The following is a 60948-nucleotide window of genomic DNA, read 5'->3' as shown; positions in this document are numbered from 1 at the left end:
CCAACTGGTGTAGACTGTGGTCTCATCTTTCAGTTCAAAACTACTCGAAATTCCTCTAACAAATTCAGACTCAATACTGCCACATTTGATGAAGATTAAAGAGTACCAACATGAACAAGTATTTCGTTGATACCAAACATTCCATTTTGTAATAGCTTAACACTTCTAAAGCATGCTGATCCTACTTTCCCATTAAAACTGTGAAAAAAAAGAAAATAAAAAAAACTTAAAATCCACCTGTTCCCTTTGACATTTTTGTTTTTAACTCAATTAAAAAAAAAAAAAAAAAACAAAACTAAGCTACAATCCTAACTAATTGGAGTCTTCTACATATGGATCTTTTTATGCTACTTTGCCTTATCTAGGCTATGTCCCCATTCACCTTTTCAACTAACACAAAATATTAGTTGCTGCAATTTGGCTGATGTGCAACAGTTAAAAATATGGCGAGAGTGATCAAGTTGGTGTATAGGTGTACAAAGCATGGAAATGTTAAAAGTAAGAGTTGCCCTTGAAGAAAGATTGAAACAAGAGGGTATCCTTCGTTCCAAAGCTCCAAAGCCTGATAAAGCTGTTTGAACAAAGAAATTAATTTTAGTGTTTACAGTTGCTTGCAGGCTATTTGAGATGAACCTTACACAACTGATGCTACCGTGAGATGGTTCTCAAGACATTGTTACTAGCTTGAAGTACTATTTGACCTCAAAGACTAGGGTCTGGAGTCCGGAAACATCTAACTTAATTAGACCTTTTAATGCACAAGTTAGCAATTAAAGGGAATAAGAAATGCTATGTGACTAAATTCTTAAAATGACTAGGCTAAATTAAATGTCTAGTTGACTAAGACAAGTTGCATCATTTCAAAATCAAAGAGCTCGAAATAAGTCTTCTCGATTGGAATTGTACTAAAGCAAATCATCTCGATTAAAGGGAAATCACAAAAATTCAGTTGATTCAATCATAATGGCACTAAATTGTATTGAAATGGACATTCATATAGATCAAATTATGCCAAACATGTATAATTACAATAAACTTTAAAATATGGGATAATTATAGTAAACCCACCTATGGTATGACCTGTTTTCACTTTGCCTACCCGTGGTTTAAAACTTTACACTTTGTCCACCTGAACTTCAATCTATTACCCATCTGTTACCCACCTTTGTTAAAATCAGGGGTAAAAATATATTTCACCTTCAATTTTATGTCTCTCTCCTTTAAAAACAAAACAAAAAAAAAATAATAAAAAAATAACAGAAAAAACTCAAACTAACAAGATCAAAGTGGGGGATTTTGTAGCTTGGGTTCAAGAACACACTTTCTCTTGGTATGAACAGTCTTGAGCCAATCAATCCAAGTAAAATTTTCATATTCGCACAAATCCTAAAAAACATTTGCAAAAATCCTACACTTGAAAGTGCTTTACTCTAATTTCACAAAAATCCTTTCAGATACTTTTAGTCATTCACAAAAATCATACACGGCTTCAAAACCCAGGCCCACTACACCTAGCAACACAAACACAGACCCACAAGAACTGACACTCAAAACCAAAACCAAAACCAACAGCATCCTAATCTGAATCCCAACTCCAACCCCAACCCCAACCCCAATAGCAAGAGCAAGAAGAAGAAAGGTGGACCCATTTCCATGGATCACGTGCTTCTGGCATTGTAGGAGACCAAGGACAAGAGGGATCACAGAATCCGAGCTCTGTCTACTCCATCTTCATAACTCTTCAAACCCTTAGCTTTTCTCAGAGGATCTCTCATCTGATTCCTAGTATTCAAAACCTCGCCTTTCTCAGCTTCTTCTGCCTCTTTCAAAACCCTACCGCTCTGGCCTCGAATCTCTGAAACCTGTTCCATGGAAACTGTCTGGGTGGCTCGGTGCCTAGGGTTCTGTCTGAGTTGGCTCTCATCGTGGCTAGAAATGATGTTGACAAGGATGGAAGTGTACTCGCCAATCTTGAAAGAATTGCCATCGGAGAGATCGTGAGGTATGTTTAGTTGTAACTTGGTTCCGTTGAGGATAGTGCCATTTGAGGAGTCGAGGTGGTTGGAAGAGATGTCGGAGTCTTTGATAGGGAGGTTCTCGCATATCCAAATTTGTTGGTTGATTACTTGGTTTGGGTTAATTCTTTGGTTGATTTTTATGGGTTGATTTGTTTGGTTTGGATTGATTTTTGTGTAGTTGGGTTTGTGTTTGTTATGGGTTGGGGAATGTTTAAGGGAATTTCAATTAATCTAGGTTTGAAATTTTTTTTTCTTTAGGACTGAATCTGGGTTTGTTGTTTGTTCCTCCAATTTGTTCCCTTTGAAGTTTATGAGCAATGAAAAACCCTAACTTTTTTATTCTTGTTATATTTGTTTTTGCCTAAAAATGTGTTTTTCTAACAGCAAATGGAGAGGTGGGTTACGGAAGTAACCTCAGGTGGACAAAGTGTAAAGTTTTAAACTACGGGTAGGCAAAGTGAAAACGGGCCATACCACAGGTAAGTTTGCTGTAATTATATTCACAAATACAATTACCTAGACATAAACTTACAAGCATATGATGAAGATCTCCTTACATGCCTAAAACACTAAGGGCACGTTTGGTAGATTGTAATAGACATTATAATGTAATAGATATTCTTATAGCATAACTATTCAGTTGTTTGGTTAGGTTTTTATTACAATGAATAGTTATTCCTTATGAATAGTTATTCTTCAAAATGAGAAATAAGTATTTCTTATCAAAAGTACTGAATATCTATTCCTTTACTTTATGTAATAACTTTTTAAAAAGATTTCTTAAAAAGCCATTAGTTGCCACATCTTCAAAATGAAAGAAAATAGATTTTCCTTATTGTTAATTATTAGCTCTATTTTAAACACCCTAAAATAAGTGTATTTTAGGAAATTTGATTTAAAAATGATTTAATTACACATTCTTTTTATACTATACTAAATTGTGAATGTATATTTAGGATTCTATTCCTACATGTTTACCAAACTAATGAATAGTAATACTTATTACATTCCAACTTAATGTATTCCTTGTAATACTTATTCATATTCCCATGTAATAATCATTACAGTGTACCAAACGTGCTCTAAGAGACTAGTCCATATTCTATGGTCGTTGTTATGTGCTTTGAACAAATTCTTTGGTTTGTTCGTTTGGCTTGCTGTCCTTTTCTTTATTAATTGAGGCCTCTATTTATACATTGAGGACATGCCAATTATAATGTCTCTAACGCCACATGTACATTGCAGCTTCATCCTTGTGCCATGTTTACTATGCTGGTTATTGCTTAGTAACCCGAACAAAAGGGGCTTCTGCACTTTTTAGGAAAATTAAATAGGAAAATGCCCCATTCTCAAACTAATTAGGGAAATGTCCCTCTTTTGAAAATCGAGTTTCTAAAAATCGATTTAGGCCCTATAGTGGCGTTTTTAGGGAGCCTATAGTGACATTTTTTAACTCGACTTCAATAAAATCGAGTTATAGGCAATGAAATCAACCTATAGTGGCATTTTTTTTTTTTTTTTTTTACCTATAACTCGATTTCTTTAAAGTCAAGTTAAAAAACGTCACTATAGGTCCTTAAAACGTCATTATAGGCTCTCTAAAAACGCCGCTATAGAGCTTTAGAAATTTTTTTTTTCTAACTCGATTTTCAAAAGAGGGGCATTTCTCTATTTAGTTTGAGAAGGGGGGCATTTTCTTATTTAATTTGCCCAAAAAGGGCAAAAGCCCCTTTTGTCCTAGTAACCCGTATAATCTTCCACTTCTTTTAATGACGGCTAACAATATGTAACCGTTGTAATAACTGCACATGACATCACACAAGCCTGATTTTGTAATGTGCCTTTCACGTGCTAGCTTATAACTGCAAGTTCAGGCTTGCTCTTTTGGGTTTTATTCCTTGGGCCTTCAATCATAATACCAAAGGCTCAGCCCAATACTCGTTTAATGTGTACTGTTTCTGGTTTTTCTTTCTGAAATTTTAAGTAATAATTAACTGAAGCTGAAATGAAACAGACAACTCAGGACGTATGATGATTTTGATGATGATGCAATAGATGTGGGGGGGGTACTAGATTCAGTAAATGGTCATGCAAGTTCATTGAGCACAAGTAAACTTTCCCAAATTGTTTTTGCTAAACCAAATAAGCCCAAGGTATAAAACTTGATTGGACCTAAGCTTCTTTGTTTGTGAGTTTATATGGGCATTAATTTCATATTCAATCAATAGTAGCTCGGACATGTTTTACCTTTCAACACATGTTTTCTCTCTCTCCCATGTAGGACCTATTTCTCTCTCGTCAGGAAGCGAGACTTTTCTCCCTTAGGTGTAAAAGCTTAAAGGTCTTCTCTTATCTTTTTCTAATCTCTGCTCACTCTGTATCACCACTGTTCACTACATAATATGGAGAATGCCATTGAGAATACCATTATTGATAGCCTGAAAAATCTACAGTTAACTAAAGAAAAGGAGGAAGATATTTTCATTTCTTCTAATAGTACACCAGACTTGCTGGAAGAGTGTACTCTGAGCTTGTTTGGAAGATTACTGGCAGATCGCAATCAAAACCAAAGAGCTCTTAAGAACATGTTGAGATCGGCGTGGAAGCTTGGCTTTGATCTTAGAATAGTTGAGGTTGGTAATAATATTCTGCAATTCAAATTTAGTTCTATGTATCAGCTAGAATCGGTGGAGAGAAGTGGGCCTTGGAATTTTGAAAATAATCTCTTGCTCTTGTGTCGGTGGAGGAGAGGTTTATCATTAGCCAACTTAGACTTCACTCATACTCCATTCTAGGTCCAAGTGTGGGGATTACCGTTTGAACATATGACTGAAGAAGCTAGTAGAGATATTGGTGGCAAGATAGGGAGAGTCATTGAGGTGGACAAACGGTCTTGGCAAGCAGACCAAGCTAAGTTCATGCGAGTGAGGGTTGATTTGCTGATTGGGAAACCACTAAGAAGGGGTGGATATGTCACTAATATGGATGGAGAAAGATGCTGGGTTTCCTTTAAATATGAAAGGTTGCCCACATTTTGCTTCACCTGTGGAAAAATTGATCATGATGAAAAGCATTGTGGGATGGAGATTGAGAAGCAACCCTTGGAACGGCAATATGGAGAGTGGCTGAGGGCAGGGGGTGTTTCGAAGGGAGCTAATGAAGGAGCCAAAGCCCCTGGGAGTAGCAAGCATGAGCAAAGGAGCGGTGGTGAGCCCCAGAAAACGTCTCAAGCCACGGTGGGGGAGATGGTGGCTTCTAGTTAGGATTATAATGGAGGGAGTGGCAGTCTAGGCGGACAAAACAGCCTTGAGGATAGGGAAAAATTTGAAAAAAGAGGGCATGATGGGAAGTCAGATGTGTGTGTAGCAAGTTATCAGAGCAGATGGGACAACAATGAGACTGAAAAGCATGAATTAAGCAAGAATAAGGGGCCTAGATCTTCACAAAAGGTGACTAAAGGGGTTACTAGAGGGAGTTTAGTCAAAGAGTTGTTCGAATCAAATGAGGATGAGCTTGACCTGATGGGCCGGTCATTAAAGCCCAACATTGAGGAGCAAGAAGTGACTAGTCCTCTTAAGCCCAAACCGAATAAGGAAAATGAGGAATGTGGGGCTGTGCTTGTCGGCCTAAGTAAAAGAAAAGATGGGGTGGGTAAAGTGAATATAAAGAAGTCTGCTAGAGAGGTTGGAAAGGCCCATAGTGCAAGTATGAAAAATTAGGAGATATTAGTGGGCACTAAGAGACGTGAGAATACAAAGGAGCTAGCAGCAAGTGAAGGGAGGCTCCAAAAGAAAAGCTACGATGGTAAAGGTAAGGAAACAATTCTTTTCTGTGATGAAACGGTGGTGGCTGCTAGGCAGCACCGCCGAGAGCAATGATAGCCTTAGGTTGGAATTGCCAAGGGCTTGGGAACCTCCAGTTAGTTCGAGTGTTAGGCGAATTAGTCCAACGGTGGGATCCCAAAATTGTTTTCCTATCAGAAACTAAGGTTAAGAAAAAAGCTATGGTAAAAGTGATGGAAAAAATAAATTTTGATAATGGGCTGATTGTACCTCGAAAGGGTAGGGGTGGCAGTTTAGCTTTGCTGTGGAAGAGAGAAATTGATCTGGAGATTATGGGATATTCGAGGAGTTTTATTGATGCGATTATTACAGAACAAGATTCGGGTTTCAGGTGGAGAATTACAGGTTTCTATGCGAATCCAGAGATATACAGAAGAAAAGAGTCATGGGAAGAACTTGAGGCCTTGAGCAGAAAATTTAATCTCCCTTGGCTGTGCTATGGTGATTTCAATGAGATTCTGTCTAAAGGGGAAAAGTTGGGGGGGAGCTCCAAGGTCCCAAAGGCAAGTGGAGGGATTTAGGGAAGTGGTCAATGTTTGTGGGTTTAAGGACTTAGGTTACAGTGGTCCGGACTTCACGTGGTGTAATATGCAAGAAGGGGAAAATCATGTATATCTAAGACTAGATAGAGCCTTGGCCACCAATGACTAGATCAACTATTTTAATGGAACCAGAGTTCTCCATTTGGTGGACTCAACTTTCGATCATTGTGCTCTGCTGATTGCCGACTCTATTATGGTACAGCCCTTTCAAAAGCGCAGGTTCCATTTCGAGGAAATGTGGACAAAAAAAGAGGAGTGTAAGGAAATTATTAGAAATGCGTGGAAGGGTGGTTTGCACCAAGGTACACCTGGAGGCATAGCTAATTGTCTTCAAAACTGTGCAGCTGACTTGGAGAGATGGAATAAGTCGATCTTTGGTTATGTGCCCAAGCAAATTTAGAGCAAGAGGAAAGCTCTTAATGATTTGACCCTCCAAGATAGAAACGGAGTCAGGGGTAAGGAGATTAACAAATTATGAATGGAGATTAATGATTTGCTTGATTGTGAGGAGACTCTATGGCATCAAAGGTCAAGAATTCTTTGGTATGGTCAAGGGGACCGCAACACAAAATTCTTCCATTCAAAGGCTTCGTAGAGGGGGAAGAAAAATACCATCAGTGACTTGTGGGATGAGTATGGGAATTGGTGTGATACAAATGAGAGTATTACTACAGCGGCTATTGCTTATTTTGAGACATTGTTCACTACTTCTCATCCTAGCCGAATTTTGGAAGTCACAGATACGATCACCACCAGAGTAACTGATGAAATGAACCAAAGTTTGATTTCAACATTCACAAGGGACGAGGTGGAGGCAGCTCTGAAACAAATGCACCCTACAAAAGCTCCTGGACCTAATGGTATGTCTGCTATCTTTTTCCAAAAATATTGGGATGTGGTAGTGAATGATATTATATGTATGGTTCTGAATGTGTTAAATTCCAATATGTCAATTGCTGATATAAATAGAACCGACATTACTTTGATCCCAAAAATCAATAGCCCATCCAGGTTGTTTGATTTTTGGCTGATTAGCTTATGCAATGTTGTATACAAGCTGGTATCTAAGAGCATTCATATCAGCTCTTCTAAAAGATTCCGTTTATTTTACACAAAAAACCTACTTTTTCTATTTTACATTATCACTTTTACAAAACACTCACATCAGTTTATCTATTTTACAAGATATTTCAATAAAATATTCATTCTTCATCAATTTTTTATTATTTTCCCTAGTTGTCATACTTTTTTAATTTAAACTTAAATTTTAAGTAAACTACCAACACTGGTGGCTCGGTTAATGGAGCCGCTTGTGGTGGAGGTTTGATGGTCAAACCTTTAAAATAGTGTTTCTGACGACTGCCGCTAGATCAGTGTCTCCGCCCACCGTGCTGCTAGCACTAGTGGCCAGACCACCAAAATAGTGGCTTCGGCGACAATCGACAGATTATTGTTTTCGACCATCATTCTGTCATCAATAAAATATTTCGGTATGTCGTTTGAGGGCTACGTATTGAAGAGATATATATATATATATATATATATATATTATTTACTATTTATGTTTAGTTATTAAAAAAAAAAGGGCACCAATTTGAATTAAAATTTTAATATAGACTTTAATAAAATTCCAAATAAAATCATGCTTTGTTTGAAAAAAAAAATCTCAATCATAATTCTTTTACAATTAAATTATATTTAGATATATTTACAAGTAAAGGAAGCTTCGAGGAAGCTTCCTTTCCCCTCACTTTTAACCCCCACCATACATCTAACCCTCACTTTTATTTTTTCCTTTTATATGTCACAAAGCTACATCCTTTCTCTACTTCCTCTCCACGGTCACCACACATTTGACCCTCACTTTTATTTTTTCCTTTTATATCTCACAAAGCCACATCCTTTCTCTACTTCCTCTCCACGGTCACCACACATCTGATCCTCACTTTTATTTTTCCTTTTATATCTCACAAAACAACATCCTTTCTCTACTTCCTCTCCCATGGTCTTTTTTTTTTTTTTTTTTTTTTGATCTTTTCCTTTGTTGTAGCTCAGCACTTGTTTCTCTCTTCTCTAATGGCAGCAACAAGCTCTCCAAGAGCAAAGAAAGTAGCAAGCTCTCCATGGCAGTGGTGATAGCGGCCTTGATTTGAGTTTGGGTTTGGGTTGATGGGTTTTCTGTTGAAAGTTTGATTTTGGGTTCTAAGTTGTTGAGTTTTCCATTGAAAGTTTGATTTTTGGTTTGATTTTTCTTTGTTTTTGGTTGATTTTGTGATTGGAATATCATGGGTTTGGATGGGTTGTGTGGTGGTTAGGCGGTGTTGATTTAGTGGTGGTTAGGCGGTGTTGATTTTGGGTTAATTCTCTGTGCTAGGTTGTGGTGTTTGGTGGTGGCGCTAGGTTTGGTGGTTGGGTTTGTTGTAGTTTGGTGGTGGCACTGGCGCCTTCTTCCTCGCGCTAGTTTGTTGTAGTTTGATAGAGGAGAGAGAAAAAAAGAATAAAAAAAATCAGATACAAGTGAACAGTAACCGAGTAAATATACACAATTTACTGTTCATTTACACTGGCTGTGTATATTTTACACATCTTTACATTCACTGATGCGGGTGTTTTTTTTTGCTCAAAATGTATAAGATTGGTCCAAATGTGGATTTTACACAATTATAAAAGAGCTAATGTGAATGCTCTAAAGTAATTGCTAACCGTCTAAAAAACATCTTTCCTCAAATTATATCCGAAAACCAAAGTGCTTTCCTCTCGGAGAGGCTCATCACTGACAATGTATTAGTGGCTTTTTAGTTGATGCATTATCTTGAGCATAAAAGGAGGGGAAGGAAAATTTTATGGCGGTTAAGCTTGATATGAGTAAGGCCTATGACTGTGTGGAGTGGGGTTTCATTGAGAAAGTGATGGCGAAAATGGGCTTCCATGAAAATTGGATTAAACTTGTTATGAAATGCATTACTACTGTTTCATATTTTGTGATTTTCAATGGAGCTGTTCATGGCTGCATCTTCCCTACAAGGGGTCTCCGACAAGGAGATTCTTTATCTCCTTACTTGTTCCTTCTATGTGCAAATGGATTCTCATCTTTAATTAGGGATGCAGCTAGGAATCAATCATTGAGTGGAATCTCCATTTGCAGGGGATGCCCTATGGTGACCCATTTGTTTTTTGTAGATGACAGTTTACTGTTCTACAAAGCTAATGACCAAGAGTGCCATAAACTCATTAAGATCCTTAAGCTTTACGAAGCTGCCTCTGGTTAGAAAGTAAATGCTGGGAAGTCCTCTGTTTTTTTCAGCCATGATACTCCCCATGAAAAAAGGTGTGCGGTGCTGAACATTCTTGGTCCAATGCAAGATACTCGACATGGTAAATACTTGGGTCTTCTGTCCATTATTAGGAGATCCAAAACCGAGGTGTTTGCGGAAGTAAAGGAAAAATTTGGGAGGAAGTTAGCGGGGTGGAAGGGGAAATTATTGTCCATTGGGAGAAGGGAGATCCTGATAAAGGCTGTGGCGCAAGCGGTCCCCACCTATACCATGAGTTGCTTCCTAATGCCGAAAGGATTGTGTGAGGAGATTGAAGGAATAATACGGAAATTTTGGTGGGGACAAAGACAAGAAGAGTCTAAGATTGCTTGGGTGAGTTGGGAAAAGATGTGTAAAGCAAAATCAAATGGGGGTATGGGCTTCTGAAATTTACAAGATTTTAATCTAGCAATGCTTGCTAAGCAAGGATGGAGACTCTTGTGAAATCCAGATTCACTTTGTGCCAAAGTCTTTAAAGCTAGATACTACCCAAATGGGGACATTTTAAACTCAAAGCTGGGATGCAACCCTTCATATACCTGGAGAAATATTTTCAAGGGACTGGAAGTGATCCGGAAGGGTACTCGGTGGAGAGTAGGCAATGGAAGGCTCATCCATATTTGGGAGGACAAATGGCTTCCCTCCCCAACAACTTATAAGGTAATATCTCCTCCCTAGCCTTTTGATGATTTCCTTATGGTTTCGGCCTTAATTGATGAGGATACTAGAAGATGGAAGGTTGGCACACTGAAGTCTTTATTCCTCCCTTTTGAGGTTGAAACCATTCTCAATATTCCGCTAAGCTATAATCTTCCTGAGGACAAAATAATTTGGGTAGGGAACAAAAGGCGGGAATTCTCAGTGAAAAGTGCATACTTTGTGGCTCTCTCTGTGATTAACTCATCAGATTATGGGGAGAGCTCTCATGACGACCTTAGAACTCCTCTTTGGAAGCAGATTTGGCAGTTAAAGATTCCTCCAACAATTAGAATTTTCTGTTGGAAGGCTTGTGTTAATGCTTTACCAACCATGTTAAATTTAAGAAAATGGGGGGGGGGGTGAATACAGATGGAATGTGTCCCGTGTGTGGACTGGAGGCTGAATCTATTTACCATGCTCTCCTTAAGTGTGCTGGTGTCAAGAATATTTGGGATCTGTGGAATGAGTGTCCGTGGTGATTGGGGCTAAAAACATGGATTTTTTGGATTTGGCATTGAAGATGTTAGATGTTGGAACTCCTAGAGACATGGAGATGCTGGTAGTGGTGGCTTGGACAATTTGGTATAGTAGAAATTTGAGAGTGTTTGAGGCGGTCTGGCAGGGGGCGGAGCAGGCCTGGAATCATGCTATCAGTATGCTCGCTGATTATAAAGAAGCTATGAAGTTTTGTGGGCTGGGTCCCTCAGCCTGTGAGGTTAGCTGGAAAAAGCCTCAAGTTGGGGTCTACAAGATAAACACGAACGGGGCTACAGCTGATGATGGTAGGCAGTTAAGTATAGGAGTGGTAATTAGGGACTCTAGAGGAGAGGTGGCTTCTGCTCTCTGTAGAGTTTTGCCTGGTTGCTACTCGGAGGATGAGACTAANTTTTGCTAATTGAATGATATAAACCAGGTATGGAGGGGTGTGTCTCCCCTGTTGTGAGAAACTTGGTTCATCTGGATTGCTTGTAGCGAGGCTGATTCCTACTCTCTGTTGTAGTTCAGTTTCTGGTTTAATGAAAGCATCTCTCTGATAGAAAAAAAAAAAAAAAAAAAAAAAAAAAAAAAAAAAAAAAAAAAAAAAAAACAGTAGCTCACATATGAAAGGAAGCCATCAAAATCAATACTGTGGATCTTTTCATTACACCAGTTTGGTACTCAGGCTACTCAAAGAATTTTTTTTTTCTTTTCAATTTATAATATTTTGAACATAATTATCATTGTTTGGTAGTCCATGTTTGGGTATAAAAAAAAAAAACAGAGCTTCTTAAAAAAAATTTAGTTAATTAATTAATTAATTTTTTTTTATATTGTTAGAAATTCTCAAATCTACCCCCACACCCCTGCCCACCTAAAGTTTGAAATCCGAGACCTTGGTCGTCCCCAGGTACTTAGTACCAAGGGTGTTGCCATTAGAGTATTCACATTACTCTCCTCAAATATTTAGCTAAATTAATCCAAAAAACTTTACTTTTGTTAGTTTAGCTATCTATTATTTTCATAAACATACATCAGCCTTAATACTTTATCAACATTGAAATTTAATATAGGGAGGATAGAGGCGCACTACATATAGTGATGAGACTATCATCTTTAAAAACTTTAGTTAATTTAGTGAGGTTGATGTACGCTTGTTTCGCTTGAGTTTTGATAATTTTTGTTGAAATATTAAATTGGTGAGATTGATGTGAATGCTTTTAGACAATTAAAGTTATTAGGAGCTCAATACTAACATTTTGTGGTTCCTTTCAACTGTTGCACGAGGTTAGGTGTAGAGTGCAGCGAAAGTCTAATCATACATTTTTGCTTTAGGATTTATGCTATGATGGGAAAAAATAATTAATTGGTGCATGTTCAGCAATTATTTGCCATTCATAAGAGCATCACCAGTGGGAATGCCAAATGGGAAATGTAAGGATTATTTAGCATTAGGAGCCAAAAATCACCCAGCATTTGGACTTGTAAACATTCGAAATTGTAAAATTTTTTACCATTGTGCTACAGTAGCATCTTATTAATAAGATGCTACTGTAGCATAATTATATTTCTAAAAACTATTTGTTAATTGTCTCTCTCATACTTTTTATAAAAAGGCTGACCAACTTTCTCTCTCCTCTCTCTCTCATTATTTCTTTTCTTTTCTCTATCTTCATTCTCTCTCATTCTGCTCTCCTCTCTTTAGACTCGAAACCCCATCGCCACCTCACCATGGCCTGACCCACTGTCACCGGCCATGGCAAGCCACCACCCACTCATAATTTCTCTTCTCTCTCTCTCTCGTAGTAGACCAGTGTGGTGGCATGGAGATCGGCGTTGGGGGTTTGGTGCAGAGATCGGTGTTTGGGTGTGGGGTGGAGATTAGTGTTGGGTGTGGTGATCGGTGTTGGGTGTGGGATGTGTAGATCGTCCCTGAGCATGGAGATTGGTATTAGGCGTTGGGCGTGGGATGTGGAGATCGTCGTTGGGCATGGGTTTCTGGTGTTTGGGTCAAATTTGGGTGGCGATGGTGGTGACAGTGGTGGCTTGAAAACTGGGTCAGTGGCTGTCTGGTAGTTGTTGTGGCGGCGAGATCGGCATGGCTGTGGGTGATTTTTTTATGGTTAAGTTTCTGTTGATTTGGGTGATTTTTTGTCGTGATTTTGCTGGGTATGGGTTTGCTAGAGGATGAGGCCGGTGCTAGAGGTTGAGGGAGAAAGAGAGGAAAATGAAGAGAAAAAGAGAAATAGAAAAAAAAAAAAAAGATTAAAAAAGAATATTTAAATAAAATGGGAAAAAAAGAAAGAGTTTTGGGTTGTTGGGTGTGCTGTAAAATAGTATGATATGATTAATAAAGTAGCTTTTTGATATGGTAAAATGGGATAGGATGGCATTTTGGGTTGTGGATAAGTTTTAGATTTTCTTTGTAGAACCCAAACTCTTAAGCTTTGCCATTGTTTACAAATTACAACATTAAAAATTTTCTTTCCGCTTTTTTGAGCAGGAATATACATTGTAATTTGGAAAACATGTCTTTGCCTTGAATGTTCTACTCAAATTAATATGACTCTTTTTGCCTAATATCTCAAATGATTCAAACAGTAGTCATTTCTTCCTTACTACAGGCTGTAAATCAACAAGGCTATTTATGAGTACTATTATACAAACCAAGCTTAAACTTGATATTGTGCTCTATTTGACTATTTATCTGCTATAGTAGTGCTCTAGATTCTGTAGATGATTTGATAGTTGATTTTTGTACCATGGCCTAGGGATTCTAGATCTATTGAATTTTAGGTTGTAATCTGAAGGAGAAACTCTTGAATGTGCTGTGCGAATAGGAGATTCTTCCACTTTTTGATAAAATATTTTAGTAGTTAAGAAAAAGAAAAAGAAAAAGAAAAAAAACTCAACTTAGGGAAATCATATGGCTAGTTGATTTTTTTTTTTTAAAGCTTTATTTCTGCACACTTATTGGACTGTGCATCATCAAGCTACTTGTTCTCCCCCCTTCTCTGTTCTATTTCCCATGCTCTTGGATTTATTTGTTTTAATAAAAAAAAAAAAGAATTTACTTGGTTCTTTTTGAGCGAAGTGTTCCATTCCAACCCCCCTCATTTTTTCAAATACCTAAAGATCATGGATGAAGATAAAGGCAAGCAACATATATATCAAAGCATATTTAGGGCATAAGCATTTGCTTTTCCTTAATGTCTGGTGCTCATTCTGAACAGAACAACTGTAATAGTACTTACATTTAAAAAAATGTTTGTTATCACGTTCTGCTTCTATTTAGCTTTGCATGATATATATCTATGGATGGACTTTTTCTTCAATGTCTGGTGCTGATTTTGTACAGTTAACTAGAGGCAGAATTTACATTTAACAATTAACAGAATGTGTTATCGTATTAATGTGTAATCTAAAGATGATCAGTATTTGTGGTTCTTGATGAAGAGCCCCTCCATCCACATACAATTTCTGTTTGACTGTTTCTATTGAGCTCTTCATCGTGCCCTCACTATAAGAAAAATGCCTATTAGCGACCAAGAATTTTTGACAGACCCGAAAAGCCCTCTAAAAAAATCTTATTTGTGATGGCAAAATAAAGCCCTTGCAAATACTTGGTAAAATGTGAAATATTTGTGATCAACAAAAAAAGCTGTCACAATTATGTGTTATAGCCGTCACAAATACTAATATTTTGGAGGGAAATTTTCTCTCCGTATTATTTGCGAGGGAAAATTAAAAATCTCTTGCAAAAAGTGTATTATTTGTGACTGTTAAAAAAAACCGTCACTAATACTAAATTATTTGCAAGGGCTAGGATCGACCTTTACAAATAATCATTAAAATGTCAAAATTTTTGGAGGGAAATGTTCCCACCAAATTATTTCTGAGGGATAAAAAAAATCCCTTGGAAAAAGTTTATTTTTTGTGTGGGTTAAAAATATGACCTTACTCATACTAAATTATTTGCGAGGGCCACGATTGACCTTCACAAAAAATCATTAAAATGTTAATTTTTTTGAGAGATAAAAGTTATTCTAAAATTTAAACAAACAAAAAAAAAAAAAAGGCATAAACATATAGCACTTTGTATTCTTTNAAAAAGATTAAAAAGAATATTTAAATAAAATGGAAAAAAGAAAGAGTTTTGGGTTGTTGGGTGTGCTGTAAATAGTATGATATGATTAATAAAGTAGCTTTTTGATATGGTAAAATGGGATAGGATGGCATTTTGGGTTGTGGATAAGTTTTAGATTTTCTTTGTAGAACCCAAACTCTAAGCTTTGCCATTGTTTACAAATTACAACATTAAAAAATTCTTTCCGCTTTTTGAGCAGGAATATACATTGTAATTTGGAAAACATGTCTTTGCCTTGAATGTTCTACTCAATTAATATGACTCTTTTGCCTAATATCTCAAATGATTCAAACAGTAGTCATTTCTTCCTTACTACAGGCTGTAAATCAACAAGGCTATTTATGAGTACTATTATACAAACCAAGCTTAAACTTGATATTGTGCTCTATTTGACTATTTATCTGCTATAGTAGTGCTCTAGATTCTGTAGATGATTTGATAGTTGATTTTGTACCATGGCCTAGGGATTCTAGATCTATTGAATTTTAGGTTGTAATCTGAAGGAGAAACTCTTGAATGTGCTGTGCGAATAGGAGATTCTTCCACTTTTTGATAAAATATTTTAGTAGTTAAGAAAAAGAAAAGAAAAAGAAAAAAACTCAACTTAGGGAAATCATATGGCTAGTTGATTTTTTTTTTTAAGCTTTTTTCTGCACACTTATTGGACTGTGCATCATCAAGCTACTTGTTCTCCCCCTCTCTGTTCTATTTCCCATGCTCTTGGATTTATTTGTTTTAATAAAAAAAAAAAGAATTTACTTGGTTCTTTTTGAGCGAAGTGTTCCATTCCAACCCCCTCATTTTTTCAAATACCTAAAGATCATGGATGAAGATAAGGCAAGCAACATATATATCAAAGCATATTTAGGGCATAAGCATTTGCTTTCCTTAATGTCTGGTGCTCATTCTGAACAGAACAACTGTAATAGTACTTACATTTAAAAAAATGTTTGTTATCACGTTCTGCTTCTATTTAGCTTTGCATGATATATATCTATGGATGGACTTTTTCTTCAATGTCTGGTGCGATTTTGTACAGTTAACTAGAGGCAGAATTTACATTTAACAATTAACAGAATGTTTATCGTATTAATGTGTAATCTAAGATGATCAGTATTTGTGGTTCTTGATGAAGAGCCCCTCCATCCACATACAATTTCTGTTTGACTGTTTCTATTGAGCTCTTATCGTGCCCTCACTATAAGAAAAATGCCTATTAGCGACCAAGAATTTTGACAGACCCGAAAAGCCCTCAAAAAAATCTTATTTGTGATGCAAATAAAGCCTTGCAAAACTTGGTAAAATGTGAAATATTTGTGATCAACAAAAAAAGCTGTCACAATTATGTGTTATAGCCGTCACAAAATACTAATATTTTGGAGGGAATTTCTCTCGTATTATTTGCGAGGAAAATAAAAATCTCTTGCAAAAGTGTTATTTGTGACTGTTAAAAAAACCGTCACTAATACTAAATTATTTGCAAGGGCTAGATCGACCTTACAAATAATCATTAAAATGTCAAAATTTGGTAGGGAAATGTTCCCACCAAATATTTCTGAGGGATAAAAAAAATCCTTGAAAAGTTTATTTTTTGTGTGGGTTAAAATATGACCTTACTCATACTAATTATTTGCGAGGGCCACGATTGACCTTCACAAAAAATCATTAAAATGTTAATTTTTTTGAGAGATAAAAGTTATTCTAAAATTAAACAACAAAAAAAAAAAAAAGCATAAACATATAGCACTTTGTATTCTTAGATGAAGCTTTTGTTACAGTCCAAAAAAAAAAAAAAAAAACCCTTTTATATACATCATATATAAGAAAGGTCTGTCCTTATTTTCTAAACAATTGTACCTATAAAAGAAATGATAGCACTTTCAATTTCAAAATGTAGCCTAAAATTCAAGAATTTCAGCATTTTACTTCTCTCTCTCTCTCTCTCTCTCAAAGTGAATAAAAATTTCTTTCCATTAAATAATGCATAAAAGATGAGTTCATAGATCAAATGGTAATTACATCCGATTGGCATGCATGTTAAGAACCTATGGAGCATATAATCCAACCGTTGGATTTTCAAAATATGAATTAATAATAAGTTATTGGGTGGTGTAACATTTTTTAGTATTACGTCAGATATAACTTGAACCGAGCCCCTATATTTTTTAATTAGATGTAAATTTTGACAAATCTACCGTTAGAATACATTATATTCGTATATTTCATGCTGCAAATTTCAATGTGACCAAAGATCAATAGTCATGTCATAATCGATTGTGTAGATTAAGTTTTAGTAGTTTAAATAATGTATAAAGGATAAGTCTATAGATCAAATGGTAAATTACATTCGATTGGCATGAAAATTGTCATGCCTGTTAAAACCATATAGAACATGTAATCCAATGTTGATTTTCAAAATAAGAATTCATAATAAGTATTATCTGGGTGGTGTAACATTTTTTAGAATTACGTCAGGTGTAACTTGAACCTAACCCAATATTTCTTAATTCGATGTGAATTTTGACAAATCTACCGTTAGATTACATTATCTTATATATTTTTCATGCTTGCAAAATTCAATGTGATCAAAGATCAATACTAATGTCAATTGTCTAGATTCAATTTTAGTAGTTTAAAATAATGTATAAAAATAAGTTTATAGATATAATGATAATTATATCGATTGGCATGAAAATCAGCATGTATATTATACCATATAGAAATGTAATCCAAATGTTGGATTTTCAAAATTAGAATTCAATAATATGTTATTGGTGGTGTAGCATTTTTAGAATTACTTCAGGTGTAACTTGAATCCAACCTATATTTCTTAATTCGATATGATTTTTACAAATCTACCATTAGATTACATTCTCTTCGTTATTTTTCATGCTTGCAAATATTTGAATGTGATCAAAGATTATAGTCATGTCATAAATTAATATGTTTAGATTCCAAGTTTTTGTAGTTTAAAAATAATGTCTAAAAGATAAGTTTATAAATCAAATGGTTAAATTACATCTGATTAGCATGAAATATTGGCATGCATGTTAAAAACATACAGAAGCAATATAATCCAACAATGGATTTTCAAAATATGAACAATAATAAGTTATTGGGCGGTGTAACTTTTTTTGAATTATTTGTCAGGTGTAACTTGAACCCATCTATATATTTCTTAATTCGATGTGAATTTGACAAATCTACCGTTAGATACATTATCTTCGTATATTTATGCTTGCAAAATTTCAATGTAATCAATGTAATAGTCATGTCATGAATCAATTGTCTAGATTCAAGTTTTAGTTGTTTAAAATAATGCAAAAGATAGTTTATATATCAAAATGGTAAATTACATCTGATTGGCATGAAAATTGGCATGCTTTTTTTTTTTTTTTTTTTTGGTTGGAATTTTGGCTTGTACATGGGAGACTTGGAGACTTGAAATATTTTCAAATTTTTTTGGTTTTGGAAATCGAGTCTTAGAAAGTTGTCTCCATGTGGAAAAAGATACCACATTAGACCATGGAAATCAAGTTTTTGAGACTCGATTTATAGGCCAAAATCGAGCATCTTAGACTCGAGATGCTAATAAATAATATAGTTTGAAAACTGAAACTATTAACTAGATAGTTATAAAAAAAAAAAATTAGTTAACTATTTTCCCCTGTCAACCACTCTTCTTTAAGTTTTATTGGGTTTAATTAATTTTTTAATGGTTTGGCTGGCCACTCTTCAAGCTTTGTTTATTTTTTATTTTTAAAATTTAACTAAATACATGCTGTCAAGTGTACTACTCTTTTCAAAATGTTATAGGACTTTATTCTTTATTTAATCAATTTTTTAATGCCTTATCCGGCCACTCTTTTAGCTTTTGTTTATTTTTTATTTTAAAAATTTTCATAAATAGTTGAATATTCAAATGGGCTTTGGCATGAAACAATTTATTGGAGAGTCAAATGGGCTTGAGATAATTTAGACATAAGTTCTCATAAAAAGATTAAAAGTGTACAATATTGAGTTTTATAAAAAAAATATTTATTTTTGCTTAAGATTTAATATTTTTTTATTTGCCTTATAAAAGTTATGATATCAAAAATACATTTGAAAATTAGATTTCTATATTTATTTGGACAATTTTAGTTCATTTTTCTACTTATATTAATTTAAAATATTAATTTATATTTTAATAAATATTAAAATAATTATGACATCATCACGGTTCGACCTCGGTCCAACCTTGAAAACCTTAAACCTCTCCCTTTTACGGTTTATTGAACGGTCCAGGTATGAAAACCTTGTTCTCCTCCTCTCATTGCTTTCTCCAGTTGTGTTATAAGCAATACCATTGCAATCCACATGATCATCTTATCAATGAAAGCCGTTTGGATATAAAAAGCTGAAATGGGTTGTGGTGGAGAAGATCGAAATGAGATTTAGATTATGTTTATTCTTAATTTTTAACAAAACCCAGCTTTAGATCTTATTTTCTCTTGTTTTTTAGGTAGTTGTTTTTTTTTAGAGAGAGACATAAAAATGATGTAAAAATACATATTTATCATTGTTTTTAACAAAGGTGGGTTACTAGAGACAAATTAAGCAAATCTAGTAGGTAAAGTGAAAATTTTCAAACTACTAGTGTCATGTATATTCAAGCCAAAGCACATATAAATTTACTGTAATTACCCCTATCAGGTAAGGATGATTTAATGGCATGTGCCTTGGAAATCGATTGATTTAGCTATGAATTATTCCTTTTAGAGGGGCTTATATTGAGTTTAGTTCTATCTTGATATCTTTGGTATTTTCCGTGGGTTGATCATGGGTTTCTCTTTAATATGATATGCTTAATTTATGTCCTAGATTATTTGTTTTTTGGGGGCTTTCAAAAGATTTAAAATGTTTGAATGTAAAAATGCTTGTAGATTTGACTATTACGTTGTCCCAACCATCCAATACAAAGTTCTGGGTTTATATAATTGTCATTCTTACTCTTCTCTCACAGACACTTATTTTACAAAGGTCGTAAAATGTATAATGCATTGATTAGTTTCTCAGCATTCAGCATTGCAAGTGCTCTCATATTGTAAGAAGGTTAAAGGGAGGTCTCTCTCTCTCTCACACACACACACACACACACACACAAAAGGTCATAACATGTAAAGATGCTTTTGATTGGTTTCTTAGCATTCAGCATTGTAAATGCTTTGATGTTTTAAGGTTAAAAAGGAGGAAATCATGATGGAAGGAGGAGTGCGTTATTTGGAGATGAAGCAGCTTCTTTTGCTCTTGTATTGCCAAGGTATAACTTTCTATCTCCTTCTCAAGTCTGAAGGGCAGCCCATTCGTGATCATCCTGTGCTAGCTCGCCTTGTAGAGATCAAGAGCTTATTGGATAAGGTCTTCTCTTCTCCATCAAAATGCTAAATTAACATTATTATTTTGTGATAAGTAGGTAGTTATTTTCTATAACAATTAAGTGTTGCGGTCCTAAAACAATCATTTGTTTGTATTAAGTCCTAAAACAATCATTTGTTTGTATTAATCTGTTAAAAAAGTTGATACTTACATAATGTGTACGCAATGTGGCTTATGTTTCTCTATTGATTGTACATTAATATTTTTATACATGTTTTATATTTCTGCCTCTCTTTCAGGAATCAGGTTCCCCTCTCAAATTAGTTAAATTGGTGCACTGTGACTATTATTGTCTGTCTTACCATGTTTAGAATAATAGTCAATCCTTTGGAAGTTACATTCATAACTTAGTCCTTTAGTGATCTATGTAATTTCTGCAACCTGGAGTGTAGGAGCTGGATCACCTCCTTTGCCTTAAGAACCCAGCAGCCCATGTAAAATGGTTTAGTAAAAGGAGGGTAACATGTCTTTGTCCTGGGGTTCACTTCATTCATTATAACTATAAAGTGTAAGTTTCTGATGGACTGGCACTCCGATAGGTCAACTGCTATCAGTGCTGCTAGAAAGATCCAAATTATAATGCACTATCTAAAACTAATTCATCTTTGAAAAAAATTGAAATAAGTGTCCAGGTATAATGGAATATTTAAAATATTTTGCTAATCTGTCATTGTTAGGATTTATTGCAATGCTATATAGATGTGCGTTGCTTCTTAAACTTTCATATAGATATGTATCTAAAATTTTTATGCTTTAATTGCTACGTTGCACACACACACACACACACACACACACTCACATATATGTATATGTATTTTTTTTTTTTTTCAGATAAGGACAATTGTTGAACAGTGGCCTTTGTCTCTAAGTATGCCTATCTATTGTTTTGATGAAAACTGAATATAATTTAAAAAAAAAAAAAAAAAGCAATGCCAACATAGCTGCAATAGATGGTTGTACAAGTTAAAACAAGTACTTTCATATCTGATATGGTATGCACCATATATTTTTGGTAAATGTTAAAAAGATGTGGATAGGATCTAAGCTTATCATTAAAAATTGGTCTGGTCTAGTTGGTTAACAACTGGGAAAAGATGAATTATTTTTCTATGTATTACATTTATCAAATTGCTTTATATGTGACAATGTTTAACCTCTGTAATCATATGAGTACCTGTGTTCTACCCATATTTTTCTTCTCATTTTGTGCACAAAGATGATTATAGCAGTTCTGTCATTGAGGTATACTGGTTTGTTATTTCAGATGTGGATTGGTTTCCCTGACAATTTGCTTCTTTTTAATGTTTGCTCCACTAACAGACAAAACAACTTGATGGGAATCTTCCATCTGAACTTGAGGAGTTCCTGAACAACAATCAAGGGGTTGAAATGGTAGTAAAGTTGGGTAGAGAGAATATTACATTGTCAAGTGATTCTGTTACAAAAGATCAGGGGCCTATCCTTCAGCTGAAACCCAAGAAACAACAGTGGTAGGTCTTTTCGCTATAAAACATGCTTGTTTTAAGTTCTTTAACTTAGTAATACATGCTTTGTTCATGTCTTAGTTTTCTTTTAATACTGCAGCCTCATAACACAGCTGAGTTGGAAAATGTGGAAACTTTGAAGGATAGTGAGAGCAAAGCAGGAAAACGCAAACGCCAGGTGAATTATTCTTGATGGAGATGTAATCACAAATTTGAGATTATAAGTTTGATGCTTTTCATGTTTCTTTTCTGATATCAATCATTTTTGTTATGTTTAATTTTAATTTTTTCTATTTTAACTCAATTCAACACAACTAAGATAAATCCTAACTATTTCGAGTCTGCTACATGGTTCTTTTTATGCTACTTGGCCTTATCTAGGACATGTCCCCATATATCTTTTCTTTTAACATAAATATTTGTTGCTGCAATTTGTCTAATGTGCAACTGTTAAAATATGACAGAGTGATCAAGTTGGTGTACAAAGCATGGAAATGTTAAAAGTAAGAGCTGCCCTCGAAGAAAGATTGAAACAAGAGGGTATCCTTAGTTCTAGAGCTTCAAAGTCTGATAAAGCCCAGAAACGTCTGAAGCCAGTTAATGGGTACTGTTTCTGCCTAAGCTCTCTAGTTTTGGCTTCTTTCTGAAATTTTAAGTACTAATTCATTGAAGCTGGAATGGAACAGACGACTTGTGACGTATGATGATTTCGATGATGATGCTATAGACGTGGGGGCTACTAGATTCAGTAATGGTCATGCAAGTTCATTGAGCACAAGTAAACTCTCCCAAATTGTTTCTGCTAAAACAAATAAGCCCAAGGTATAAAACTTGATTGGACCTCTTTTTATGTGTGAGTTTATATGGACATTAATTTCATCAATCAATTGTAGCCTGCATATGAAAGAAAACCATCACATATATATAGTTGATCTCTTTCATACACCAGCTGGGTACTAAGGCTACTCAAAGCTTTTTTTTTTTTTTTGAAAATTTTAATTTAATATAGTATTTTGAACATAAGCATCATTGTTTGGTCGCCCATGTTGGGTATCCCCAAAAAAGGAGATTGATACCAACATTTCATGGATCCTTTCAACTGTTGCACGAGGTTGGGTGTAGAGTGCCCTGCATGTCAAAACATATATTTTTGCTTAAGGATTTTTGTTTTGATGGGAAAAAATAATTAATCTTTTTAATACAACAGCTGGTTTTTATTTTATTTTTAATTTTTTTTTATAAATTAAAATAACATTTTGAACATGAGCATCAATGTTTGGTTGTCCATGTTGGGTATCCCCCAGAAAAGAAGATTGATAATGACATTTCATGGGTCCTTTTCAACTGTTGCATGAGGTTGGGGGTAGAGTGCCGTGCATGTCTAATAATACATTTTTGCTTCTTTAGGGTTTATGTTTTGATGGGAAAAAATAATTAATTTGGTGCATGTTGCAACAATTATTTTCCATTCTTAAGTTTTAAGGCTTCTCAACAGTACCTTAACTTTTAAGTTTTGCCATTGGTTACAAATTACCACATTTAAAAATTTCTTCCCCCATTTTAAAGCAGGAATGTACATTGTAATTTGGAAACCACAACTTTGCCATAAATGTTCTACTCAAATAAGATTTGACTCTTTTTGCCTAATATCTCAAATGACTCAACCATCAGTCAAGTCATTTATGCCTTACTGGCTGTAAATGAATTGAGCTATTTATGACTATTAACAAGCCGAGCTCAAACATGATAACGTGTTTGTGAACAACCTTGTGGGGATGAGGCTTGACTTATGTATAATATTATATGTTTGTAAGTGTAAATGTATAAAAATATACTTATATAGGCTTGAGATTGGATTGCGTAAGTTTGTAAATAAGTTCATATGATATCAAATTATTATTTATATTATCTTGATAATATAAAAAATTCATTTTATAATAAAATTATATATAATTTTAACAATACAGTATTGGTGAATCTAACTTTTGTAAGTTCATAAACAAAAAACAATCTATCTAATTAATTCAAATAATATAATTTCATCTATAATTAAGTTATTAGTTTTATTTTATTTTTATTTTTTATTATTTTATTATTTTTATAAATTTGTTGGTGAAGGAATAAAATATTTTAGTCATAGGAAAAAAAGTAAGTTAATCATGTAAGCTCGTGAACAAGCTTAAGTTTGTTCAACAAGAAAATGAATTAAGCTCCAACATGTAATCTAGTTTGGTAATGATTTCGAGCTCGAATCGTGTACGAAATAGAATTAAATTTACAATCCTGAATTTTCATCATGTTGCTTGGCTTGGTTCATTCATAGCCCTTCATATTGCAACCCAACAACTTTATTGTATTTTACTATCTATCTACTATAGTAGCGTCCTACATTTTTGTGTGGATGATTCAATAGTTGATTTATGTATGTGATTCTAGTTCTATCGAATTTTAGGTTGTAATATGATGGAGAAACATTTGAATGTGTTGTGTGAATAATAGATTCTTCTTTCTGATGAAATATTCCAATAGCTAGGAAAAAGAAAAAAATTCTCAACTTAGGGAAACCATATTGCTAGTTGATTGTCTTGAGAAGTTTAAAAGTATCTCTATTTAAATAACATTTGTATTCAATCTATATGGAAGGTGGTTTCTGGTGATGATGATTTACCTAAAAGGGATGATATTGGAGAAAGGCGGAGGAAGCATGAGCTCCGAGTGTTGGCTGGAGCTGGAATCAAATCTGAGGATGATGTTGGGGAGGATGATGTTCTGGATGAAGTTGACAATTTTGAGGTCGATGGGGATGCTGACAAGGGGGATGGTGATACAGGAGATTCAGAAGATGAATATTACAAACAAGCTGAACAACGACGAGCTGCAAAACTTGCCGCCAAAGCTGAGATGTATTCAAGGTGTGTTTCTGCTTTGTGATTAGATGATATACTTTTTGCTACCTCCTAATAGTTATAGTCAGGTTTCTGGATTCCCTCTGGGTTTGTATTTAGTATTACATCTATGAATAAGAAGAATAACTTGTTCAAATCCCTTTGTGCTGTATTATACAGTTAAAGTTTACTCTCATGTGCTATAGATTTTTCTGTCCATATGTTTTTGTGCATGTTTGATTATTAATATTATTATTGTTTATATGTCTTGCAATTTTTATGGTTTATGAGTGCCAGTCAAATCTTTAATTGCTGTTGCTACACACTTGGATTTTCTGTGGTTCTGGTAGTCTTGTATTCTGAAAACATTTCTGCTTCTGCAGGACCTCAGCGATAGTCCCATCTTCTTCTGAACCCATTGATGGAAAACGCTATATCACTTACGAGGTGAGCGCACACCCATTTTCACTGGCTTGTTAGATCTTGACCATAATCTTTGTCTCCAAACTCATTATATATTTTCTGTCAAACTTGCTGCAGATGGAGAAGAACAGAGGGCTGACTCGGAACCGCAAGAATCAAACCAAAAATCCTAGGAAGAAGTACAAGGTATTATGACAGACTACTTGAATGTAACAAATCACTTTATTCTTGTATTTAGGCTGTGTTTGTTTTGGTGGTAAATGATTTCAAGAAATCATTTACCACCTGACCTTACTGTTTGGAAAACAAGGAAAATAAAATTTTCCGGAAAATATGCTTTTGTTGACCGAAATTTACGCCTTTGACACGGAAATGGTTTGAAGTGAAAATTTTCACTTCAAATCATTTCCGGGGTCACGCGCAAAAGAGAAAGCCAGAGAAAAAGAAAGAAGAGACCACGACCATTGAGGAAGAAGAGACCAGAGAGCTCCACGCCGAGAAACCCAGAGCTCACCTCGCCGAGAAACACCGTTCCACCACTCAACGGTGCGTCCGATCCATATCCAGACCGAGAAACCCAGAGCTCACCGTGCCTCCGATCCACATCCCAATCCGATCGCCACGCAAAGAGAGAGCCCAGATCGCCACAAACCCATCGTCGATCGCCACCCCAGTCGATCGTCGATTGTCGATTGCCGGTGCGACTCGCGAACCCACGACTCGAAAACCCAGAACCCATGACTCGCGAACCCACGACTCGTCGATCGGCGATGCGACTCGCGAACCCACGACTCGAAAACCCAGAACCATTGACTCGCGAACCCACGACTCGTTGATCGCCGATGCGACTTGCGAACCCAGAACCCACGATCTGACCGGATTTGATTTTTTTTTCTTTGGTTTTGTATCTGTTTTGGTCGCCGGAGTTTGCTGTGATCTTGAAATTTTTTGGAATAAATTTTGATCGCCGGAGTATGATGTGATTTTGAAATTTTTTTGTAATAAAATTTGATTGGATGCTGAGAAAAATGCTGAGAAAATGTGAAAAATATGTAGGAAAATAGCATTTTCAGAACAGAACCAAACACATGAAAATATTTTCCACAACAATTTTCATTATACCACCAAACACTCAAAAATATTTTCCTTTTTCGGAAAATAACATTTCCGGAAAATAGCATATTTTCCGGAAAATATTTTAAGGAACCAAACACAGCGTTAGTAACTAATCTCTCTCTTTTGTAAAATATGCAGGAACAACACAAGAAAAAAGTGAATCGTCGGAAAGGGCAGGTGCAAGAGATCAAGAAACCTATTGGTCCTTATGGTGGAGAAGCCTCTGGAATTAATGTAGCAACCAGCCGGAGTGTTAGATTCAAGAACTAAATACTGTTTTTTGTTTCAATTTTTCTACTTTGTCAGTTGCATAGCGCTAGTTGGATCATGTATCATGTTTGTGTCCGTCTCCAATCCAAATTTTGATATCTCATATATTTACATATATTTAAAATATAATATTTCAAGAGGAAATGGGCAAGGCTTCAAATAATTAACTTATCTACTGGTTTTTTTTTTTTTTTTAATTATTATTTTTAACCATAAAAAATGGGATCTCGCACAATGGCACTCTCTCTTTTCACAAGATTTGGTGGAGGGTGAGGTTAGGATGAAAAGTGGGTTAGAGGTATATTTAGGCTAGATTTGTGATTTTGGAGGTAGGCCTGTAGTAGATATCGATATGACAGTAAACGAACCAAGCCTAGGATTAAAATGTTATGATTGATTTATATAATTCTATTTGAACATAATTGGGTGTTTTTTATTATAGGAAAATAGAAAATTGGTTGCTCATTTTTTTTTAATAAAAGAAAATTTAATGATTAGTTAATTAATTTACAGCTCATGAATTGTTCGTAGCTATGATTTTCTCAAATAAAGCTAACAATCCTGCACTAGAATTTTGCCCGAGAGCAAGGCTACTTGATTTCAATTTGCAAAGCCACTATAACATTTCCTGTGTTCCTTCTACAGTATTACTAGGAGGTGCTGAATTTGCATTTCTGAATTATGCAGTTTGATTGATTCAAAATAATCTCGGTCCATCAAAAACTTTAATTGTTCAATCAATCGACTTGCTATCAAACAACTAAAGCTTGAACTTGTTATGCAGAAACCTTAGTCGCAGTCTTGAATTTAAAGATAAACTTTTCTAAGACAAATTACAAGATACTTTTGCTCACGATCTACCAACCTAAACTCTAGACTCAACATATGTCAAAACTAAATTATAATATTCAAGAGGAAATGCCCAAGGCTTCAAATAATCATGTAATTACTATTATTTTAGTGTTGTCAATGACTGAAATGCATTGGTGGTAATCTTAAGTATTAAATTATCATGATTATTTCATTTAATTTTATTCAAGTTAAGTTCGACCTAATCGAAATTAGTTTACTTATTCAAGTTTGATTTCTCATTTTTTTGTCGAAGAAGCTTTGGGTTGGTGTTCTTTTTCTATGAAAGGAAAATTTCCATGATGGTTCGTTTAATTTACTGCCCATGTAATGTTCTTAGCAATGATTTTCCCAATTAAAAGCTTATAACACTTCCTGCGTTCCTTCTAGGTTAATTTGCCCAAATAAGTCATCAAAGATTCACAAACTAAGTCATCAAAGATTGAGTTATTTTTTTCATTCAATTCTGTTAGTGTTAATGGTTTCTGAAAGTTGAAACCTTTCCAAAAAAATAAAAAGGATAAAAAGATTAGTGAAAAGAATTTATTTATGAACTTCACAAATCGCAACTATTGGACTTGTTAAATATTTATTTATGAACTCCACGTCAAACACATTTTACGAAACTAAAAGAACTGAAAATCCCAACAACAAAAGCTTTGAGTAATTGAACTAAACTCTTTATAAAAGCAAACTTAAATACATTGAGGAGGGGAGGGGGATGACTACAAACCAGAGATCTGTGGCGTAGAGGACAATGACTAGTGCTGATAACATAAAAGCCACGCCAATAATCCTGCGAAAATATTCAACGGCTTGTGTTGGATCAACATAGAACCCATGGAGCCCAAAAATGCGCAGAGGGCAGAGATTAGAAATATGCGATAGAGCGTCGGACGGTCTTTGAACAAGACTGGAACTAGTCTTCCTTCGACGTTTTCCTGTGGGAGAACCATAAAAGTTGCAACTGCTATGGAGGAGATGCAAGCGATTAAATGTCCAACATCCTTTGAACGGAGAGGAGGACTTTCTTGAGGAAATTGTTCCCAAGAATTTGATTTCATCTCGTTCGTCTTGGCGGATTTCATCTCGTTCTTCTTGGCGGATTTCAACCTCAAGTTCTAGTGGTTTTTTTTTTTTTTTTTAGAAAGGGGTTCTAGTTTTTTTTGAGATAATACATCTGTTTGGATACCAATTATTTCAGCGTTTGCGTTTTCCTCTTTTGCGTTTTTCTTTTCTTTTTTTTTTGGCAAGAGACAAAGTGCATGAACAATAGCCGAAAATTTTGACTTTCCAGCCCTTTCTAGCACATCAATGGGTTCCATATACTGTTTACGGACCTACAAATCTCATTTTTTAACAACTTTTTCATTAAAAATAAGTTCTATAGTACTATTTATACATTTAAAAATTATTTTACTACAGTATTTTCAGTTTTTAATTTCAGCAAAATAAGTTCTATCAAAACCAACCCAATATATCTCAAAAAAGGGGAATAGGTTTAGAAGTGTATCCTCGCACCTTTTTTTTAGATAATACGTCAAAAATACCCCTAGAAAACGAAATTCTAGAAAACTCCCCACCACCACCAGGCCAAGTAGTGTCAATTTAAAGGAAAGGACCCCCGATTTGATCCAACGGCTTCAAATTCATCTCAATAGCCACTTTTGACTGTATCACTTGGCGTAAAGACTAATTTTTAATTCGTACATATTAAGAGAATTCAGAAAGTTAGTTATTGCTTTTTTTATTTAAAAAATATTCTTAAATTAATTAACCAACAATTTTAAAATAGAATTAAAATAGTAAATTGACAAAAGAAAGTTAGTTATTACTTTTTTTACTGTTAGAAATACCCCTACCTTCCAATAAAATAAATAAATTAAAAAAAAAAAAAAAAACCTTACCTAAAACTTAAAAATGAGGTTAAAATAATAAATTGACAAAAATTTATACTATTATTTAAGGAGTTTCCCTTATTTAGACCGGATTTTTTTTTCCCAAAATACCCCTACACTTCGACAAATTTGGAGGACAATCCTGTAATTCTAAACAATCTGCTACAAAATAACTTCACATCTACTAATCCACTACTAAAGTCTAAAACCTAAACAATAGGGTTAAACATGTAAAATTAGTAATTTAAAAACTCCTAAATTTTTGCCAAATTTAAAAAAAAAAAAAAAAAAGGTTTTTCTTTCCATCTTTACATTTCTCTCAATCGTTATTTCTAATTGAAATAGATTTTTTGTTAGTTGTACATCAACAACAAACACATAATACTCATCAAATTTTAATCACATCCTTAATTTTTTTTTTTTTTGGTGATTAAAAAATATAGTAATTTCAAATTATAATGGATGTAAATTATTAAAAAAAATGAAAAGAAAAAAAGAAAGAAGAGTTTTTAGTTTAAATTACTAAACAGTTTGACTTTCTCCAATCTAGAAGGATTCTCTTCATTACAAGACTGATTGGATCTGTTAAATTATCTTGAATTTGAGTTCAGCAGAGAAGCTATGATTGTACTTGGAGGATTTCGATTTCCTTGGAGATTTCTGAGCATATTTTTTTCAAGCCTATTTGTGAGGCAGACTTGATACTTTAGAGACGAGGCAGAAGGGTGGTGATGTGGTCGTGGAACCTTTCTAAGGAGCCTTTCAGTGAGGCGACTGAGGTGCATTGGATATTGGAGAAACGGGGTAAGATAGGTGAGCACCTTTGTGGGATAAGGAAGCACCTCTATTGGAAAAATGGGTTCCTGGATGTGTGTTTGAATCCGAGACGGGATCATATAAAGGAGATGCTATGTCAGATAGAGAATCTTGTATAAAGGAGACACTGTTTGAATAGAATGATAGAAAAAGAAATGAACTAAATTTATTAAGAAATCTATCACATGAGTCCACATTTTTCCCTTCCCTTTAAATTCATTTTCTCTTCTCTTCCATTCTCTTCTTTCAAATCAAACATAGGGTTAACCTTTTCTGGATGGCTTTCTAATATCTGTATATCTTTTGTTATTGGATTTTCATGTTTTTGATTTTCTTGCTTCCCCAGAACACCAAAGTCTACCTCCGTCTCTTTATTGAAAAAATGGATTTGGTTTGTGGTTAATCTAATTCATGCCAAGTATTCACCATCAAATAGGGTTGTAGAGGTCCGATCTTAGTTCCCTATGACATCCAAGGGTTTAAATCGTTTGCAGAGAAGGCAGTAAAAGGACTTGCCAAAAAGAAAACACACAAGAAGGCAATAGGAGGCAGAGGAAGAGAGAGAAGCATAAGTGGAGGTCAAGATGGAAAGGCTATTCGAGACATCAATAGGGACCCGGACCCAGCTCCACATATCTAGAAAACAGGTAGGCCTCAAGTTGGGTTCCCTTTCTCATAAGCCAATGGTGGTGTTGAAGGACAAGATGAAAGTTGGGATGGATTGGAGAGGGAAAAAGGAAGTGGAGGGAGAGACGGAGGAAGCATGGGAGGAGGTCAAGAAGAGGAGGTGGTCCCAAACATCAAAAGGGAAACTCTGCACATTGAAAGAAACGGGAGGTTTGAAGTTGGTTTGGTGTCTCACAAGCCAATGGCAGTGTTGAAAGGTGAGTTGGAAGTCCAGATGAATGTCGAGATGTAGAAGGAGAGGGGAGTAGATCAAGGGCAAATCAAGCTCGAGATGGAGAAGGCAAGGGAAGCTCATCAGGTGAGAATCAAGGTCAAGATAGAGGAGAGGGAAGTGCATCAGGAGAAAATCAAGGTGGAGATAGAAATGCAGAGGGGAGCAGATCAAACGATGACAAAGACGAATGCGAACGCCACCATAGAGATGGTGGTGACATAGAACAAGGAGTACAAGAAAATAACCTGGAAGTGATTGACTTCTCTGGAATACCACAAGCATTCTTGGCCATAATTGGCGTGATAACAGTTGCCACATAAAGGATTACCTATATTACACATGGAACATAGAGTATATAAAGATTTTCTCCTGATGCACTTCCCTCTCCTCTATCTTGACCTTGACTCTCACCTAATTAGCTTCCCTCGCCTTCTCCATCTCGAGCTTGATTTGCCCCTGATCTGCTCCCCTCTCCTTTTACATCTCGACATTCATCTAGACTTCCACCTCGCCTTTCAACACTGCCATTGGCTTGTGAGACACCAAACCCAACTTCAAACCTCCCGTTTCTTTCAATGTGTAGAGTTTCCCTTTTGATGTTTGGGACCGCCTCCTCTTCCTGACCTCCTTCCATGCTTCCTCCGTCTCTCCCTCCACTTCCTTTTTCCCTCTCTAATCCATCCCAACTTTCATCTTGTCCTTCGACACCACCATTGGCTTGTGAGAAAGGGAACCCAACTTGAGGCCTACCTGTTTTCTGGATATGTGGAGTTGGGTTCGGGTCCTTATTGATGTCTCGAATAGCCTTTCCATCTCGACCTCCACTTATGCTTCTCTCTCTTCCTTTGCCTCCTATTGCCCCCTCGTGTGTTTTCTTTTTGGCGAGTCCTTTTGCTGCCTTCTCTACAAACAATTTCATCCTTGGATGTCATAAGGAACTAAGATTGGATCTCTACGACCCTGTTTGATGGTGAATACTTGGCATGAATTAGATTGACCACAGACCAGATCCATTTTCCGGTAAAGAGACGGAGGTAGACTTTGGTGTTTTGGGGAAGCAAGAAAAACAAAAACATGAAAATCCAATAACAAAAGATATACAAATATTAGAAGGCCATCCAGAAAAGGTTAACCCTATGTTTGATTTGAAAGAAGAGAATGGAAGAGAAGAGAAAATGAATCAAGGGGAAGGGAAAAAATGTGGACTCATGTGATAGATTTCTTAATAAATTTAGTTAATTTCTTTTTCTATCATTCTATTCAAACAGTATCTCCTTTATACAAGATAGGGGAGCATTCTCTATTTGACACAGCATCTCCTTTATACGATCCTGTCTTGAATTCAAACACACATCCAGGAACCCATTTTTCCAATAGAGGTGCTTCCTTATCCCACAAAGGTGCTCCCCTATCTTACCCTGTTTCTCCAGTATCCAACGCACCTTAGTCGCCTCACTGAAAGGCTCCTTGGAAAGGTTTCACGACCACATCACCACCTCTCTGCTTCGTCTCTAAATTATATATATAAAATAAAAACACAATTTTTTTTTTTTTTTTTTGGCTACAAAATGAATATGTAATATTTGTTCATTTTTTGAAGCTATCCTCATGACATTTTTAGTTGTATTAATAATTCTAAATAAATAATATTAATGAGAAAACATGTAAACCTAAATGAAAAATTATAATACTATAAAAAATAATATAAGTCTCATCACTGGAGCGAATGTATATGCAATTTCTTTTTCTCCCATCAAGAGAAGGGATGTATATGCAATTTCTAATTGTTGCATTTTATAATGATCTCATTACTAATAAAGTTTTGTAACAATTATGCTATAATTCAAACATTCTTCAAAAACATTTTATGCTATAATACAAACATTCTTCAAAAACAATTTATAAAAAACAAACATTATCACAATTTATATAAAACATTACAACTTTAACTTTAAAGAGGGCCTACAAACCTAAGTCCTGTGGCGTAGAGGAAAGTTACTAGTGCAGAAATCATTGAAGCCGCGGCATAAATCCCGTAGACTGTGTTTGGATGGCAACATTTAGATTTGGATTTGGATTTGAAATCCATTGATTTAAAATGCCTTGATTTAAAATCCCTTGATTTTGAAATTTTTTGTTTGGATCTTTTTAAACAATGAAGAATTTGAAATTCATCATTTAAAATTTCATTGTTTGGATACGTAAATTTGGATTTGGATTTGAATTTAGATTTAAGATCAATAAAATATATTTTTTAATTATTATTTTTCTTAATCATTCTACATTTTAATTTTAAATACATGAGGTAATATTAATAATCCAATTAACAAGATGATGATTAAAAATTATAGAAATAATTGGCCTAACATTAATCACAATTCCAGAACAACAAAAAATTGATCAAACTATAAAAAAGTATAGCTTTCATACACACACACACACACACGGTATGTTGATATAAGAATGCCCAGATTCAAGAACCCGTTGATCTATGCTGTAACAAGTCCAAAACTTTGAAAATATGATACCAATCACAACAACAAACAAACCCCACTTCCAAAATTCAAGAACCCATCAATCTCAGCAGTAATAAAAACCAAAACTTGGTAACTAAATATGATACCAATAACCAAAAAAAAAAAAAAAAACAGACCCCATTTCCAAAAACCAATATTCTGATCAAAGAATCATAGATCAACCATTTTAACTAACACACACATAAATGAGTGATCCAAATCCACATTTTAATATGTACATACAAAGGAAAATAAAGAACAACCCATCAAAGCAAAGTCTGATATATACCAGAAGCAAACCTTCTGTGGAACGCTGAGATCCTGAGGTATGAGGCAGCCATTGAAGCCCACAACAACCTTGAAGACATGTTGGAAACTTTAAACCCAAAAACAAAAAATACTGCCCTTTCTATTTCTCTCTCCCTCAACTCACAAAACACACTACACAAATATTTGTTTCTCTTATAAATTCTAATAAATTAGGTGGGGTTTGGAGAGTTGGTGGGGGTGTTCCAAACTTCCAATCACTATATTATTAAGCCACCAGCGAGAAGAACTTTGGAGCCAGTTGAGAATTTTGGGTAGTTTAGAATGTTCTATAAGGAAGGGGAGACCATCACCCTCAATATGTAAGGCTCTCTTCAATTCTGAATCAGAACATCCTTTGCCTACAGTACAACTTTTGCTTAGGCATTGGGTTAATGTTGATGTTGGTGCATCGCAAGATGGTAGTATATCACTTAATTTAATGGAATAGATTATACAAGAGGAAATGCCCTTGTACACAGAGACACAAACGTACAGAGGCTTGCTAAGATCTACTGCTAATGATGGCAATCGCAAAAGAGAGCTAATACTAAGACATAGTTACTGTCCTACTAAAAGGACACGGGCAAGGTGGAACAAGCACTTCAACAACAACCTCAAGCATTTGTGTTACACTCATGCATAAAGATGTTGTAGTTTACCACTTCACTTTACGTTACACACACACACAATGAGTCTTGAAAAAAATGAACCAAAAGCTTATAACAATTCACATAATTTATGTATATCTACAGTTCATAGAAGCATTTCATCAAACACATAATTTGCATTACAAACCCACAAACGAAAATAGAAATAGAAAATAAAGACAAACTCAAAACAAACCATTGAAAATACTATGAAATAAAACCCACAAACGAATCAAACGAATCCCAAACAAAATCCACACTCAAATCAAAGGAAACCCAAGCAAACCCACAAAAAAAAAAAAAAAAAAAAAAAAAAAAAAAAAAATCTCTCTCTCTCTCTCTCTCTCTCTCATTTTCCGGAAGTAAATTGAAGGTAAAATGAGAACGGAAAACGTTTTCACCCGTTTTTGGCATTATTTTCGGTCAACCGGAAATTATTTTCAGTTTGACCAAATTTTCAGTGACAACCAAACACACCATTTTCCGTAAAATCATTTCCTGAAAACGTTTTCACCCGAAACAAACGGACCCTAAGTAACCACATGATAGAATTTTAAAAGAGAAACCTAAGAAATTGCTCCTAAGGTATTGTACATAAGTTTTGCCCTTATATAGATATAGCCAATAAGAATTAGGCATATGTTTGGTACTGATTTAAATGAAAATAATAATATAATTTATATGAGAAAATATAATTAGATTATATGATAAACATTAAGTTTTTGGTAAAGAGCAATGGGGAGTTTTATCATTTTAAGTGTCATGTGATATCAGAGGCTTACCAAATGTTACTTATTACACACTGACTCGTCAAAGTCCAAAAAATTAGGGAGGACATGCCAAGCAACATGTTTCCTTTATCAACTTTGAACTGCTGAAGCTTTATTAACATACTTCTTGGCTCTCCAAACCACGACTCCCAAAGTTCTCCCGATGAGACTCATGAGCTTGGATCATGAGTTGAAAATGAGATGATGTGTCATGAGCTTGAATCATGGGCTTTGAGGAGATAATATCACCATGGGTTTTGGACCATGGGCTTTGGCATTGTTTTGTGTAAATATAGACTATTTTGGGCTTTGAAATAGATTTACCTAAAATCCATGATAATATTGATGTGGTGCAGATTGCTAATGAAATAAAGCTGTGTGGCATGAAAATTTTTTCCTCAACACCAATCTTCCTAAAGAAGAAAAACACTATATCAAAGTTCTCAAAGATCAAATTCAGGGTTTTAGGTACATACCTCTGTTGGAAAATAGCTTCAATTTTGAAAAATAATTATAACTAGTCCCATTTAGAAACAAGTTGACTAGCATGTGTAAGAGCAATTACACTAGTTGGTGCAAAATAGAAAAAGTGCATATTTTTACACGTTTTTGCTCAAAATCTACTCACACTAGTCCCTTTATATTATTGTGCATTTCCATTATTGCTATAGTAACAGTGTATATTTTCACAGTTACTATAGCTTTCTATTTGATTTTTTTTTTTTTTTTTTTTTTAAATTTAGTATTTCTCTATCTTCTCTCATTAAAAAAAAAAAAAAAAAAAAAAAAATCATCAAACCCATATAAATAATCAAACCCAAGTTGCAAAAGAAGAAGAAGAAGAAGATGATGATGATGAAGAATAAGAAGAAGTAGCAACTGAGAATCCGCCCAAAATCACTGCCCACAACAGCGGAGAAATCTGTCCAAAATCAAATCCAAAATCACTGAACATAATCAAACCCAAATTGGAAAAGAAGAAGAAGAAGATGGAGAATAAGAAGGAGAAGAAGAAGAAGAAAGATGAAAGAAGAAAGAGAAGGAGAAAAAGAAAGAAAGAGAGTGTTCAGAGAAAAGAGTTTGGAGTGTGAGTGTGTCAAGGTGGGTGGGGCCATGGGTTTAGGTGTGAAACAATAATAAAAAAAAAAAAGTGAGAAAAATATTATTTAAATAAAAATGGTGTATAATAGTTAAGTTGATGTGGGTGTTTTTGCAAAGTGGTTGTATAAAATAGAAAAATAGTTTATGATGCTAACATAGACATAAATTTTTAGATGGACTGATGCCAATGCTCTAAGTGTGGTATGTGAGAATTAAATTCACTTACCCTACCATCAGCTTACCCATTTTGGTCGACCATTTATTCCATAATGCAATCTGTTGCTAACCTAAAATTGTGCGATTGCTTTCGCTTCAGCGTAGTCTCGAATTCATGGCAATTCCTTAATATCCTTAGTAATTGTTGGAGACAATCAAAAAGAAAAAATATGGCCTACTTCCATCAAGGCGATTCTCAAATGTATGCAGTTATTTCTGTCAACCTTTTCCTTAAAGTTTTAATTAGCGAACTTATATCAATAGATGTATTTTCCATTTCTAAAGAATGAATATCAATCCAGAAAAATTCCTACTTTATTTTCTCTATCACAAGTTTCTTCATTCTTTTGGGCATTGAAACGAGTTCAAAGCATTGGTTTGTGAGTGCGCATAGCCATAGCTTGTCGTTGAATCCTCAAGGGTGATCGCCATCCCCTGATTGCACCAAGGATAAATTACATCCAATGGAATGAAATCACTTCTTAGGAAAGTGGATTGAGTTTCATGCCTTAGCTCTCTTAATCATCAATAAGTTTCCTATCATCTCTCAAACTTGCTCTTCTAGTTTTGTTAAACCATACCTCTTGGTTTAATAACAAACCCTATCCAAAACACTGTGAAGCTGAAGTGGATCAACCATGTTCCTTAGAACTCTTTAAGCCAACCACAAGACCTCCACTCTAGTTGTGTTAGCTTGTCAGTGTGTAGGAGCCACAAAAGTGAGTCCCCTATGTGTGTCAACAGGCCAAGAATTGGGGCTAAATGATGGAACCTACCCTAAGATAATGGGAGTTTGATGAGAAAATTGTGTGTTACTCAGTAATTCTATAAGAGATTAAATTTTATGAGGATATGGTATAAATCCCCTCATGTACGCCATTCAATAAATGAGTGTCATGTCAAACTTTTTAAAATTAAAGATCCACACATCTAATAACACCTTATTAAAGCCCCGAAACCCCAACACATCTTCTCCCGCAGACGCATTCTCTGATGGCAACACCATTGGCCATGGGTAAGCAACCCTTACTTGCCGTTGCCGCTCACTAGAGGTCACCACCGTTGATCCCATGTCCATACCAGTCTCGTTTCTCTTTCGTCTTCTCTATTCTCGTGAGGAACCCAAGGTCCAGATTCACTACGTCACACATTTGCTGGTAATTGCCACTGCCACAATTGGTGGTGAATCTTAGTTCCTTCACCTTGAACACCACAAAACTTGGTTTTCTCTGCCACTAATTTTGACTTTGAGAAGGTGGTTGAAGTTGGGTTTGATTTTTGGATCAGTTTGAAATGGTGGGTTTGGATATTAAGTGAGATATGGAGCTATGGTGGCTGTTTGGTTTTTGGTTTCGTTTGTGGGAGGCAATTTGATTGGAGTCATGACCATGGATGACTGTGGCGGTAACTGATGAAAGGTGGATCTAAAGAATATTGGCCCATGTTGGCTGTTTGGTGAGAGAGCATATGGGCTTTTGGATTTGGATGAGTAGCGACTATGTGTGATACTACTTATTCATAATTTTGCAAAATACTGATGTGGCACACTATGGAGTTAACACCACTTCCTTACCAATTCTGACCCCTTCCATAAATCTTATATGTATGTCTTTGGAAATACTACACTTTTTTAACTAATGGGTTGCCCACACGAGCATCTTGGGCCTTCTCACAGGCCTAAAATTCTAACATTACATTTTTAGAGTTGTAAAATTTAATTTAAACTGTAATGGTCAAAATAAACTGAACTTAAAAGAAAGAAGATCCTAATCCTTTTAAATAGATGGGAAACATAAACCCAGAGTTCTCTAGTTTAATTTATCATATTATTCATAAATGGAGTTTTCGAAATGTTTCATGGGTAGTGAGTGAAATAATCTAATCAGAGACTGAAACACTATTTTATTTAAAATTTTCAAGAATTTTATAGACTAACTAATTACTAGCTCGTGTTTGCATGGAAAAAATATTTAAGGTTCAAATCTAGGATTCTCACCCTATTGAATTATATTAAAAATGAAATCAATAAATAAAGAGACAACTTCGTAATAACTAACCATACAACAAGACTTCACAGAATTATTTATAACACTGTATTTATACATAATAAGTAAATCTTATTCATAGTCATTGTAATTAATTGATGTGCTTAAGGAGCGGGCCTACAAACCAGAGAGCTACGGCATTAAGGACAATTGTAAGTGCTGACAACATGGAAGCAATGGCAGAAATCCTGAAAATTTTTCCAAACCTTGGTTTGTGTTGGAGCATCAAGGCACTAAATGCGCCCAAAAACGCGAACAGGATGAATATTAGAAACAAATGATAGTCTGGCGGTCGGTCTTTGAAGAGAGCCGGAACTGGACTTCCGTCTACGTTTTCATGTGGAAGAACTATAGAAATGGTAGCTGCAGTGGAGGACATGTACAATATAGCTTTCATCGGGCACAAGTTTAAGGATTTGTGAACCACGATGTTCATTGAAAGGGGAAGAAGGCTTTCTTGAATTGGAAGAACTGAAACTGCGGAAATTTCTTTTGCTGTAGTTGAAAGTATATTGAAACTGAGCAAGTAACCATTTTTTTTTAATGAATGAACAAGTGACATTTCAAAAGTATGGACCCCGCAAGGGCCAGCATTGACGGACCGAAACTTTCTTTGAAATTTATCCGCGAAAATTCCGAGTCAAGTCTAGCTATAACGCGGCTTGAACGATTTTAGGATGACAATTTTTTTGTGCTATATTAACTTTATTACTACAATTTTACCGGGATAAACAGTGAGTGGTAGAAAAAATAAATTGAAAATTTATATGAAAGTGAAATGTCCATTTTTTTTTTCTATTAACAATTTATCACATAAAAAAAATTATGGTACAAAAATTTGTAATCCTAAATCAGCTTATCATTTGAATTCATTACCATTTTTTCACCACTTATAATTTACCATGTTAAAATTGTGTCAAAATTATGTTACTATATTAGTCATCCTAAATTTTCTTTTCGGCAATCTTGAGTCAAAAAGTCTATACCGCGTTGAAATATGTGATAACTGGGGAAACATGCCACCAAAAATTTTCATTTTCATTGGTAAAAGAAATCAAGAAAATTTGTATAATGAGGGTTAATGGGTTTGAAATTTCCGAGAATTTTCTTTTTTGACTTCTTGTTATCAACTAAACAAGTACGTACAATAATTTGCATTGCTTTTTCTAAATACGTTTTGAAATCACACTATTACATTATTGCGATTCTAGTATATACGCATACTGCACTCAATTGCGGCAGTTGAAAACTTAAAATGCTATCCCGCGGGTCTGCAGATGTCTCTAGACGCTGCCCTGTTAAAGGTTGTTAAATATATTAGCAACATGGTGTAGGGATGGAACCAAGATTTGGAAGGAGGAGGGGTGGGGCAAAGTATTAAAAAAAAAAAATTGGTATAGACCAAACTTAACATAAGCTTGGTCAATTGCATTTTGTTAATTAACGTCATAATTATATTCGTGGTAGTTCTAGATTATTCATTCTTTCTTTTTTGAGAATTCTAGATTATTATGTAATGAACTATTATCAATTTTATATATGGTGATTTTTTCAAAAATTTATTTGATGGATTTTAGCTGTTGGGACATCAAACTAGATGTTGACAATACTGCATTTTCAATATGAGCTTCTAAATTATTTTGAATTTTTCTTAATTAAAAAAAAATCAAAATTGAACATTATTTTTCCATGATCTTAAAAAAAAGAAAAGGCAACAATAATTAATTATAAGGAATTTATCCTACATCTACCTAACCATTTAAATAATATTTTGACATAAGATTGACAAATTTCTCTCATTTCTTAAAAAATTACACTACCAAACAATTTATTACAGCAAACTCATTATATAAATTTTTTTAATAAAAAAATTAACATTATTATTACATCAAACACAACTAAATTTTTTAAAAAGTAACTTAAAAAAAAAAAAAAAAAAGTCAAACACTTCACAGTTCACATCGAGTGAACTTAAAATCATATGATTTGATATAGTGCCAGATTTGTGCTTTACCTTTAATGTCAATATTAGTTTGTTTGTAGGTAATTCATGTTACTTTTGGGGCAATTGGGTTTTAATTCATATTATTTTTTGGCCAATTGGGTTTCTTTAAACCAGATTTGTGCTTTATTATTATTTTTTTGTTATTATCTAGAGGTTATTGTAATTATTCTTTAGGCAACTGGGCAAGAGGAAGAGAATAAAACATATACTTTGGATTTTATGGGCCAATTTATAACTTTTTTGGAGGGAGGGGGCCAAGATTACATATTTTGGGGCAAATTGAAAATTTTCTTTGTGTACACACATACTAAGAATTCCCCCCCCCCCTAAAATCTCTGACGTGATGTATTATACCATGTTGTATATGTTAGAGTGAATGTGAAAGGGGAAGCATAAAATAGGAACATCGAAAATATGAAGGTTACGTGGTTCAGCCTTGTCAGCCTATATTCACAAAGGAATCCTTTAAGGGTTACATCTTTATTATATAAAAGTGTAGTACAATAACCCATGTGTGTTACAATGAACCCTAATATGAGTATATATAGGCGATTAAACCCTAGAATACTACTACAAACAGGAGTGGGCATGGCCTATTACATTGGGCTAATATGTCTAATATATCTCTAACAACTTCCCTCAAACTCAAGGCGGAAGCTCGATGAAAGCTTGAGGTTGGATACACATAAGAAGATTCCTTGAAGATGCCTTTGAAAAACCACAATGAAGAATGTGCCAATTGACCAATTTTGGAGTTTCAAATGAAGAAACAGAGTTCAAAATTGGAATCTACATGAAAAACTGAGTAAGATAGACCCTTTCAGATATTTTGACTTTTGGTCAATGGTCAATGCAAAAAATCAAAGTCAATCGATGAAAAACGTCAAAGGTTAAGCATGGTCACTGGGTCAAGGTCAGTCAACGGGCTACACTATCCGAGTTGGGTCAATGATCGAGCTACAGAGCTGCTGATGTCATACAATGACATGTTAGTGATGTGGACTAGGGCTAACTTGGACATGCTTGTGTGGATGTTGACATAGAGTGATGACGTCATCAGATGGCGTCAGATGACATCAGTAAGGGTTCTTCGGTGTGTGGCTAGAGCATGAGGTGTCTATCAGTGTGTGGAGGAGAGGCCAGAAATCAGTTAGAGCATGGAGGCTCGTGCTTCAGCGGATGACTACCAGATTTCTTCCATAGGCAGATAGACGATTGACATGGCTGATAGGATGGCTTGTGTAACTGATGGATGAGCTACATATGAGAAAATTGTGGTGGCGTATGGAAGAAAGAGTTGGGGACTTTATTTGCACGTGGAGGTGCATGTTGATGGTGGCTGGACTTTTGGGTTTTTCTCGCGAGAGGCCAAGCAGCACATCTGTGTGGTTGGTTTCATTAGGCGAAGGCTTGATTTGCACAGATTTGAAAAGAGGAGGCACGAATTGCTTGGCTTGTAGATCTTAGACATGGGTGCGAGTGATAGTGGTTGCATAATTCCTTGAAGTCTAGATTCGGGAGGCAGCAAGGCAAGTGACTGGTATGGAGGATTGATCTATGTGCACGTGGGAAATTTCTTTGCTGTGTAAAGATTTTTGTTTGATGCCAAGAACAAAGTTTGGCTCTGATACCATGTTAAATATATTATATTAGCAATGCGATGTGTTATAGCATGTTGTATATGCTAGAATGGATACAGAAGGGGAAGCATACAATAGGAACACCAAAAACATGAGAGTTACATGGTTCAGCCTTGTCGGCCTACATCCACATAGGAATCCCTTAAGAGCTATATGTTTATTATGTAAGAGTGTAGTACAATGACCAATGTTACAATGAACCCTAACATGAGTATATATATGTGACTAAACCTTAGATTGCTAGTACAATGTAAAAGTTTGGTAGGACAGGATGTGAGAACTGAAGTTGCAAGTGTAGTTGAAGGGATAGGTAGAGATATAGGAAGTCGAGATGGACATGTAGAGAGAAAGGGAGACTGAGGTTGCTATGAAGGAAAACACAGGAAAAATGGAAGGGGAGCAAGAAACTCGATACCTTCCACAATGGTAGAGATATTTATTATGGTCATTGCTCTTGATTTCCTTGGCCTATCTTCCGCTTAAGGGAATATTTTGTTTTGCATTGCTTATGTTTGGAGTACAAACCAATTTTTACCTTGCTCTCAATGATGAAGCTTAATGTGAGGCAAGATTTCACTCAAAAAGGGTTGGGTTTGGTAATTACCTAACTTAATTGTACTTTAAACATGTACAAATTACCAATTAGAGTGAAAATATAAAGTCAAATCAAGTGCACAAATGATCAAACAAAAAAAATTAAGTAATACATGACTTACTTGACAATATAATAGCACAAGTACAATATCACTTGATTACCATAGAAAACAGGAACAAAGGAACAAGTAATAAATTGAAATTGACAAAGCCCAATAGTATAATTACAAGAAAGTCTACAAATTACTTGTCTACCCCCCCCCCCCCGCTTCGAAATAGTCATGTGAGGGAGAATAGGTGGTAGTTTTAGCCAATAACTACCCTCAAATCAAGGAAGAGTGATTTATTTGTAAGAAATAACTATGACTACTAATTTTTTTTTTTTTCACATAAAAAACTTACCAAACTATGCTTGCTAATGAGATTTTTGGTTTGCAATCAAAACAAACTTTGTGCACGAGCTCGTTGAGCTTTTGCAGTTTACGATTGCAGTTTGTATTAAAAGATAACTTTGCGTGCAAGCCCAAAATTTTCAGTTCACAATCAAAATGAACTTTGTGTGCAAACTTGTAGAATTTTTTTGCAGTTTACAATTGTAATTCGTACTCGAAGTGAACCTTGTGCAAAGAGAATTTTGGGGTACAAAGTGCATCAGTGTGAGTTTGTGATGTTGCAGAAGTTACAAGAAAACAAACACCTGAATGAAAAAAGAAACTAAACACGTTAGCTTGTAAATGAAAACCTTGAATCCACGAGGGTCCCTTCAATCCACAAGATGATAGAGTTCTGGAATCCATTAAAGAGAAATAAACAAAGTCTATATTTTTATAAATTTGAAAACTGAACTGCCCTGGAGGCTACAATATGTTTAAATAGTAAAAAGAAACCCTAGGGCAGCTAGGAAATGCCCAAAAACCCTAATTTGTGCGAATCACATAATTGGGTGGCAAAATAGTAATTTTTGGCAAAATTAGCAAAATTGAAATAATTGCAAAAATTGAAAATACTATCTTTAAGAGACGTCCCAAAATAGATGGAATCTTATTTTAATTTTTAAACCAAAAGTTATTAAGGAAAAGCAAATATTACTATAAATAGCAAAAACATTGTTTTCGGAACCTTAATGAAGGAATTTGCCTAAATTTAAGTGACACTCGAAAAAACTTGAGTTTGGATCAAAATGCCATTTACCTTTAACTTGCCAAATTTCATGCAATTCGGACATCCTCGCCCCAATGGCCTCTATTGGCACCCCTCTTGATTTTGAGCCGTGACTTTCGGTGCCCTTGTTGCTTCAGGAAGACTTGTGTTATCTGTTCTACATCAGTTTGGGTTCTGGCTTAAATGAATTTTTTACATAAAAAACACATCCCTTATTTCTTCTTTGGTGTTGATGCATTGAGAAATCTTTTCCTCGCACAAATAGTGGTTTTGTTACTCATGCGATGGGACAATAGAAAGGAGAATTTCCTGGCTGGCATTGAAACTATCAAATTCTCGTCAACCCTATTCTGTATTTGATGAAGTTAGGAAGTCTCCTCTCTGATTTTCCTTTACTACAATCAACCCGTGGCTTGTCTTGTAGGAAGGAAAATTTCTAAATATGTATCTGTTAGAGATATATTAGACATATTAGCCCAATGTAATAGGCTCAAGCCCAGTCCTATTTGTACCAGTAGTCTAGGGTTTAGTTGCCTATATATACTCATGTTAGGGTTCAATGTAATACAAGTTTTGTACTACACTCTTATACAATAAAGATGTAGTCCTTAAGGGATTCCTTTGTGAATTTAGGCTGATAAGGTTGAACCACATAACCTTCGTGTTCTCAGTGTTCCTATTTTATGCTTTCCCTCCAGCATCCACTCTAGCATATATAACATGGTATAACACATCGCGTTGCTAATCATATATTTAACATGGTATCAGAGCCAAACTTCGTTCTTGGCATTAAACAACTATCTCTATGCAGCAAAGAAGTTTCCCATGTGCTCAACATAGATCCACCACAATGACACTGCTTGCACACAGATCTGGACTTCACGGCTTCACACAACTCCCACAGAATTACCGTTGCTATCTTGCCACCATGTCTTTGATCTCTCAAGCATGCTGTGCCTCCCCATTCAGATCTACTTGCACGCACCAGCCACGCACTAAAACCCTCTAGTGATGTCATCCTAATGACGTGGCTTTGACCTAGACTAGGGTTGACGTGGCTATGGCTTACATGGTGCTAACGTGGCTAGATGATGTCATGATGACATCACAAGACGGTTTCGGCATGTGGCCGGCACATGCGAAGTCCATCGGCGCGGGGAGTAGAAGCCAGAAATCTTGGAGGCACATAAGGGCGCGTGTAAGGTCGAATGAAGGTCATATTCTCGACCTGGGTAGATCGGTGGACGAAAAGGCCTTCATGGCAGCGCACGTGCCCAAAAGACGATCTGGGAGTGAGGAATTTGTAACAGCGCGTGTGAGATTTTGTGGAGACAACTGCAATGTGTTGCAAGGCTTCAGGGGACTGGATTTCTAGGTTTTTCTTATGGGAGGTCGAGGAGCACACCTGTGGGGTTAGTTTTGTCAAGCGAAGGCTTAATTTGCACAAATCTGAATGAAGAGGCATGACACACTTTAGAGATCGAAGACATGGCAGCGAAACATCAATGGTAATTCCGTGGGAGCTGTGTGAAGCCATGAAGTCCAGATCTATGGGCAAGCAGTGTTACTGTGGTGGATCTGTGTTAAGCACATGGGAAACTTCTTTGCCGCGTAGTGATAGTTGTTTAATGCCAAGAAAAAAGTTTGGCTCTAATACCATGTTAAATATATTATTAGCAATGCGATGTGTTATATCATATTGTATATGCTAGAGTGGATACTGAAGGGAAAGCATAAAATAGAAACATTGAGAACACGGGGGGGTTACGTGGTTCAACCTTGTCGACCTAAATTCACGGAGGAATCCCTTAAAGGCTACATCTTTATTATATAAAAGTATAGTACAAAACCTGTGTTACAATGAATCCTAACATGAGTATATATAGACGACTAAACCCTAGACTACTAGTACAAGTAGGACTGAGCTTGGGCCTATTACAACATACCCATATGTGCTTGTTTAAATGAAATAGTAAGGGCATTTGTTAGCATGACCCAATTATTATTTCTTCAATCAACTTAAATTTCAGTTAAAGCACATGTGGGTATGTTGTAATTTGTCATTTTTTTATATAAACTTGTTGAAAAATATCTGGGAATTAGCCTCTAAAATAAATTTGGAGTATGGCCACCTATAATGACATCTTCTAGACCTCGCAAAAGTGGGTGTTTTGAACACTAGATATAAGTTAATTAAGAATATATTTATATAGACTTGAAATTAAATTATTTAAGTTTCTAAATAGTTTCATAGGGTCATACTAATGAGTGCCCTTAGGGCACTTATTAATAATCTATTTTAAGAAAGTTGTGATACTACTTTTATGGGAAATGAAAAAAACTGTCAAAATATTAATTACCTTTTTTTTTTTTTTTTTTCCATAAAAACTTTCTTTAAATAGATTATTAACCAATGCCCTAAGAGTACTCGTTAGCATTTTTCATAATAATTTAATACAATAGAGTGTAGAATAGACAATTAAATGTGTGTTTGTTTTGAAAAATGGTTAACAAAAAAAAAAAAAAATTATGCTAAAATAGACGATTTGCATAATATGATACGAATGGTCTATATATTGGCAGTGGAAGATTGAATTCTAGAAGAAAACTTTTATTTTTTATTTTTTATTTTTTTATTTATAGAAATAGTATCACTGATATTATTCGTTAAGAAGGGAAATCAATTACAACAAAAGCTAAAATGTCCAGAAGAACGTCCTCCATCGAGACTGAAGAATGGAAAGATAATCGAACTCTCCTTACTAATATATGGGCTATAAAATTGTCTTCCCTCTTAGAATGAGAGATAAAGTAGATTTCTAACAAACCCACAATAGACTTATTAAAGTCTTTAACGAGGTTACCAAGGGGAGAGAGGGGAGAGTCTCCCACTGTTAGGACCTAATAGTTAAATTAAGGTCTCCTTCGAATACAATCTGGTGTTACAATGGCCGTATTTAGCCAAATAACTTACCAGAAATTATATATATATATATATATACTTACCCGTACACAATAATCTGCCAAAATGACTCGACCATTCGTGCTTCGTCCGAGCTTCCCCATCAATTCAACTGTTTTGGACACTGCTCTCACATGACTTATCGTTGCTGCCACATGCCATCCGTATAGAAGGCCATTCGTCTCATCTTGAAGGTACTATACCCTCTTAAATCCCATATATTTTTTTTTAAAGACTAATTCGGAGGCACCAAATTGGTGAGGCTTACACAAGGTACAGTGAAAATCTGCCAAAAATTATTAATAATCATTCAAACATATAGGACCCGTTTGATTTGTATTTTCAAACAAAATTTTTTAATTTTTAAACAGCATTTCACACATTTCAACATATTTTTTCACCCACACGTATTTCAAAAAACTACAAACAACAATTTTCAAACTACTTTAACAAACAACCCCATAGTTTCACATCAAACATAACGTTGCCAAATTCCAACACTAGAGCAATAAACTAAAAGAAAAAGACAAGTTTGAAAACCAAAAAAGTCAAACATGGCTCAGAGTATTTGAGCAAATTTTTTAAAGAATTGACTACAACTCTTTTAAACAAGCCCAGATGCGGTGTTGGATTTGATTTGCTTTTGACGAGCGGGGCTAAAAAAACCAGAGACACATACGTCTGGCACCTATAGTTTGACCTTAAGAGGCGGTTGGAACACACTGGGGTTCGCCATATTCTCACTCTACTAAATCTTCTTCATCTTCATGGTAATTAGGTGAAAGCAGAAAGAGCTGCGGCGTAGAGGACTACTGCTAGTGCTGACAAAATGAAAGCCATTGCATAAATCTTGCAAAACCTTTCAACCCTTGGCTTGTGTTGAATCATCAGGGAACTGAAGGCGCCCAAAAATGCGAACAGGGTACAGATTATAAATATATGATAGAGCGATGGTTGGTCACTGAAGAAGACTGGAACAGGCTTACCGTCCACGTTTACCTGGGGAAGAACCATAGAAATTGAAGCTGCGGTGGAGGAGATGCAAACGATTGATTTCATGGGGCATATGGTAATCAAATTTGAAAGCACAAATCTTTTTGAACTGGGAACAAGTCTTTCTTGAAGCGATGGAGCCGAAGACTTCATGCTTTTTCTAACTTCCCAATTAATTGCCAACTAATCGAAGGATCGCTATAGTCTGTGCAACTAAACTTTGGGCTAAAGAATTGCAGTCCTTTTTGTGAGTCTCTGATATGTATATTTAACAATATGATTATTTTAGGAATTTTGTTGCTTTCCGACAGCAGAAAGCAAAAGGCTGAGCAAATAGTCTAATTGTTTTTACATTTGTGGACCCTAGAATGAACTAACCAAACAATATAACAACACACTTCAAATCAATTGCGAGTTAATCGGCTAGAAACTTCCACGAAAATACATTTGAGGACTTTATTTTTTGATGAAATGTGAACCTTTCGAGGTCTTTACGCGTCAAGAAATACTATTAATAAATTTTGCACATAGGTTTCCTCCGATAGTAATTAAAAAAAAAAAAAAAAATTTCAGTTCTAAAAAACCCAGCCCATTCCTTGGCCCATAAAATTTTGAAAAAAAAAAAGAAACTCAAATCCCTTGTAAATTAGGCCTCCAAAATCCGAATAAATACACAAAAACACAACCCAAACTTCCTAACCCCAAAGATCCAAACTTCAGGAGGCTCACTGCTGTTTGTATATTAAAAAAAAAAAAATTGCTTTTACGCCGCCAGCTGCAACCGAGCAAGTTGCCATGACAGCCATCAACAAATTAGCCCCACTTGACAATTACGCCACTTCCACAGCTCTGCCTCCGTTGCAATCTTTGGTGTGGTATGCGTTTCTCACTCTCTCTATCTATGTTTTGTTGTCTGCAACTTTAACTATATTGTTTTTAGACTAAGAAGAAGACTGAGAGCAAAGTAGTTCTTTCACTTTTTTGGACTTAACACACTACAATATTTGTACTTTTAAGTTTGAAAAGGCAAGACACCACCACCTATGACACTTCATTGCACAACACAATTACTCTAAGGGTCCATTTGGATAGCATTTATTGTTGCTGAAAGTTGCTAAAAATTGATTGTTGCTAAAAACACTGTAGCAAAATAATTTTTAAATATGTAAATAATGTTGTGGGACCCACTTTTAATATTAAATATTACGTGAACAGTGCATGAACAGTGCGTGAATAGTGCGTAAACAGTATACGCACAGTATATGTACAGTGAATTTTGTCTCCAAAGTCAAAAAAGCCGGCAGAAAAAAAAAAAAAAAAAAAAAAAAAAAAAGAGGCAGAAAACGTGAATCATAAAACGTGCCGCAACTTTAAGTGCAATCCAAACGCAGGCTTAATGGTTTCCAGCTAAGCAACAATCTAATTCAAACAAAAAATTAAATAATAAAAAACCTAAAGCAACCATAGATTGTTTCGTGCTGCAGCCTAGTTAACACTTAAATTGAATTTATTATAATTTGATGAAAGTAATTTTTAAAATTATTTGTTTAATTAATTTTAGTGGCTTGGATAATTAAATTAAATTATTGTTTATAGACTTGTTTGGATGAAGCTTCGTAACAAGATGGACAATGAGTTTTTGAGTGACTGATTTCTAAAGAATTTAGTTCAAAATCAATTAAAAATGATTTTAATGCCATGAAAGATGGCACATCTTTATTAAGTTATAGTTAATTTGTCAAATAAAGTATGTTTTCAATCATTATTTTTGTTAATACCTAAGAATTTTATTGTGTTTTATCTTGGTGAATAAAAAATGTTGTAAATCATTTTTTTAAATACTTAAAATTTTTATTGTGTTTACCTTGTCTCCTTGAAATAAAATTTTGATTTCGCCATTAAGTTAAATAGTGGGGTTACCTCTGTTTGGTTGATAAGGGAGGAAAGAAATGCATAAAAATAAGTATATAACTTCTCCTTGACCCACCATTTGCAATCCATTGGGCGGAAATGGAGAGGAACCGTGCTTTCTTTAAAAATTTGAAAGCTAACAACGTGACAGTTAACTTTTCCAAGTCATGATAATTACATGTTTTCCTCATGATTTTAAACTCTTCACTCTCTTAAATAAGAGCATTTGTAAGAGCATCCTTATCAAGGATTGCAAAAATGCTAAAACTTAAATTTTAACATCTGAAACCCAAAAAACCCCTTATTGATTTCTAATTCTCTCTCTCCTTAGACATGGCTCACTCTCATCACTCTCGTTCACTTTCTCAGACTCTCCCTCTAGTTCTCTGGTTCTTCCTCACAACTCAGGCATCATCTCCCTTCCCTTTTCATCATGCTGCCTCCGTTCTGAAACCCATTTGTTCTCCATGAGGTGTTAAAATTGTTTAAGTAGAGTTTTGAGATTGTAAATGCTAAAAAATTTAGAAGGCTTGATACGAATGCTCTAAATCCCCAAATTACTATTTTACAATCAAATACTCTCAAATACAACTTTATTCGGGTTGATAATGCTAAAGATTTTTAGCAATTGTGAATAATGAGTTGGTATTTTTAGGAATTACCGTAGCTGTGGTTGTAAAATAATATATATATATATATATATTATTTTATTGNTTTTTGGTCATGGTTTTGTCTTTTCTCACTCCCCCTCTTCTTTGTCGCTTCTATTTGTGGTTTTGAATTGATAGTTGTGGGTTTGAATCAGTGGTTATGGGTTTGAACTGGTGGCCAAATTGGTGGTGTTGTGTGCTATGTGGCAATGGAAAATCTATGTAATAAATTATAATAAATAGATAATACAATTCAAACGTGTGTGTATATATAAAAGGATCGAACTTAAGGAATTTTTGCTCTAATACTATGTTAAACTAGCATGTAACTCCATACAAGTGCATGGATACATTTAAAATTAAACAAAATTTTTATTATAAAATATAAATAATTAGTCAAATTAATATTTAAAAAAACATGTAACACATGCATTCATGCATATGTATAGATACATTTAAAATTAAACACAATTTTTATCATAAAATATAGATAATTAGTTAAATTATTTTAAGTAAATATAATTATTCACATATTAAAATTCTTACCTAAATTTAATACTACTTATGATCATTTTTTTTTCTAATTTTTAATAAGATAGAACGTGTGGTGATTTTTATTTTTATTTTTATTTTTTTAAGAAACATATGGTGATTTTTATTGAATATATGTAAATTTTTTTTAAAGTTTTTATAGTTCATTAATATTATATTTTTAGTATTTTGTACTCATTAACTCATATGACATAAAAATTAAAAAACTTAAGTAGACACATGACACATGCTTAAGTGATAATTATGGTGTAGTCTTCGCATAACTTTAGACGTGCAAAATTGGATTATAATTTTAAATTTTAATTCAACTTTCTCTAAATTTTACCTATTAATATATATATATATATATATGACTATTTTTTTTTTTTTTTTTTTTTTTTATGGTTTATTATATTGAACTTCTCGTTTTCTATACTAAATTAACTAATTTGGCACAAAAATTTAAGAATTTAGATTAGATGAGACAAGTAGCGCAAAATCAAACTCTAATTAAAATTCAATGCTAAAACTAAATTAACTTTCTTGGCACAAAATTCTAAAATTTCGATCAGATGAGACTCGTAGCGCAAAATTAGATTCTAATTAAATTTCAATTTGAAATTTAATTGGATTTTTCTTTATTTTACCTATTATTATATATATAAATTACTAATTCTCCCAAAAATTTAAACTATTTGGATATGATATTATTTAATCATATACTTCTAACATGTTAGAATTAAATGATTAAATCCATCATTTCTGAATAACATAAAATTTTAGGAAAATTGGTAATTTAACATGGTATTAAAGCAGAAGGTCTTGAGTTCGATGTCTTCTTTACTCTATTTTCCATTTAAAATCTCACGTGTTAGGCCTCACCTATTAAAAGGTAGTTTGAGCCTAAGCCTGTCTAAGATTGACTAACTTGTCGCCCTTCGACTGATGAAGCTACGAGTTGGCGGTAGTTTTGAAAGTTGTAGACCTGATGAAGTCCATTTGAGTGATGGGTGAGAGAGCTTGAAACTCAACAAACCTAACCCATCCAAAAACATTCTCTTCCACCCATTTTTGGGCAAGTTCTTCGACCATTTGAAGGTTCCTTTGACATCCGCATCAATATTTTGGTCAGATATCAGTGGCTGTGTCTCATTTTGGCAATATTTTTCTCTCTCTCCACCAATATAAGGAGATCTCGGCCAAATCCAATGAAATCACCACCCTTTATCACAAACTTGACAAACACAACACTCGACTACCACCCAATGAGGCTTGATTCGAAGTGCCTGGTGGGTCAATGGTGGGCGCCTTTCTTCCCCACTCGAAGTTAGTCATGTCAAGTCTGGGTTGGGCACAAACTTGACTCGACCCCGACCCATGGACACCCCTCGTTTGAGCCCAAATGTGAAGCCCACCTATTAAAATGTAGTTTAAGCTCACAGTGCGGGTGGGTGTTGAATTAAATGATTAAATCCATCATGTTATACTAGTTTAAGCTTTTGGTAAAATTGATAATTTAATCGTCCACACTCTAATTTTGGTTATTTAACGGTTCACACTCTAATTTAGGTAGTTTGAGTCCACACATGAGGGTGATTGCTATAATTAAATGATTAAATCTACCACCTCTTGATAGCTTACAATTTTAGGATAATTGGTAATTTATTGTCCACATTCTAATTAAAAGTTTACACAGATAAAATAATATTCCAATATGTAGCATTGTTCTCTATCTCCAATCACTACCAATCAGATAAATTGGAGAAAGCAATGTTTTCTTAGCTTACGTAGAGAAAAAGAAATAGAGGAGAGAGGAATAACATAGATCTACAATTTTTTTAGAATCAATAAACCTAAAAGAGTGGTCTATAGCACAACAAATTTACAGCTCCAATGGAAGATTGAAAAAAGAAAAAAAAAAAATCTTCTTCATGCTTTGAACAGAGAGAATGGCAATGTTTCCCAATGGGAGTACAAAAATCTGATGTTTGAGATATTCTTTTGCATTTGGTTTTCAGTTCTGGTTTATTGAGAGAGAGATAGAGAGATTTTTCCATTTATGAGGGAGAACGTGAGTTGTGAACTCTTAAACTCTCACATAGATTTGTCATTTAAAAAAAAAAAAAAAAAAATCTCACACAAAGAATGAACGAATAGTCAAGATGAGGTATATAAAAAATCTCACCCATGAAGATTATTGATAAGGATAAAATCATAGTATACAAAACGTTCCAAATCGAAACCGTCGGCCTTACTTGTAATATGAAGTCTACGGCTTTAAGATGACGAGGTCAATGTAAGGAGGGAGGAAAGCCGACGACCCTAAAGTTGACGGCTCCAATATGATCTTGACTTGGCCACCACGCATGAGTATATACAGAAATGTCTTGTATCCCACGCTTAGTATTAGTTTCCTATAAGGAAAGGATTCTGCAATATACGCCCATGAGAATTCCTATAAGGAAAAGACTTTTAGCCCAAGGAAGAGATGTCAACCCTCTACTACTATAAAAGCCCCAATATCCTCACAAACCAAGGTATGCATAATTCATCCCAGCTTTGGCACACTAGAGTTGTGAACAAGAGATTTCTCTAACTTGACCGTCGGAGGGTATTTGGCCAGTACCACACCGATACTCCTCTTAAGGTCTTCAGCTTTTGTGTTGTGCAGGTTCTTGTCAGAGCACGTGAGGACCATGTGGCTTACTGACGATTTTCGGCATCATCAGTTGGCACCGTATGTGGGAACCACTTGCGATTTGTAAGCTATATTATCACTTTCCGGACAAAAGAGTTGCATGGTACTCACTTGCTCAATGGAAACCACTAACAACATTTAAAAAGAGGAAACACCCATAACTATCCTCGAGAGATAAGTTCAAACTCTCGCCGTTGTCAGGGAATGCCTCACCAAACAAAACCACGACCTGGAAGAACAGCTGCGGTAGAAAAATACAGCATGAAATAACCAAAGAGAAGATCAAGAAGGGACCAGTGCTGAAAGAAGGAACCAAGAAGGACTTGAAGGCAGCAACGCCCCGAGTTGACAAGAACGACAGGAAACTAGCCGTCCCTTCAGCTTTGATATAGCCCCCCCCCCCCATACATGGTTGCAGAGATGCAGTTGATGAAAGAAAGGATGGACCTCATGATGAATGCCTTCAAAGGACGAGTGTCTAGCGACCTCGATGATTTGGTCTACCGAATCGATTCGCCATTCATTGCCTCTGTCAACTCCTTCCCCCTACCGCAGAAGTTTCACATGCCACAGATAGAGAGCTACGATGGAGCTAAGAACTCTCTTGATCACCTAGAGACTTTCAAAACCTTGATGTATCTTCAAGGAGTAGCAGACGAGATCATGTGTAGAGCCTTCCTTACAACGCTGAAGGGTCCCACGAGAATTTGGTTCAGCTAGCTAATGCCCAACTCTATTAGCACTTTCAAAGAGCTGAGCGCTCAATTCACTTCGCACTTTATTGGGGGGCACAGGTATAAAAAGTCTATTGCATGCTTGATGAGTATTAGGCAGTGAGAGGACGAAATGCTGAGATCTTACATAGCCCGCTTTAATAAGGAAGCACTCTTGATCGATGAAGCCGATGATAAAATACTTGTAGCAGCTTTTACGAATGGGCTACGAAAGGGCAAGTTCCTATTTTCACTATATAAGAACGACCTGAAGACTATGTTAGACGTGCTTTACAGGGCCACCAAGTACATGAATGCTGAAGACGTGCCACTGGCTCGTGAAGAAAAGCCTAAGAAGAGAGAAAGGCAGGGAGATACCCGATAGGAAAGAAGATGGAAGATGGCAAGAACCGGAGAGCGAAGGGATGATAAGCGCTTTAAGCCCCCTGCGAGGAGATTCACGAGCTTCACTCCACTAACCACCCCAATCGACCAAGTTCTAATGCAGATCAAGGATGAGGGAGCCTTGACTTTCCTTAGAAAGCTGAAGGGAGATCCCAACAAGTGGTCAAAAGACAAATACTGTCATTTCCACTGCAACCACGGTCATGACACAGTTGACTGCTACGATTTGAAGCAGTAGATTGAAGCCCTCATTAGGCAAGGGAAGTTACAGAAGTTCATCAGCAAGGAGAGAGTAGATCCACCTCCTCAAGAGCAAGCTCCCTAACAAGACAACGAGCATCCAAGACAACCTTAAGGAGACATAAGAATAATTGTAGGGGGCGCAGCCGCCAACGGCTTATCAAAAAAGGCTCAAAAGACTTATCTTAGAATGGTCCAGAATGTCTAGCTCACGGGCGTCATCCCAAATATGCTGCGGGTCGACAACCCCATTATTGGTTTCTCGGAAGAAGATGCCCGACGTCTTCACCATCCATATGACAATGCGCTCGTCATTAGCATCCAGGTAGGAGACTATAACACATACTGGGTCTTGGTCAATAACAGAAGCTCCACGGATATTCTCTACTACCTAGCCTTCCAACAGATGCGGATTAGTAGAGAGCGACTAGTTCCAACCAACCTTCCACTCGTTGGGTTTGGAGGGACCAAAGTGTACCCCCTAGGCGCAATCATGTTACTTGTCACTATTGGAGATTATCCTCAACAAATCACTAGGGATGTTACATTCCTTGTGGTCGACTGCTTCTCTGCCTACAATGCCATCATAGGGCGACCTACCTTTAACTCGTGGAAGGCCGTAAGTTCGACCTATCACCTGATGATCAAATTCCCCATTAAACACGGAGTAGGGGAATTACGAGGGGACCAAATAGCTATGCACGAATGCTATATTGCAATGTTGGAAATGGATAACCATTTATAAACCATGAGCATAGAAGAACAACGGACAAGGACAGAACCCATAGAGAGACTCGAGGAGATACCCCTTGATAGCTCTAGGCTGGACAGGACCACAAGGATCGGCACTTTCGCTAGCTTAACGGTTTGCTCAGCACTCGTAGCTTTCCTTAAGGAAAATCAGGATGTGTTCGCTTGGAGTCATGAGGATATGCTAGGAATTGACCCTTCAGTCATGGTACATAAGCTGAATGTGTTGCCTTCTTTTCCACCCGTCCGATAGAAGAAGCGAGTCTTCGCCCAAGAATGAGACCGAGTAATAGCAGAAGAAGTCGACAAGTTACAAGAGGCCGGCTTCATTAGGGAAGTATACTACCCCAATTGGTTAGCAAACGTGGTAATGGTCAAGAAAGCCAATGAGAAATGAAGGATATGCGTAGACTTTACGGATCTGAATAAAGCATGCCCCAAGGATAGCTACCCTCTCCCTTGAGTCGATGTATTAGTAAACTCTACAGCCCAGCACCAGCTACTGAGTTTCATGGGCGCCTTCTCAACATATAATCAGATCCGGATGGATGAAGCAGACCAAGAGAAGACTTCATTTGTTACCAGCCAAGGTCTTTTTTGTTACAAAGTATTGCCATTCGGCCTTAAAAATAAGGGCGCAATATATCAGAGACTTATGAACAAGATGTTTATAAACCAAATCGGAAGGAATGTTCAGGTTTACGTCGACAACATGTTGGTAAAAAGCTGAAAGGAAGAGGATCACCTGAAGGATCTCGAAGAAACATTCGACACCCTTCGCTCCTACAACATGAAGCTCAATCTGAGTAAGTGTGCATTTAGGGTGACAGCAGGAAAGTTCCTAGGCTATATGTTATCTCAAAGAGGTATCGAGGCCAACCCAGACAAAATCAGGACCATAGTAGAAATGCCCCTCCCCTCGAAGAATGTAAAAGAGATGCAGAGTTTAAATGGTAAAGCAGCCGCCCTAAATAGGTTTGTATCAAGGGCGACGGATAAATATCTACCCTTCTTTCGTACACTAAAGAAATATTTCGAGTGGACTGCTAAATGTCAGCAAGCATTCAAGGAGCTGAAGGCTTACCTCTCTTCCCCTCTATTGTTAAGCCCTTCATAACCAGGGGAAGAGCTTTTTCTCTATCTGGCTGTCTCCCTGGCAGCCATCAGCACGGCCTTGATCAGAGAAAAAGACAAGGTTCAAAATCCCGTATACTATGCCAGCTGGGCCTTTCGTGATACGGAGGAAAGATATCCACCCATGGAGAAACTCGCCTTCGCTTTAGTCATGGCAGCCCACAAACTCAAGCTGCATTTCTAGGCCTATACAATAATCGTCTTGACCGATAAGCCCTTGCGAAGGGCCATGAGTAACCCCGAAGTTGCTGGACAATTAGCGCTATGGGCGATATAGTTGAGTAATTTCGACATTCAGTACCGCCCGCGCACTGCCATCAAAGGGTAGGTCATTGACGACTTTATAGTAGAGTTCACCAACGAGGAAGACAAGGGGACAGATGAATGTCCGCAGTGGACAATACATACAGACGGGTCGTCAAACTGGCAGGCCAAGGGTGTAGGTGTTGTTCTCCTCTCTCCGGAAGGAGACTAGGTCGAATGTATGGTCCGCCTCGATTTCCCCACCACCAACAACGAAGCGGAATACGAAGCTTTAGTAGTAGGGCTTGATCTAGCCAAAGCTGCAGGAGCCACAAGTGTGGTCATTTACTGCAACTCTCAAGTCGTCACCAACTAGATAAACGGGGATTATGAGTGTAGAGGCAAAAGAATGAAGAGATATCTGGACCAAGTAAGGAGGAGGGTAGACGAGTTGAAGGCCAAAATTATATAGATCCCTAGGGGAGAAAATGAGTAAGCCGACTGCTTAGCCAAAGTCACTTCAGCCGAACATATGACTACCCTTAATAATATACTCTCTTTTGTTCATATTTCTCTACTAATAGATTCCGTCGATGTGCAGGAGGTAGGTTCCGAAAGCAATTGGACCACGCCGTTAGTCTCTTACTTGAAAAATGGTGACTTACCAGACGGAAGGGAGGCTGCAAGAAAGCTGAAGGTCCAAGCAGCGAGATTCATCTTAATAAGAGACATCTTGTACAAAAGAGGCTTCTCTCGCCCATACCTAAGATGTTTAGGTCCTGAGAAAGAAGACTATGTCATGACAGAAGTACACGAGGGGATCTGGGGAAACCATTTAGGGTTGTGGTCGTTAGTGCACAAACTCATCTGAGCAGGGTATTACTGTCCCACCATGCAGAAGGATGCTCAAGCATATGTCAAAGCCTGCAACAAATGTCAGAGGTTCAGTAATGCCATCAGATAGCCTTCTGAAGAATTGACCCCAATGACAGCCCTATGGCTATTCGCCCAATGGGGTTTAGACATCATGGGACCATTTCCTATAGCAGTGTGACAGCTCAAGTTCCTGATAGTAGGCATAGACTACTTCACAAAATAGGTGGAAGCTAAAGCCATAGCCACCATTATAGAAAAGAACGTACGAAGCTTTGTCTGGAGGTTCATCATATGCAAGTTTGGGATCTCTAGAGTCTTGGTCTCAGACAACGGGAAACAATTCAACAACGACTCCTTCCGTGACTTTTGCTCACAACTAGGAATTAGAAATCACTACTCCTCCCCCACCACCCACCCTCAAGCTAACGGACAAGTCGAAGTCATGAACCAATCCTTGCTCAAAATTATCAAGACTCGGCTCAAGAAGGCAAAGGGCATATGGCTTAAAGAGCTGCTGAGCATACTATGGGCATACAGGACAACAGAACGGACTCCTATAGGAGAGACACCATTTCGGCTAACATACAAGAATGAAGTAGTCATTCCATCCAAGGTCGAACTTACAAGCTATAGGGTGGAAAATAATGATGAAAGCAGAAATGACAGGGCTATACGTCTACAGCTTGACCTAGTTGACGAAGTCGGGGTGACAGCAAAACAAAGACTCGCACGTTACCAGGACAGCATGGCTAAACACTACAACTCTCGGGTCCGACATAGAGACTTTTAGGTTGGAGATCTCGTTCTAAGAAAGGTCATGGGCGCTGTTAGAGACCCTACCCAAGGGAAGCTTAGCCCCAACTATGAAGTACCTTACCAAATCACGTCATGGTAGAGGAAAGACACTTACCACCTGGAGACGCTGGACGGATAAAAGCTACACCATCCATGGAACACCGAGCACCTACGGAAGTACTACCAGTAGAAAGGATGGCATGAAAAGTGGCACCCCTTTATTTCTAGTTTACCTTAGTTAATTTTAGCTACACTCCTCAGTTTTTCTATTTTCTTTAGTCTTCGCTACAATAACTCTTTTTCAGCCCAAAGGGCAAGTTTTCTTCTTTTAAAGAATTACTTTTTCTACAAATGCATGGTTTATCGTAATGAGAGGAGTTTATTCAGATATGACTAAGGTGTTTATCTATAGAAAATTCAAGTCCATAAAGTGGACGACTTCATCCCAGAAGGGTGAAAGCTCATCATGTCTATAAAATGGACAAGCTAATAAATGTCCATGAAGAAGATGACTTCATGAAACACTGTTGTCTACTCGTATTATCATCTACAAAGTAGATGACTCTATTATTAAGTCCAAAAAGTGGACAACTTCACCCCAAAAAAAGGTGAAGGTATTAAACCCCAAAAACTCACATCCACAATGCAAACGGGTCGATAAAGTAGACGACCCTAATACACAGTCCAAAAAATGGATGACTCTATCTCAAGAAGATAAAAAATTATTAAGTCCATAAAGTGGACGACTTTATTATTCAAAGCCCATGACGTGGGCAACTTCACCCCAAGAGGATGAAATGATGTTAAAGTCCCTTGAAGGGACAGACTAAAAGTCCATAAAGTAGACGGGTTTGTTAGTCAATAAAGTAGACGAACCCATTACTTAATAAAGTGGACAAGGTCATTAGAGTTGATGGCTTCACTAAATTACCGTTTACTTAAAAATGGTTACTGGAGCTGACGGCTTCACTAGATTACCCTTTACATAAAAATGGTCATTGAAGTTGACGACTTCACTAAACTACCATTTCCTTAAGTCGTCATTAAAAGCTAACAACCTTATGAAAATACCATTATTCAACAATGGACGGATTTATCAGTCCTTAAAATGGGCAAGTTCTTTCCAAAAGAACAAAATTCTGATTATAAAGTCTACAAGATAGTAGACGGACCTGTAACTAAGGAGATAGGTCCATAATCATGCACAAAAATGGATGAATCAATACAAAGTCTTGATCCTTGGCTAAGCTGACGGACTCAACAAATAGCCAGGGAATAGCCATTAAGCCTACAAAGTAAACACCCCTAGGAAGAAGGAGCCCATTGTAAAAACTAGACGGGTTCATCACTGATTTATGAAAACATAGCATACAAGCACAGAAAAAAGAAGCATATAAACAAAGAACAATACATACATGCTAAAAGCGATAGATACTAAGTGCCCCAAATAAAAGTAAATCATTTACAAATAAAAGCCCAAAAACAAAAAGGCACTTAAAGAAAAAAAAACATTGTTTACAAATTAAATAAAATATGAAAGTTACAAAAATAGGGGCTAGAGTTAAGCAGCAGGAGCATCTTTGGAGATCCTGGCGTCTTTATCCTGAACAAGATGATCTTCTACATCTAAAAGCTCAACAGACGGGTTAGAAGCAGGAATAGGAGGATTTGCAGCAGGCTGAGCTAAAACGACACCATCGCCTTGGACAAGAAGGTCTGAGTTAGTGGGCTTGTCGCCTTCCTCAACGATGGTGTCGCCAGCAAGAGTCGTCGGTAGTGGATCATCCAGAGTAATCCCGGATAGGTCCAAGTCTGGGAAGGCTAATGCCACTTACTTAAGACAATCATCAAACCCACTACCGTAAAACTTAGCACAGGAATCAACGAATGACTACGACGCCTTGAAATTCTGAATCGCTTCAGTCCCAGCCTTTTCCACCTGCT

The 60948-nt window shown here is 35.9% G+C and overlaps 1 pseudogene; it reads left to right on the top strand.

Annotated features, from left to right (window-relative positions):
• The first annotated feature begins 12830 nt into the window (after positions 1-12830).
• Positions 12831-26806, top strand: LOC112001467 (protein THALLO-like; annotated as a pseudogene).
• Positions 26807-60948: the final 34142 nt, after the last annotated feature.

Source organism: Quercus suber, unplaced genomic scaffold, assembly GCF_002906115.3.
Source record: "Quercus suber isolate HL8 unplaced genomic scaffold, Cork oak 2.0 scaffold_16, whole genome shotgun sequence".
NCBI lineage: Eukaryota > Viridiplantae > Streptophyta > Magnoliopsida > Fagales > Fagaceae > Quercus > Quercus suber.
Note: the sequence above shows the minus strand (reverse complement) of the source record. Positions and strands in the feature narration are given on the sequence as shown.